At 40.3% G+C, this 72089-nt stretch overlaps 2 long non-coding RNA genes across 2 annotated transcripts; one reads left to right on the forward strand and one right to left on the reverse strand.

Annotated features, from left to right (window-relative positions):
* The first annotated feature begins 7173 nt into the window (after positions 1-7173).
* On the forward strand, positions 7174-18252 carry LOC113910198. The gene is made up of 4 exons (XR_003515960.1): positions 7174-7280; positions 16751-16820; positions 17396-17561; positions 17897-18252. It is a non-coding gene; the product is annotated as an uncharacterized LOC113910198 (long non-coding RNA).
* Positions 18253-28024: 9772 nt separating this feature from the next.
* Positions 28025-30814, reverse strand: LOC113912463. The gene is made up of 3 exons (XR_003516835.1): positions 30719-30814; positions 29458-29584; positions 28025-29054 (listed from the first exon to the last, which is right to left on the reverse strand). It is a non-coding gene; the product is annotated as an uncharacterized LOC113912463 (long non-coding RNA).
* Between the last annotated feature and the right edge of the window lie 41275 nt (positions 30815-72089).

Here is a 72089-nt window from a genome sequence, read left to right on the forward strand (position 1 = left end):
CAAACAGAGTGGACAACCATGAAATTGTTTTTGTATTGAAATAAATACTTAAAACGAATCTGATCCTTAATTCCTGATAAGGCATGGGTTCTAAAACCACCCCCTACATCCATTTATTTGACCTCAAAAGTGATCATATGCAGGAAATGACGTTATCCCCTTGTCCTGCAAGGTTTGGACCATATGTCAGCTTTTCCAGGAATCCTTTCCAGGCTCCTCACTTTGGGATGGATGCATTCTCTCTGTGTTCTGTAGATACTGAATTTGAGGCATTTATCTCATCATTTTAAAATTGATTTGATTTGCCCGTTTTCTCTATGGGCTTGAGAGCTTGAGGGCAAGAATCACAATTTTCTCTGCACCCACAGTGCTTTCCCCAAGTCCTACTACTTGCTACGTAATAGGTGCTCAGTAAACTTAAGTGTGAATGACTGGTCCTCACAGTCCTTTTATAAATGACAATTCATTTATATCTAGAAATATACTCATTTCCCAGTGGAAACATTTATTTTTAAATGGCCGAACCAGCTCTGCACTAATATGGAGTCACTAAAATCCATTAGCTCTGATTTAAATACAATGTGAGACAACTCTTAAAGAGGGAACCATAGGAATTAAACGCAAGTCCTCAGTATGACCATACTGCTGGGATATTATATATTCCTATCTCCATTGGCTTCTTCCATTCTAGATGGCACTAGGGGGCTCTCACATTCTGTGTGCATGGGAATGACTGAAAAAAATGAGAAGTCAACAGTTCTGTGATGTATAAATGTGACAATATTTATTTGAATCTCATCTAGAGCTGTTATGTAAAGGAACTGCTACTGTCTGACTTTTATTTTTATACCTAACTTAAGTGATAAGACTGCTTGAGGATGTATTTCTTCTCTTTCTCCCTCTTGTCCAGCATCCTCAGCATCTATGGTTTTCCATTCATTGTCATGACACATTGTTTAAGGTTGATCCTCCTTGAGTCCTTTTTCATTTCTGAGATAATAGAAATCTGTTAATAATATGTATTAATAATAGAATATTTTAAACAAAAATATTTAGATAATATTTCCTATACAGCATATTTACTGATTTATAAAAGTAACCTCAAATGGGTCTATTGTTTGATTCTGTTTTTCACAGTTAGGAGACATTTGATAACTACATTATCATGGCTGTATTCTCAAGTATCTGGGTGTTACCCTTGAATTGCCAGAATGGTTTCCTGGATCTGTATGTGGTTCTGACCTTTGGCCTGTAAAACACAATATGACTGTATGATTTTGGTTCTTAGTATAAGTCAAATATGTGCTTCCATATCCACATTCTATGTATCGAGAGATGTTTCTTCTTCATTTATAACAGCTAAGAATTATAATTGCTAGTATTTTCTTGAAGCTTAGCAATAGGATAAGTGCTAAAGAGTTGTGTTGGTGCAGCTTTTGCTGTAGCTAAGTTTATGAGTTATAACTCCTAATCCAAATGAAATACAATTTTATTGGAGGTAGATCTGCAAGTGGGAGAATGACTATTAATTCTGCAATTCCAAAATAACTAATGTACTTGGTTTGAAGCCAGGTACACTGTGAGTTCTGGATTTAAGTGCTCTCATGGGAAATACAGAGAGAGATTTTAACATATGGATTCTCAGAAGAAAATGCAACTATTCCGTACAAGAAATATTGAGTTATTCTTAGTACTTTTTAATGTGTGGTTGACTATATATTTTTGAGTGGTGCCATTTTTAACACTTGGCAATTCAAGCCAAAGATCTTCATTTCCTGGGGTAATTTTAATAACTTACCCATTCATACAGCAAGCATTTAGTAGGGATTGATGGTAATGCCCTGACTTGATTTGATGAGAAATGCAAGGAAGGTAGAAGCAGGATCTGTCTTCATTGGATTTACAATACTGTTGCAAAATAAAACTGATACATGCTTGTGTGTGTGTGTGTGTGTGTGTGTGTGTGTGTGTGTGTGTGTGTGTACAAAATGGTACTGAATGTTCATGTATTAAAAAATTCCCATCAATTCCCTACTATGTGTGATGTAGGCAGAGGTTTTGTAACACATGCCTTGGAGAAGCTCACAATCTGATGGTATATGTGTGGGGCAGGTTGGCAGGAAGGGTGATAATCGAGGGATGAGCCAAACATCTGAGTTGTCATGAGAACGCTGTGGACACAGCTACACAGTCTGCCTGTGAGAACTGAGAGGAGGCTTCAGAGAAGAATGGGAGTTTGAGGAGGTTCTTGAAAAAACTATAGCCAAGTTGGGTGTGTACACATACACGCTGAGAGAGGGCAAAGAAGAAAAGAGGTTCCTGTGGGGTCAGAAGGGCTCCTTTGAGAACTGAGCTACATCTTGCAAGAAGTTTATATATCACAATGAGAAATATTTATAATTTCTATTATTGGATATAAGCATGACCAAGAGAGAAAAATGGCAAGGAAGCCCAGGCAAGAAAATTCTCAGCGGCAGAGTTGTAAGAGGTGGAAATATGTACACAGAAGGAGAGTGGTCCACTTAAATGCAGGTCCTTTTACTAGAAAGAGATCAAATTAGATGGATTTAAGAATAAACAGCATCTGACTGGAGGGTTGGGTCCAATGAGAAGTGAAAGCTGTGTAAAAGATACAGAACATTACATGTGTGCTAGTTATTCTAGGGTGAGGCAGCATAGTATATTGGTTAAATGCATAGACTGGGTTTGAATCATGACTGTTCCTCCCTGGATGTGTGACCTTGGGAAAATTATTAATCCTCTCTCTGCCTTAGTGTCCTCATCTATAAAAAATGGTAAGTGATAGTTCTTACCTCATAGGGTTGTTATGAGGATTAAGAGGGTTGATATTTTTAAGTGCTTAAAGAAAAGTCTGGCACATTAGTACATATATTAAATAAAAAGATATTCAGTAGGCAATAGAAACTATTATGGGTTTTTAAGCAGGGGATGATATAATAAAATAATGTATGAGGAAGTTCATCCTGGTAATGATATACAGGATAGACTAGAGTTAAGGAAATTTCTGGAGGCTGGAAGATGAGATGGGACAGATTTCATGGATATCTGGATAAAGACCGTGGGGGCTTGGAGCAGGGTAGAGAAAAACTACGATCCAAACAGAGGACATAGTTCAAAGAAAGAAAGAGCTGTTAGAACTTGGATGGCGGTGGGACATGCGGATGTGCGTTGTAGCCAAAGATGACTCCAGTGTTGAGGTTTTGAGAGACTGGGAAAACATTGTGCCATAGACAACAAATGGGGGAAGTTCTGCATGGATGGACCTCAAAGCTTAGTAAATGAAATCTACTGCACTTAGCTTAAATTTGCTCAAATAATAATAATCATTAGCTAGAATTTCATCTTCCTTTGTGCTTTTGTGCAATTCTTTTGCCATCTGTTCTAGGAAAAATTCAGGATGTCATTGCTTTTTGAATGGAAAACAAATTCTAAAAGGAGAGATTTCTTATAATCTGTATTTCCCAAGAATTTAACTAAATTAAAAATAAAACAAAGATAAGGAAGAATTTAACTTTGCAACCACTTGGAATTTTACAGAATAAAATTGGAAAAATTGTTATTGAAAAATTATTTTTAGTTGGGAATTAAAAAAAAAACCCAATGAAACAAAATAAAACAAAACAAAAACTAGGTCAAGAAATGACCCTGAGGCAAAGTCTTAAATCTTAAAGGTCAATAGGTCACTGTACTTTAAAAACTGTAATTATAGCTCTTAATTCTTCCACAGGCTTATCGTGTCATGTTAAGGTTATTCACTCCCATATACCATGGCCCATAATGTCACTCGAGGTATCCTTATGGCTTCTCCAGGTATTAAAGAAGCTTGATATGTTTTTGTTTCATTAATCTTTTCTCAGAGGCCAGTGATGAGTTCATCTGACTCTTTTCCATCAAGTTGAAAATTCTTTTCAATTAAAAACTCATCTCTACAGATGGTATTAGCATTAGAAGAGGCCTATTCTGTCTAAAATAACAAATATTGAGATATTTCAAGAATAGCTCTATAAATCATTGGAAATAGAGTTGACTAAAGAGTTTCAGTTGTGTGTGTGTGTGTGTGTGTGTGTGTGTGTGTGTGTGTGTGTGTTTAAAATGAGTAAAAGTTGCATGGCCCCTATGTTTTATTGTTGCTAGAATGGATGGGTTTCATCTCAGTGCCTGCGCAATTTTTTTGCACATTAATGTGAAATATTGTGAATGTTTTAACCAAACTATCAGCTATGAAATACTTTATCCAAAACATTATGATTACAAAGGCGATAATAGAAACAGTTTAAACCAGAAGAGAATGCTCTGTTAAAGAGGACTAGAAAGACCATTTATTGAATAGTATGGATTTCTTCCAAGGCCCTGTGTGCAGAAAGCATGCAATGCGTGAATAATTCATCTAGAAATTCTATCATGAAGTTGTATCAGTTTCCACAGTAAAACCTGGCCATGGAGGAGGAAAATACATCAACATCTGTGACAAGCTCTATGAAGAGACAGTGGCAAAGCCTTTCAGGCACCAGGAGCAAAGCAAAATATAATAAATTCACTTAAGTGTCAAATTTGTGTCGGCTGAATAATGACACCATATGTCTGGGTTGCTATGTCACCATAGGCTGCTCTGAAAAAACACATGGCTTTATAGAAACGGCTGTCAGCCTGGGGACGAAACCTTGCTGGCTACTGCCTTTCCGTCCAAGAAAATGTAGTCTGCCCAGTAAGCGCAGGGTCCGATGATCAGAAATGATTGAGTTTGTTTTGTTTTGTTTTGTTTTAGCCAATTTGTCTGCACCTAGAGTGAGTGTGCTTTTACACTTGGCATGTATAGTTAGAGAGGCTGTCTTAGGTGTGTTTCTTCACATCCTTCCAGTGAATTGGAGCACAGCTTTGAAACTCATCAGTTGGCCTCCTCTGCATGGGTCTCAGTGATACAGCTTATCTTCGTAGAGCTCTCTGAGCAACCATCCTCACAGGATTTTATAGACATTGTTCCACTAATTGCCTCGCAGCATCCCCAGGAGGAATCAAGGACTCAGATATTAGTTTACTCCTGGGCAAAGTGAGGCACAGAAAGGTTATGGTCACAGTAGCTCTTAGGAGGCATGATTCTGGAAACAACTCAACATGCCAGGCAGTCGATCAGACATGGCAGACACTCTTTATGGGAAAGAGGATTTGTCCTTCTCTTCTGGGCCCCTGTCTCCGTTCTTCTGTCATGCCCGGTGCTGGCTAGATGCCCACTTTGTGGCTGCTTCACCATTCCAAAGGTGCTGCTCAGCAACCATGTGAGTGGGGACTCCACAGTTTGCACAACGGGACGCTATTACCAGAGTTTTCATGCTTGGCCACAGACCCCAATGTCTGGCAAGTATGTCCTGGGTCACTGCTCTAACAAGCCTGGGGCTCTGCAGAGCACACAGTGCCAACACACACACAGACATCTGCAGCCCAATCTCAGTTGCACACGCGGCTTTGTCTGTGTCTTGATTTTGCACCACCATTAGTCCAATGGTACTTACAGGAGACTGTGGCAAAGATAAAGCACCTGGAATGGGTGATAGTTTTAATCCCAAGGGCGTAGGTAGGACCAATGTGTGAATGGATCTCTTACAAGGAAAATTGCCTAAGTATTCATTTTCCACGGAAGAGCCTCCCACCCCTCCCCGCCAAAGAATTTAAAACCATTAAATTAACTTTTAAACAATGACCATTTTAAGAGTGGTTCTCCCCAAACCACTCTCTGAATCACTTGGAGAGCCTGTGTGTGTGTGTGTGTGTGTGTGTGTGTGTGTGTGTGTGTGTGTGTGTGTGTGTGTGTGTGTTTGTACCTTCAGAGACACTAATTAGCTGGATCTGGAGCATAGCCTGGGATGAAAACACAAAAAGCAAGAAAACCCCTTCCCCAGGTGAAGATGTGAAGTCAATGATTCTTCTGAGGCTTGCACATGCCCTAGTTCCTCTGGCCTTGCCCCTCGAGAGTAGAAAACATTGAGTGCAACGTGAAACAGATAAAAAAGATTTGCGGTTTCCTGACCAGACAGAGGTGTTTTCCATTCAGCAGTATGATGTAAAGAAATGGAGAAGATAGTATGAATTCAGCGGTTTAGACCCAGTGGGAAAAGCAGAGTTTCAGGCGTGTAAAGGGGGCCTGGGAGCAGCCATGAGTAGGATGGTTCTGATCGGTTCCCTCCTTCCACCGCCGTCCCAGGTGTTGGCGGTGACAACACAGTTCTCTGTCGGCTGCTTTACCATCTCTTGAAATCAAAGGACAGAGCTTGTGCAGAGGCAAGATGGCCACGCACTGAGAAGGACAGCCTATTTCTCTACTTCCTAGAGCCGGGCTGCACCTGTGACTGGGTATGTCAGAAGCAATGTGGTCTCAGTTCTTAGTCTACACCTTTGAAAAGACTGGCTGCTTACACTTCTCTCTTCCAACACTAACTCCGGGTTTCTCCCTCTTCAAACCCAACTGCCATTGAGAAGAAGCCTGAATCACATGGAGAGGGTGCATCCATGCATTTTGTTCAACAGTCTTAGCCAAGCTCCTGGCCAAGAATCAGTATCAATGGTCAGTCATGAGCATCGATCAAGCATCTTGGGAATTCCAGCCCCAGATAACTGCAGCCCAGTCAACACCGAGTAGAGCAGAAGTACCACACAGGTGAGCCCGGTCAACCCCCAGAATCACAAGAATTAACAAGGGAGTCGGTGTCTTATGCCGTTAAGTATTGGGGCAGATTGTTATGCGGCCATAGATAACTAAATGAAGGGTCAGTGTATTCTCCAGTCCACAGCTATCTGAAGGTAAGAAATTTGATCAAAATTACAATTTCAACATAGTATTTCTGGCTGTACTTTTCACTTACCATGTGGTAACTCCATCCCCTTCGTATTCTTCCCATATAATTTCTCTAAGGGATATCTAGAACATACAGTCAGTCAACCAGCCCATTTGGCCACAGTGTGGCATTGGGTATATTTTTTTATTCTTACTCTGATGACCTGTCTGCTCTCAGGTGACATCTCTTTTCTCTGATGACACAGAGTAGCAGCCTGGCCCCAGTGTCCCTAAAAGCAGCATTGCTATCGATGGCCACAATGACTGAAGATGACCATGGACCTGTTGATGCCCAAAGGTGAAGGCCCTGGGATGCATATGGAGGTGCCATCTCCGTCAGTAATGTGGCCACTGGTGCCACTGTGGCTGATACTTTAGGTTCATAAGGTCCCATGGGGATTTCAGGAAGCAGTTTGTTATTGTAATTGGTGAGGTAAGTGCTCATATCCTTATACTTAATAATTGTTTGTTCAGTTAAAATAAAGAGTTGAGTCATTCTGTTTAGATTTTTTATTACTTTTTGGTGGGGAGAATTCAAATAATCTAAATGAAGAACGCTGTATCAGTGTTGCTAAAGTTGAAACATTTAGGCTTCAGAGAGACTGACTAGACAAATTGCTATAATAGGATGAGGATGCTTCTCAGTCAGGTTTTCCTCAGCAGGAATGCATGCTTTATTTGGGTGAGCTCAAGTATTTGAGTTGCTTTTTATTTTCAATAATATGAGTAGGAGAAGAGAGATTTTCCCTTTGGACTCCACTGATAACCATAACAACATCCCAGCCTTACAAATAGGAAATATGTAAGACACAATGAGTGGAAACCCTGAGGAGAATAGATTTGAGTCTCTAATGTAGTAATTAGTTAAATGTTTGATATCACACTTACCACACCAATATTTTGGGATTATTTCTGGGAGATGGTTTTATGTACTTTCTTTTTGTCTGTTCTAAAGGGACTGTGTCTCCCTCCAGGACTGAGGTTGAAACAGATGAAAGATATATGAAGTATGTGATCATTAATTGAAAACATGAGGATAAATACAAATTTAATGAGATAGGAAAATGGAGGAACAGGGAGGAATGAATACGCACTGAGCAAGAGGATATCAAGGTGGAATTGTGTCTGAGTTTATGTTGTGGGACAGCTTGATTCTCTTGCATGTGGCTTTGGAAAATTGGAGGAAAGGAGAAAGTCCACGTTTCCTGGGCATCTAGGCATCGAGAGATTAATGGGGAAGTAAAGGGGAACTTTTATGCCTGAAACAGAACCCTCTTTTGATGTTCTCTTTTGAGATACTAAAAGAAACCAGATCAGCAAAGGATTCTACTGACTGATTCGGGTACTTCCTATAGTAATGTGATGATTGGACAATGATTAATCCCCTGTGCCAATGATGCATTTTCAGTGTCATGAAACATCTTAGGAAAGTTAAAAAGAAAGAACTGACTTCCACACTTTTTTTTAAACCAAAAATAAAGTTATGGGGTCCATGTTCAAAAAGTTAAACGCTAAGGTTGGAGAATAATTGCTAAATAGTTCTGAAAGTAAATTGAGTTCCTCTGAGTTATGTTAAACTTGGTAATTTTCATAGTAGGGTATAAATAGGTCCTTGCTTAGTTGGCTGTTGTTCCTCATAATGAACATCTGGTTAAATTCTTATATACAAATATGGAAGAATTATATTTTTTGGAGATACTGTTCTAGGAGTCCATCTGACACTTGGAACTCTCTTTAACCTGCCAAAGATACTCTGATAAGTCTCGAATTTTGAGACTCACTTTGTCAGACACGTTGGCAAGAGGCCCATGCTTGAGGAGTAGACCTTTTAGATGTAGGACACCTTAGCCAATTTGGAAGATTTTGAATTTTTTTTGGAACAATGAAGTCGAGTTCTAAACCCTTTCCCCACATGTTATAAATATTAACAATGAAGGTAATGTGGGTGGTGGAGATTTTTTTTTGAAATGTGGATTTCAGTATTGGCTGAGATAATAAAGTCATTCACTGAGAAACAGAAGAGGAGGTTGTTCTAATTTTACATTTGCCTTATTTCTCATGAAGGAAAAAGGAATAAGAAACAGCTTCTGCATAGTAATCAAGTTTATAGAGTCAATACCAATGGATATAATGGGTTAGGCCAAATTACACAAGTATTCATAGTTTGAAATTTTAAGAAGGCACATTGCTTACTATTTAAGGGGGCAGGTTTTATGGTCAGATTCCCTGGGCTTAAGCAATACCCGGCCACTTCCAAGCTTTGTGAACCTGAGACATACAGAAGTGAAGCAACTTGTCCAATTTTCTCTCCCTAATGCCTACTAGGTTAATAATAATACTTAACTCATGAAATAGTTGTGAAGATTTATTTTAGTTCTTGGTTTCATACCTTGGGCAAAATAGCAAGTGCTCAATAAATATTAGTGGTTGCTATCATTATTACTGAGTGGAAAGAAGTACCCATGAACAAATTTATGCACTCAGGGAGAAAAATAAAAATAATTCCTCCTTTGTTCACATTTTCTAGTCTCTTTTAGATACTAAAAAGGAGGATGAGGGGATTGGGAGAATTTCCGTCATTATACATGTAATTTTAATGAATTATTCCCGAAATGAGACTCTTAACTTATAATCCTTAATATGTTGGCTAAGGTGTAACTCCTTTTATACCATTCCTTGAAGAGATACTGGGCTAGAACACCTCTTTTACTTTGTTGGACATGGAAGGTTCCCTTTCCTTTTATTACTGAACAAAAATTATTGTTATGGGAAAGACGTTCCATGAGCACCGAAAGCATTTGTGGCTACAGAGTATCTTGCCTCTGCCACTTGGCTGGGATCATGGAAGCATGGCATACAGCAGTCAGGCACAGCAGAATGCAGAATCCCAAATTTGGCAGCAAATTCAGAAAATGTCACTTCTCAAGGCAAAAAAACAAGAAGAGAAAACATCATGGATGAACCTGTTGTCTGCTAATCCGCAAAAGTGAGTCCTCTGACTGGAATCTAATTGTGTGCTGCCAGTGAAGTTATTGTGTTTCCAAATTGCCATACAGGAGATGCAGGATGTCTCACAAACTCAAAGTCCTTGGACCTTCTTCCTGAGTCCTGGCAAAATCATCAGGATGTTTTATTATTGTTGTTGCCGGGTGATGCTACTGTAATCTGAATATCACTCTATCATCTAGGGATGATGATGATTTACCTGACTTAAAAAAGAAAAGATTGGGAGGCTAATTTATCAGAGTACCAACAGTGACCAAAAGACTGTCCCTTCTGTCGTTTTTGAGAAGTATTCCTGGAAATGAAGTTGGGTGGCACAGGTCATTGCACCTTGATTGGTACCCATTAGCATCGCATTAATACTGCACTCATGAAACTGTGAGTGATCACAGATCAAGAATGATCTGATCACACTCAAGAACCACTATGAGCCTTTGGGAGTTACATTTATCACTGTGAATGAATACACTGGTGTTTTGAATCAGTCTCATAGGTATTTGGTTAATGTCAATTTTTAGAAGTCCATCACTCTGAGTCAATAGGAAAACACACACACACACACACACACACACACACACACACACACACACACACCACATAACGTTGCACAGCTGGACCTAGCATGGGCTACACTGGACCTTTTCAAGATGCAGCAGGGTCAGGCTGGGACCTGCATCCCTCTTCGACCTTTCTCCCCTTGCCTCTAGAGACTAGATCAGGGAAATTAAGCCTTCCTTTCTTGCACCCTCTATTTATAGAGACATAATTTACCCTACTCCCACTGGGCTAGGCAATGTTCTGATTCTTCATATATTTGCCAAGAGTGGGAAAAAAGTAATTCTAGGGACTGAGGAATTAGTATAACAACTGAGATCCTGTGAGGCTTGCTAAGCTCGGCTCTAATTATGATGTCATTGGCACAATGTCATTGGAGAAGCCACTTGATTTGTGCTGTATTTTCTTGGCTCTAATCCAATTCCATTAAAAGCTGAAGATGAATTTTGATTTCTCACATCTCAAATTCTTGGCAGAGATCCAGAGACGTACACCATCAACACATAGTCGCTATGTTTGTTTAAAGTCTGTCTTATTCAGTGGGGTGATGCAAGGCCGGCTGCTAAGGAAATAGGTCTGATAACTGTAGAAAGTGAAAGCATAAAACAAAAATATGGCTAAAATTTCAACTCCTCCCCATCTCCATGCCATTTGTTACTTAACATTCCGAATCTTAACATGGTTATAAAAATTCTTATACCAGAAGAAATAAACCAACTGCCAAAGTTGTTGGGGCCCAGGTAATAAAGAGTCCTAATTAGACATATCCTGTTTGTTCTCAAAATCTAAAGAAAATATCAACGATTATTGACTTTCCTGTTTGGCTTAATTCATTGAGAAATATTGTCAGAGGAAGTCCATATACCTTTTGAGAACCAATTTTAAATGCGTAATATTTTTCCTTGCCTTAAAAAAAAAAAGCACCAACCAAAACACAACCTTAGAGTGTCAACCTTTGCTGACAGAAGCTGCCCTTTGCTTTATGCGGGGGTAAAATAGCAGCAAACGCTGTGAGCCAGCCCAGAAAATGCCCTCAGGCACCAAACCTGCAGTCTCAGAAACCACTAACAAGGTGATTTTTTTTCTTCACTGACACTCCCTTCCCCTTGGCCAGAAATGTAAAGAAGATGAGCTACCTCATAAACTCCTGGCTACCTTTGCTCCCCATGAAGTCACAAGTTCTTTGTTTATCTTTTCTTTTTGAACCCTGGGAAAAGTATATCAAAGGGATCCGCTCTGCCAAAAGTTTGTGCACTTAGGAACTGGCGCTGTGACAAATGCCTGCAGAGAAGAGAAAAGATTTCTGTGTTTCTTAGTGTTATTTTCTCCCTTGAGATGTTTCCAGAGACTTGAAAGGAGGGCTGAGCTGAAGAACCGATTAAACTTGCTCCTATGAAAAGTGAAAGTCAATGGGAACAACCAGCTCTCTCTGCTTCCACTCCTGGCACAGCAACCCAGGTGACTGGGATCACTTACCACAGAAATGAGAGCTGGACAAGACCCATCCCGCCCTCTACCCTTTCACCTCTCAAGGACAGAATTGTTTCCTGTGGTCTCTCTCATTGAGTCTGGTTGAATTTTAAAGCATGCTTCAGGGAGAGAGTGCCCCAGATTTCCTGTGGGAGTTCTCTCCACAGAGGAAAACTTGTCTAATACGTTGAGGATTTCTTTGAGTTAGGCTCCTCCCATTATTTTGAGACAGTCCTTGCCTCCTCTGTGCTTTGTGGTCTTATGAAATGATTCAGTTCTCCGCTTTCTCCACATCTGAGGAGGAGAATTGTATCATCATCAAAATACTGTTTGGAAAGACTAGAAGGCTGGGGCCATGGAGGGTGTTTACACCACCCACCCCACGTAGCTTCGGCATTTCTTCAGAAAGCTCCACTTTTTCCAAAATCTAGAGAAAGCATTTGTGAAACTTGAAGTTGGCTTGTTCTGTTGTGGAGATGCTGTGGCCCAGAACCTAGAGAATAATCTGGGCTCTGTAGCCTGTGCTGGGCCCTGAGCCTAACGGGACTGTCTGACATGAATCCTTGACCAAATTGAGAAGGTCAATAACATTTTCGAGAGCACTCACCTCCACTTCGGAGGCCATTCTCCTACTTCCAGGGTCCCCCAGGTGTTGTTGACATCACTCTGTGGCCCCTCTGTCCAGTGTTCTTACCTTTACTCATTCTTTCTCAAATTGTCACCTTGGGAAGCATTTGCCAAACCACCAGAAGTGCTGAGCTATTGGCTGGATAACCCTCCTCTCTGACCACCTCAGGGCATTTACATTTAATGGTGAATACTGCCTTTCAACTAAGGGAGAGTACTTTTCCAACTCCAAGATTCCAGATGCCTGGAATAGAAATGGCCGTTGCGGATATTTTTTTTCTCTATGGAGGAATTGAGAAGACGGCTTATCAGAAGAAACCTTCAAATGTCATGCTGTCTTAATAAAATGATAAACAACATCTGAGAGCCAAGTGATATATTTATTTAACTGAATCTTCACTTCTGCTCCTTAGGTGGGTAATGTTATGGTTCGTATTTTTATGGGAAGCAAACTAAGTCTTGTGGAGTGTCTAAATCACTTGCCCCAGATAACACGGTCAGAGTTGGAATTGGGTTTGAACTTACATGGTCACACTCCAAAATCCGTGTTCCCAAATCACCATGTAAGTTTTAGTAGTGGTAATGGTAGTGATGCTAATTATAGCAGTGAATATTGATGGAGGGCTTATGTACCAGGCATTGTGGCAAGCCCTTCATGTGTGTTACTCTATTTCTTCCTCAGAATTATCTCATGTGGTAGGTAGTTTTAATATATCTCCTTCATATATACAAGGAAAATGGAGCACAGAGAGGCAAAGTTTCCATTCATTCGAGGTTATCTCATTTAAGGGTGTATTCTAGGTTACATAGCTAGCCAGTGGCAGAGTTGTGGATTCAGACCCAAGCCAACTGACTCTAGAGTCTGTGCTCTTCCTTGCCTTCCTTGATGACTCTGTCTTTATCTCCACTGAGACAGAGGTAACCCTGCCGTCCTAGTGGCCATTATGACACGTAGGCCTTCAGACAGTGCTTTAGAAACTGGTCCACTCATAATTTACCACAGAACTCCTTTACCTGATGAAGACACAGTTAGCACACACAGGAGGCAGCAAGAGGACAGAGTGGAGTTCTAGTCTTACGCATCAATTCTCAGTACCACCCAACCTGTCATCCCTGTGTTCTCATATGTAATTACATATATTCCAAGCAGAGCCAAATCTCTCTGTAGTTTCTTGTCCTCCACTATATGTAAAAGAGTGATCTGAAAGTCAATCAAATGCTGTCTTTCAAAAGGCCCTCTGAATAGACACAACATTGGACACAATAAACCTAAAGAAGGTTTAGATGTTTTAAGTAGAGAGAGGCTGAGAGCAAGGCAAAGAGAGAGCCAAGGATAGAGAGAGAGAGAGAGATTGGTGGCAGAGTGGGGGATTCTACTTTGAAAGTCAACTGGAATATAGATGCCAGGTGTCTATATCCCAAGGGACCGAGAAGCCACCCAGGAGAACCATTGACCTGAGGGAAGAAGGAACCAGGCAAGATGCTCGTCAGTAACAAATTTTGGTCACTAGTTGGGAAGATGAGATGACCTGAGTATGGCCTGGTATATTTAGAAGGCTGTGAGTAAAAATTTAAAGAACACTCCGCATAGTCTGCAACACTGTAGCATAAACAACACTGCTTAATTAGTCACACATAGAGACAAAGAGGGCATTCTTCCTCATTTCTCCACTTCCTGGGCGTTTAGCATTCCTGAGTTCATTGTGTTCCCCTGACCAAAGTAGTCAGTTCATGGATGACCGCACAATCCAGCTAGAGCCAGTACTTGGTCTTTTTGTGAAAGCAACCGATAGGAAGGAGAGCTTATTACCTCAGGGATTTAGATCTGGGAAGAGATCGCCTCTTGCTGCTGGCAGCCATCTTTCCATCACAGGGCATCTGCAAATGAAGCCATCGTGAAGGATGGCAGATCTGAGACAGACATCATTTGAGCCTTTGAATTAATATCCCTTCCTGCTTACACCAGTCTGATTTGGATTTTCTGACCTTTGCCACCCAAAGTTTTCACATTGGGGTTGATAGTGATGGATTGGGTCATTTTTTTAGGCTAGATTTGTCAGGGGAAACCTCTTTAAGCATCTGGAAGTCTATGGATCAAGGTGCTAATAGTGTACCATTTCCCAGGGAGGGAGTTCAAGGTGAATATGTTTTTAAAGAAACAATTATTTCTTTGTTAATAGGAAAATATTATATATTACAATTTCAACTTTTCCTAAAATTGTGAGACAGTCAACTGATCACACTGCTTCTTTGTCTCCAGCCACTCGGTAGTTGAGGTGTAGCATTTGCTCCTCTAAACTCCCAGGGATAATTTGTGAGAGAACTCACAGATGTGCTTTTGCACTTATGCACACCTCATTTGTCTTCCTCCTATGAGGTGAGGTTTTGCATCTCTTCTAACCCGACGTGTTTCCAAATTCTCTAATCTTGTGGGGTCAATTGCAGAATTACTTGTCAAATAAAATAATGAATTTATTGTGGTATGTGCAAAGTGGGAGGTGATGGGGACTAATAGCTTCCAGAGGCAAGATGGTGTCCTCCAGAGACAGGAGTGAGGAGAATCTGAGTGTGTGACCAGATTTGTTTTCCTGGCATATTTACCTCCTGCTCTCAAACACACTCACACCATTCACGGGGGAGGTAAATTGGGAAGCTTTTATTTGAATGAAAGCCCCTCAGGTAGACCAGAGGCTCCACTTACATCCAAGGTCTTCTTTGTCTGCAATCTGGCTGCTGTACTTTTGGGGAGGAGCAAGTATTGCGTTTTGAGAAGGAGAGAAGGCGGCGCGGGGGGGAACAAGGGGCCCTTAAAATGACTGAATTTACTAGCTACTCTGAATTGGCTTCCTGTATTTCATCTCGGGGAAAAAAAAATTCGGAGCAAGTGACAAAAAGCTACTTCTGGCTTTTTGAATACCCTCAGGGGGGAAGGCTTCTAACCTTTCAGAAACTCTTTCAGATTGAAGCTTAAAGAGAATGTGTGTGTGCTCTTGTATGCTTTCCGCACAAATTCTGTTTTTAATGTTAGTTGCATGTGGATTAAGGTCTCCCGAAGGTGTATCTTTGTATTTATTGTGGGTCAGAAAATGGATAATTGTGGCTATTGAAATCAAACTGTCCACTGTATAACATTGTGCCTGGTGTTAACAATATTGTATTGTGTACTGAAGCATTTACTAAGAAGGTTGGTCTTCGGTTGGGCTCTTATCAGAAAAAAATAACAATAATAAATAAGAGGGTGGGAGGAAAGTTTGGGAGATGGTGGATAGGTTTATGGAATAGATGATGGTCATGGTTTCATGGATGTATCCTTATCTCTCAAATCATCAAGTTGTATTCATTAATTATGTATAGTTTTTTGTATGTCAAAAAAAATCAAACAGGCCTATTCTACTCAAAATGAAATTCTTATTTTTTTAATTCTAAAAATAGTTATGATTGCTTCAAATCTGCTGATCAATGTGTACTCCCAGCAGCGGAAATTGGAAAAATGTGGTGTGTTTCTCTGAACAGATATATATGCATCTTTTCTCTTGCATTCCTCTTATGTGGGCCACTCATGCAATACTGAGTAGTCACATTCTATTAAATAATGAATATTAATATTTTGGTTCTAAGATTTTGGTAACTTCGTGTCTTTTTATTCTTATTGTAAATTTTTAGACATATCTAAAAACATAAAATCATTAGAGATAAAAGTACAGAGAATAGTGTCATGAACTACCATAACAGAAATGAGATTTAATACCTTATTTGCTCCATTTTTTGATTTGAAAGTTCATTACGACCTATAACCTACCACATTCCAACCCTCAATGTTTACTTCCATTTGAATCTCTAAAATAATTCTTCCATAATAACACTAGTGTCATTACACCTATAAAAATGAACAATTCTTACTAACAAACATAAGTGATAAAAGTTTTTTTAACTTTATGTAAGGGTAAAATATTTTACATGTTAAGTTTTTATGTTTATACCCAGAATCATCTAGAAATGCATATCACGGTCAACAGACAATAGTTTTGCTTTTGATATTTGGTAAGACCTCGATACTATATTATGGCCTAAACATTTCTTGTGTTTCATCTTAGAAGTTTCATTGAAAAGCTCATTGAATGAATCTGAATCAGGTTTTTTCCTCTCACATTCTTTAACATCATGTTTTCTTGTTCAAAATACATGTGCTTTTGGCACCATAAATAATCATTTATTCCTTTATGATTTTTTTTTTTTTTTTTTTGGTAGGAATTGATGGCTTACTGTGGGAACAGCTGAGTCCTCTCTCAAGCCATAGTCCCGGTGCACATGAGAACAGGTGACATACTAAACTCTTTCCATTCTGTGAGGTTTAAGTCACTAATGTGTTAGATGGTCAAGTATAAGAATTACAATGTTAGACTTTCATAGGTCTCTCTAAGGACCTTGTTAGAAGCCATTTGTTTTCACAGTGTCTGTAGATGCTTTATAAGGACAACCAACAGGTGACCAATACAGAAGGTCATCTTGGACCCTGGGAAAGAGCTCTAGAATCCACATAGAAGATGTGCTGAGTTCTGGACTGCATCTTACTGTATGAACTTGGGCCAACCAATTGACTTCTCTGAGCCTCAGTTTCTCAATTTGTTAAATGGAGCAAATCACAAAGTTATGGGGACTACATAAAACATAAAAATTATTCTGCAAGTATAATACTCTTCATTGACATAAGGTGATAGGGGGTGTGCTATGGGCTGACTTATGTCCTCTCAAAATTCATATGTTGAAGCCCTAACCCCCAATGTGAATGTATTTGGAGATCTGGTTTTTAGGAAGTAATTAAGGGCAAAACAAGGTCATAAAGTGGGGTCATAATCTGATAGGTTTGGTGGCCTTATCTCTCTTTTCTGTCAGAAACACTGAGGGAAGGCAAGTGAAGCCACAGCGAGATGGCAGTCACCTACAAGCCAGGAAGAGCACTCTCATCAAAACCCAACCCTGCTGATGTCCTGATCTCAGACCTCCAGCTTCCAGAACTGGGAGAAAACCGATTTCTGGTGTTTAAGACACAAAGTCTAAGGTATTTTGTTACAGTAGCCTGAGCTGACTATACAGGGTGTGAGGGAAGAATGCATCCTATGGATGGTAGGCTCCTCTCTCTTTCAACTAAAAGAAGATCAGGAGAATGGTTTTACTTTTTAGAAGGAGGAAAGTAGATTAGACATCATGTAGCATGTAGAGGAAGAACACGGGTCAAGAATGATGAGCTTCTAATTGAGCTTCTAATCTTGCCTCAGTCAAGACATGTGAGGGCATGCAATTAAAGATGAAAGCCTTTAGGATCTCAGTTTCCTAATTTCTAAAATAAAGAGATTTTAACAAAATGTCTTTCAACGTCTTTCTTTTTTCTCTTAGAAAAAGTTTGTTTGAGCTCCATGATCTTTTTTGCCTTCCCCTGATGAAATAATGAAACCCTTGAGAACTATCTGGAAAGACTGTGGAGATGTGTACCTTCTAAATTATGCCAAAGCTCCCCTGCTTTGTATCATACATGCTACATACCTGGAAGTAAACCTGCTAATTTCTCTTTTGCATTCTCTCCAGCCACCAGGGTTTTCGATACCTGGTCTTTATTGTGAATAATAGATATAGTTTATAGATAGACATGATGGATTTCCAAATTCAAAAGACAGAAGTTGTCATGAGACTAATGATCCAAGTAAAAGTATATACAAACAAAGAATCATGGAACACTGTATCAAAAACTAATGATGTACTGTATGGTGACTAACATAACATAATAAAATAAAATTAAAAAAAAGTATGCTAAACCTTATTTAGCACTTTGTTTTGCTTATTTTGAGCCAAGCCTTGTCACAGTGATTGTGAACACACACACACACTGTCGTGGGTTGAGTGGTGGCCTCTCAAAAGATCTCTCCACCTGAAACCTGTGAACGTGACCTTATTTAGGAAAATGGCCTTTGCAGATGTAATTAATTAAGGATCTTGAGACACTAGTACCCTAGATAACTCAGGTGGGCCCTACCTCCAGTGACAAGTGTCTTATAAGATACAAAAGAGGAGAAGACACAAAAGGACAGAAGGCCATGTGACTGAACAGAAGGACAGAGGCAGAGACTGGAATGATGTGGTCATAAGCCAAATAACACCTGGAGCCACCAGAAGCCAAGGGAGCATTTTCCCCTGGAGCCACCAGAGGGAGCATGGTCTTGCCAACGCCTTGATTTCATACTTCCGGTCTCCAGAGCTGTGAGAGAATAAATTTCTCTTGTTTTAAGCGACTTAGTTTGTGGTAATTTGTGGTGGCGGCCCTAGGAAACCCATATACGTTCTCTTTAACTTTCATTATATACCATTTCCCAGTGGATACATTAACTAGATCTGAACAATTTTTTTTAAAGATTTTATTGTTTGAGAGAGAGCATGAGCAGAGCAGAGGGTGAAGGAGAGGGAGAAGCAGACTCCCCACTGAGCAGGGAGCACAATGCGGGGCTCGATCCCAGGACCCTGAGGTGGTGACCTGAGCTGAAGGCAGACACTTAACTGACTGAGCCACCCAGGCGCCCCTGGATTTAAACAATTTTGCATCTTACAGAATCAGTTGTATTTCTAGAGTTAAATACCTAAGCTATTGGATGATTCTGGGATTGAAGGGTGAAGAGTTACCAGCACTGTGCTTTTGGTTGATTATTGAGAGGAGCCTCCTAGGTAATCAGAGTTAACTCGGTTTTGAAAGTTGGAAGGGGGACATAAAAGTTGAGTGAGCGAACGGCTTTTAGTGGGAACAGAATTTTTCAGGCTCTGCACTATTGGTATTTTGGGACTGGTAAATCTTTATCACGTACATGTTGTGGGGGCTGTCCTGTGCTTTGTAGGATGTTCAGCAGCATCTCTGGCTTCATTCACTGGATGCCAGTGGTACCCCCCCCCAGCAATTGTGACAACCAAAAATGTCTCTACACATCGCCAAGTGTCCGCTGAGGGAAAAAAATCACCCCTGTGGGACAACTACTAGCTTAGGAGATGACAAAAGTATAGGCTCTGTGATAAGAATGAAAAAAGTGCCTGTGGAAAATACTTAAAAGAATATCAAAATCCATAGGATTTTCTAAGGCAAGCCATTTTCCTAGCGATAATAAATGACTCTCTTTAACCCAAAATAAAAGCAGATCTATGTGAGAAAAGACCTGTCATATCTAAGATTATTACCTCCCCTGATCATTTTTAATGTCTAAGAGGCTCATCGTGTGACAGAAGAGAATTTTCTCATGGTGCAAAATGATATATATGTACAAATATGTGTATGTATACACATATTCGTTCCTATGTTTATACATACCTGTGTATACAGATATAGGTCTATACCTATATGCACATGTGTATGCATGCATGTGTATATTAAATGCTTATTAACAGAGGGCTACAAGAGTTTAATATACTGCATTGTCTTGCTTGGGAATTCTGAAGTTTCAGAGCATAATTAATCATTTCTAATGATGATGAAGTAGATTAAAAGCCTTTGAGAAAGCTGTGTTGGAAAGGGCTACAAGTTACCCTGGTGTAAGTGGACTAAATTGGAACAATAGTGTTGCAAATTTTTCTCGCAAATCTAAGATTCACCCAGCTAATATGAAAACAGAATTATGTTATTTTGTTCCCTACAAAGTGCTTATTACCTATTTGGAACTTTGTGACCTTGACTAGGCACTTCTGTGAGTCACACAGCGGAGAGTCCTCTATTTACTTCCACACAGTCAACCTGATGTGCTTTAGAAGTCATGTATAATTACAGTGAATGGAGCTTTCTAAAGATAGACTTGTGGTAAGCTTGGCTTCTTCTACTTCTAGAAAAATGTTCACACGCAGGAAAAAAGTTTCCTTTGATAATATCTAAGGTCTTCTTTAGATTAGAGAAATATTTGTCTTTACCTTTAAAATATACATTTCAAAGGATGCAGACAGACTGAAAGTTGCTAAGGACCATTTCCCGGCTTGGGACATGGACTGAACTGGCTGATCTAACGGTTCACTGAGATCCCATTAGAATGACACCACTTCCCAGAGACAACAGGAATCATGAGGTAAGATCTGGAAACAAATCAAGGATTTTTGTGGAGAAACGCCTGTGGTCCCACCAAGCAAGAAAAATTGTAGGGAGTATCTTTTGAAGCTTATTTTTAAAATTGAGGGTCATAAATCACAAGTGTTTCCAAGATAGTCTACAGATGTAACGAATACTCTAGATTTTAATTAACAAAAAGGTGATGAGCGTAGAGTTGTAGAAGAAGGACATCAGGTCAGCAAGAACATAAAAGGTTTCCTTGCACAGGGTTATTTCCCTTTTGAGAGAAAAATATATTTTCTCAGTTAGAGAATTCTTTTTCTGCAATAGCACCGTTCCCATTTTTGGTATTATTAACAACTTGCTTGGGTGGGGGCAGGGCAGCCACCTGAGACCGTAGTCCCACTTGGAGCCACCTCTCACATACATGTAGTTTGAGAAATACCTCTGTTGCCTGAAACAATTCTTTCGAGGCCAGTTCTGGCTACAGAATGCAGTAACTTGCTTTTGAGGGAATCGGCACCTGCTCTTGGCCTTCGGCCTGAGGCAACATGGCACAGCCCCTTGGGTTCCAGTGTGGCCACCAAAGTGCAGATGTCGGTGGCATGGGCCTGGTTTTTCCACAGTTAAGCGGGACCAAGATCTCATTCCTTACGTATACTTTTGCTTGTACAAGTGCTGGGTTTTGCCCACATGAGCAGTTCCCAAACCCAAAAATGTAAGTGTCATTTGTGGTTCCTATGATGGAACCTGATGGAAAACTTGACCGTAAGTTTGAAAAAGTCATGTGAAGAAAAAAAAAAAAAGAAGGCCTCTGGCACAGAAATCGGGAAATAATTCAAAAAATATATTGTGCAACCAACACTTGCTTCCCTAACTTTCACAGCAGCCTGGCACCGTCCCTTCAGGGGTGTGTGACTGACAACACCAACCACCACCACCACTCTCTGACCTGAATCCCCATCGAGCAATCACTGCCCTCTCAGGCCCTCCTTGCCAGGGTCTGGGGGAATCCATCCCCCTCTCTGCCCACCTTGGATACTCTCCTGAGGCAGCCTGAGGTCTATCTCTGCCTTGGCAGCTCATGTCACTGGCCCCTTCCTCACCTGAGCTCCAGAGGCTACTTCGCAAAGGTTGGGGCAGGACCCCTCTCTCACCACGGCAATATAAGTTCTTACATCTTCTGAAGCAGGATGGTCTTGCTCCTTCTCAATGGAAGCACCGTGAAGCCTATCAAAACTCTCCTGCTGCTCCCAAGTTATATAGTACCGAGAGTAGCAGTAAAATTTTTTCTGATATAATTACTGTTTCTCCTATCTTATATAAGATAGGATACTTATATAAGTATATATAGGATACTTATATATATATATATCCTTATATATATAGGATACTTACTCTGATATTTATGATGAGATACTGTTCTTAATATTATTGAAGTTGTACATGGACTCATCTTTAGAAAATTAGCTGTTTTTATCAAAGTAACAAAGCCTAAAGCAAAAGTTTCTGTTTACTCCAACCAGGAGGCTTTTCTGGAAAATCTGGAGCATGTGTCTTTCAAGGTGGTTGGTGTTCAGTTTCTGTTTTCAACTTCTTGCAAGCCACTCTTTAGGGCAAGTTGTGACTGATTTCTTGGGCAGTGGGTCACTGGACCCTAAGAGTGCCTCCCACCACCTCCTCTTTCATTTAATCATAAGTCTGGAATTTAAACCCAGGTCTCTCACTCCAGAGTCTGTGCTACATTTGCTTCCCAAATCGCCTTCTATCGAACTTGCGTATGTCACTGCTCTCCACTTTGGGAATAAAATTGAGCTGTTTTTCACTTCCCTTTCCTTCTTGTCTTCCACATTTTGAAATAGAAAGCTCATCCATAAGAGATTCCGGGGGGGGGGCGGGTAGGGGGTGTAGGATGAAGCTGGTGGAGCTTGGCCTCTGTAGACCAACTCACTGCTTTAAAAATCACCTTCCACTCTACCTCCCACTCTAAATATCCACTTAATCTCTAGGTGTTGGAGGGAGGATTATGTTACCCTGTTGTTGTGGGGGCTAGCATAGTTTATACACATAGTTTTGTTGTCAAGACTGATAAAGGGCTTTACAGAGTCGGTGGGGTGGGAAGAGGAGGAGCAGGGCAGGAAGTGTACCTCTCTTCCACCCCAGTACATCTCTCCCTCTACGTTTCGGTCTTCCTTGAGCCGGAAGGTCTTCTCACACCTGTTGTCAGTGACACAGTAACCACCATAGAGCAGATTCAGCCAGAGGCAACCAGTTTATTATTTACATTTTGAGTCCACAAATGCTATGAGACAGTGAATTGGAGCTGCCTCCATCATCTTCCTTATTTCTAGAGATAAATGATTTTCAAAATGGAAACTTCGGGAATAAAAAAAAACATTTAATTATAATCACTTTATAATCATTTAATTTATAATCACTTCTTTTTTCCTTTTCTCATATTTCATATAAGGTCTGCATGGAAATTCATGCTTTAAATATTCCTTTAGAATGTTCCTTGAAGCTTTAGAATACTCCTGAAGTCCCAACAAGAATTCTTGTCCATTTGTCTTTTTTCCTCTCTATTCCCATTACGGAACATGGTTCTGTGGGGTTGGGAGCTCTAACAGTAAACTCTTTAGTTTTGTCTATCTACAGCTATTTTTAAATAAAATTTTATCTTTCTCTGGATGTGATAATAAGAAAGGTAGAAATATTGGAAAGATTTGGATTCTTAATTAGTTGATTCTTCTGAAACATTGGATGAATTTTTGAGCAGTAATCATAAAAGTTAGTAGAAATTTCTGAGTAGGGCATGGCCCAGCGTGCCACCTCACCTCTACCGGGTCTCACTGGGGAATGCCCTCCCCAGTGTTCTTAAAATTCGTATTTTCGTTCCTTCCATTGGATAAGCAGTTAGTGCTAGGAGTAAAGGGATCAGACAGTTGGGACTTACTTCTAGGAACTTTACAGTGATCCTGCCAGGACATTTTTACATTTTAAACCTTTGAGCTTGACAAACCAAAGGAATGGATTTCTAACAGTAGAATGGGACAGAAAATGCCTAACATGCACCTTAGTCCCTGAGCGAGTGGGAAATGACATTGCTGTGAGTAATAGGGACCCGCACCCTTCACCCTGTCCCCCTCAAAAATCCCGATGGCTTAAATAAATCGGGGGTCATTTTTATCTCCTGCAAAGGAAAATGGAATCAGGTAGTTCAGGGCTAGCACGGCAACTTCATGACAAACCAAGAATTTGGGCTTCTCCTTGGCCATTTTCCGGCTATGTAGCCTGTCCTCACGCTCCTAAGGTGGTATCTGAGTCCAAGCCAACCTGTGCACTTCTCGGGGGGAAGAAGGGAAAAGGCAAAAGGAACATGCCCGCATTGCCTCAATAACCCTTAAAGAGTTTTTGAAGCCTGTTCGGTCCCTTTTGTTCTTACATCATTTCCTGAACTATAGCCTGTGAGCACCCCTAACTAAAGGAAGCTAGAAAGTGCAGTAGGTTCTTTAGTTCTTGGAGAGTGAGCACATTGCAACCCTGAAAAAAAATGGGGTTCTACTGGAAGGGAAGAAGGAGAGAACGAGTTGGCTGTTGGAGCGATATTAGCAGCTTGGCCCTGTCCTTATCGATCATAACAAGTATATGCATATCCCAATTAGCGAAACATCTTATAGCATAGAATCAACTCCTCAGCTTCGGTAAGGGCTTTTCCATTTGCCCTTTCTCCTGTCTATCTGCACTACAGAACACGTTTCTATGGGATTGGGAGGTCTCACAGTAAACTTCAGTTTTGTCAATCCCCAGCTATTTCTGGAACATTTCTCATCACTGGGGCCATTTTATATTTGAACTCATTCTCACTGGTAAAAGAGCTCATCTAACTCTCTTGGGCATTAAACACCTCCTTAAAATTACTCGTATGGTTTACTCTTTAGCTTGCAATATGGTTTACACCATCCTCCCCAAGAGGCAATCAAATTGATCATAGCCACCTGTTCCCCCCACCCCCAGCCGACCCTTAAGAAGAAACACACAGCCTCAGTCTCTCGACCTCTGCTGCACCCAGTTGAAAGTCACAAAGTGCTAAGCCATCCTGGTAGAAGCAGCAACAACTAAGTTTGCCCTTTTAACTGAAATATTTGCCTGTGGATTTCTTAAGTTAGCATATTTTGACACTAACCTGGTTTGGGGCTTGGACTGTCTTCATTTCAAATTTGTGGTCTTAGCTCCTTAGAAATTCTCTGAACTAGTTTTCCATGATGAGCGATGCTACCTGTTTATTGTAAACCCTGGGCTGTTGTCTTTACTATCCCACTGCCTGCAAAAAAATACTGTAAAGTGTTTTTCCTGCCACATCAGCTATAAGGTAAATCATTCCTTTATTCTTACCGTTGCTAAATTATCTGCCCTTGGCAAGAGATCACAGGGAAACTACAAACAGGGGTATAACCACATGGCCTGCGGTCCCACAGGTTTGGCCAGAAATACTTTCTCTTCCAGATGCTTTCCCCTTTCATGTAGTTCCCTTCTCTGGGAGGTTTCACTCTCCTATCATTTGCATTGTGAATTTCTCCCTTCTCTCCCCCTGACTAGTGTGTTCCCCTTCACCCACATCATGTCACTGGAATTATCTTATATAATGAAAAGAATAATGCGAAGAGAAGTTATGAGCAAAGTGTGAAAATGATTTTATCGAAGAAAACCGTTTAATGTTTTGGATGTATTTTAACCATGTAAACCTTTTTTTTTTTAAATACAGCTCTTGTATCCACAAATTTGTTATAGATCCCATAATTACATCTTTTATACCAAATGCATTTAAAGTTTATTAAATTGTTCCAGCTTTGATGGAGAACTGAGCTCTGAAACGTGATTGTTTTGAGGGAGGCAAAGATTAGCAAAATGATTTCCTTTTCTCTACGCATGGAAAAGATTATGCCACATTTAGTAAGTACCTACTGGAATTCTTAACTGCAGTTAAATCATGTTAGTGTTTTCCTTGGGGTAGAAGCAGAGTGGTTAAGCCTGCCGAATGATTCCATGTAGGTGAAAACTTGGCGTGGAGCCTTGTAACCTCAGGCTGTGAATCTGAGCTTAGCCACACATTTCCACACATTCCCCAGCATCCCGTATAACGCATACAAGCGACAAAGTTTTAAAGAGGTAGTGGAATTATTCTTATTTACCCAAGAACTGAACAGAGCTAGTAGGAAGAAATCTCCAAGTCCTCTGTGGGATAAAAATAATTCTTCCACTGTTGTGAGACAGTGATGGAAGTTTTGTAAGCCAAGAGGAAAGCAGCTGAAAAGAGTTCGAAAAAGCATCATGATTGTTCTTCCACTCTTTCAAGTCATTAAAATTGTCTTCAAATATTGAAAGTGATTTTTTTTCTTTGTCCCAATGGCTCCTGTTTGTTCTTGATTTTTAAAAGTGTGATATTGAAGGAAGGGAAGTTTATTTAGAAACTCTACAGTATTGATGTTTCTGGAAGTGTTAACCCTTTCGGATCTTCTTTTTCCTGGTGGTGTAGTTTAAAAGGGAACCGGTTTTGAGGAAACTTCTTGACGTTTGATTCTGCATTTATCAGCCATGACCCTGCACCAGTTGCATTCCCTCTTTGAGTCTTAGTTTTCTGAAAAAATTGGGGAAAATCATATCCAAGTGGCAGGCTGGTTGAAGAGGTTAGGCTAAAGCCCCAGCAAAATGCTTGGCACAGTAGGGACTTATTAAGTGTTAATTGCCTCCTCCATGCTAGTGATATTATATTACATTGTTAGTAATTATTATATTACACTACATGTATTACATTATTAGTATTATATTACATGATTAGTACACTAAATTTATAAAGAACTAAAAGCAAGTAAGTCAGATGAGCGCAACAGAGTTTCTTAGTGGAGAGTATTTTAGCAGTACCCATACTACTGGCCTATATTGGCAGGTGTAGTATGTCTGCAGAGTTAATGCTAAGTAGTGAAATTACTGAGTCAAAAGGAAAGTGAATTTTTTTTTATTTATTTACTAGAGAGAGAGAACATGAGAGGGGGGAGGGTCAGAGGGAGAAGCAGACTCCCCGCTGAGCAGGGAGCCCCATGTGGGACTCGATCCCGGGACTCCAGGATCATGACCTGAGCCGAAGGCAGTCGCTTAACCAACTGAGCCACCCAGGCGCCTGGAAAGTGAATTTTTTATTTGGTAATTACTAGCAAATTCTTCTCTGAAAAGGCTACTCCAATTTTGATTTTCCCTAAAAGACTATGCAAGCACCCAATTCTCCATGCCTTAATTAGAGCTGGATGTTTTAAAAAGTTTTTATTTGGGGGGGCACCCAGTTGGCTCAGTCGGTTAAGACTTCGGCTCAGGTCATGATCCTGGAGTCGCAGGATCGAGCCCTGTATTGGGCTCCCTGCTCAGCAGAGAGTCTACTTCTCCCTCTGTCCCTCACCCTGCTTGTGTTCTCACTCTCTCTTTCTCTCTCTCAAATAAATAAATAAAATCCTAAAAAAATCCTTAAAAAAGGTTTTTATGTGTTGGCTACTATAAGAGGTAAGATTATCTATCAATAATTAAATTACTAATAATTAATTATGGCAAATAGTACAAGATTAAAACCCAAAAGTGCTGGGGGACTACCAGAAGCTGAATTCATGATGTGCTCTATGTATTTTTTTTTTAAGATTCTATTTATTTATTTGACAGAGAGAGACACAGCGAGAGAGGGAACACAAGCAGGGGGAGTGGGAGAGGGAGAAGCAGGCTTCCCTGCAGAGCAGGGAGCCCAAAGCGGGGTTCGATCCCAGGACCCTGGGATCATGACCTGAGCTGAAGGCAGACGCTTAACGACTGAGCCACCCAGGCGCGCCAATGTGCTCTATGTATTTTAATAATATGACCTACCTGTTTTCTTCTATAGACCTGTGCTTCTTTTTACTGTGTAATTGCTGGGTGAAGGTACCCTCCTTTTTTCTTTCACCCCCACTCCCCAACTTCTTTTTTTTTTTTTCAGGCTTCTGCAGTCATGTTTCTTAGGCCAAAGAAACAGAAACAAGGGATGAGCAGACCCTCCGTAACACAGCCCCTTATTGCTAGAGAAACTTCTCTAGGCTAGTCCCATACAAAATCATTAGAGACCATGATACTTAAATTGAGTGTGTTTAAAAATCAGAGCATTGTGAAAAATAAAGATTCTCCTCAAAGAGTCTGATTCTGGAGATCTGAATGTTTTTAACAACACCATAGGTGATGGGGCAGCTCCCCAAACACACTGTTATAGGAAAGAGCTAGTTTTTCCCAACCAGACAGTCTCTGTGGAGATGTCCTTTATACACATGAGTGAAGTTTAGGCCCAGACAGCCAACTGAACTTCCCCAGTTACTATGTGCTCTTGGCTTTGGGGCTGTGATGAATCTTCCAGAGGTGCAGCTAACAAGCCAATACCTGGTGGTAGTAAAGAATCTATTTTATTGAGCTGGTGCTCATTCCTTAGCCTGAAAGCAACTCCTCGGAAGCTCCTTGGCATGGCAACATCACACAAGGACCGTAACTGTGGTATGGAATGTGGCTTGGGGTACGGGTGGGGTGGGGGGCGAGGCATCCAGAATTAGCTCTTGTGTTGGTCTTAGAGTTTTCCAGTTCTTTAATCAAACTGGTAAATATTGCTATTAATTGATTAAGCAGGCATGGCTCTGATGGCTTCTGATTCCATTCATCTGCCTAATCTGCACTTAGCACAGCTCCCCATGTGTGCCATCTAATCAATAAGTGGTTTTAGAATATTCATACATGTACATACTCCTTCAACACATTGCTTTCTCTTTTTTTCCCTTTGACAAATTTCTATCAAGAGTCTGACTCTGGGCAGGCATTTGGATCCTAGGAACATGATGGTGAACAGGATGGACCCGGTCCTTGCCCTCATGGGGCTCACATTCTAATTGTCAAGTTCACTGCAAACAAAAAGTTCTATTAAGTGCTGTAAAGAAGAATGTCTGAGCTTTAGTGGGCGTGGGTACTCTAACTGGGAGGTCAGACTTAGACAAATATTCTTTCAGAGCATACAAAGCCAAAAAGAAACAAACAAAAGAAGTGATGAATCTTTTTGGTCAATGTGATCATTTTATATACACCTATAATGTATAGGGCTTATTAACTACAGCTGCTTGCTTCATTCTCATGGGTAAGCAGGTGTTTTTGCCTTTGTTTGCCCAATATCCAGGCATGGGCTAAGTTCCCTTTCCAGTATCAGAGCTAATTTAGGCCCTAGCCATGGCTTCCAGCCAGAGTGTTCATGTGACCAACTCCTGAATGTGCTCTGGCAAGCATAACTACTGTCTGGAATGATGATCCTATTTCTCTGAGCAGCGTGATTTACAGACAGATGATTCCATGGATGGATGGCTTGTGAACAGCTTGAACATCCTTATGTGGTTGCTTTTGTGGATATCTCTTCATCACCATATTTAGGGACATCTGCTGTTGGGGATCCTGTGAAATAAATTAATTTGTGATTTGATCAGTCTGCCCATGTAACCTGGATACTCTCTTTTTCTTTGATCTTCCTTTGCAAATGTATAGTTATTAATACCCATTAAAGTGTTTCAGTGCTATTGACACAGTGACCTAATTAAGAATGCTCTCTTATTCTCAGAGAAGAGGCTATAATATGCTTATTACTGCTACCATTGTAAGGCTATGGGCTTAGAAGTGGTTTTGGAATTGCTAAATTAAACTTCTCTGGGCTAATCCCATTTAGAATCAGCAAAATCCAGCAATACTCAAGTGTGAGAATGTATAAAAATTAGAGTGTTTGTAAGGAATTGATGCCTCTGGCACCATAAGGAGCAATGTTAAGAAGCAGTGGTTTGCGTTAATCTAAATCTGATAATACCTGTTTGGTATTTTGGAGGTGGCCTCAAGCTGCTGTAGGATTCCCGAAGTGACTCAGCAATGGTCCAGATCAACTCAACTCCTACTTATTAAACACCTAATCTGTTCCAGGGACCCTGTGCTGGATGCTGAGAAGTAACAAAAGAATGAATAAGGTAAAATTTCCATCCTCAATATTGCACTAAGCTGGGGACTTTGTGGGATAGAAGTTACAGTGCAGGTTGACCAGTATCAAGATAGTTGAGTCTATCTTGCTTTTCACATGGGACACCAGGGAGTGTGTGTGGCTCATTCTGAGGTGGTGAATGCCACAATGACACCAGCCTTGATGTCATTGTCACAAAGACCATGATCTCAGCTTACCTCTTCCCTAAACCATCCATATCTAAGATAGCAAAGTGGTTTGGAACTGAGTGAAATCTCTCTGCAAGTTATTTTCTTGAGCAACCATTCACTTTTTAACATTCAGTGCAACTGTTGGCTTTCTTGTGTGGCCACCCTGCCTGACTTCTCACTTTTATTCCCTATGTCTCTCTCACACTGGACCCTCTATATCTTCCCACAGCTGAGAAGTCTCAAAAGAAAGAACCCTGCCTTCTGAGAGTCAGCACTTTTGACTATTAAAAAAAGCAACAACAGAATTTCCCCCAGATAGTCTCTGAAGAACCATTTGGGGGCCAGTTAGCTATTGCACGAATTTACTTAGAAAAGTACCTTTTGCACCAGGGTCTGGTGGTTGGGGCAGGGAAGGTGGCCTGCAGGAGCGGCAGCCTCAAACAGGCTGTCCTGGTGTTACTACTTGAGGCAACTAACGTTAAGTTGACCTGGAGAGGGTTATACCATGGCGTAGTGGTGAGGTGAGAGTGTAGGGTGACTTCTTATGGGGAATGAGACAATACTCATACGAGTGTCCGAACCATTTCTCGGCTGAAGGATAACCTTGACAAACGTATCCACAGGAGGCCGTCAATGGTACTACTGCAGATGCCTAAGCAGGGTCACCACCGGAAGGAAGTGAAATTTGAGTTCCTTTGGCCAAGGAGTTAGGTGGATTTGGGAGGTTGGGGTGGAGAAAGATAGGAGGATTTTCCAGGTAGTTTTAGGTACTTTGGAAGAGTTAATAAATGTGGCTGCTGAAGGCCAGAGACCTCATCCTGAAGGGCTTTGTTCACCAGGTCAGAGAACATGATTTTCCTGGGGATAAAAGAAGAAGCACTAGTTTGGCAGGTGGATAGAGAATAATAAAATAATTAAGAACTGACCTTGCTCCAAAAACCAAGCTGCTGCTGCTTTATATGGATTATGTCATTTAGTTCTTAGGATGATGTGAGTTGAGGAATAGACTTCACTGATCTGCTTACATTGCACAGCTAATAAAGGGTGGCATTGTGATGTGAGCTTACCCTGACTCAGAACTCCAGTTGCTGCTCACTGTGTTATACAGCCGGAGAGCATTTCAGGGCTTCTCTGCTACCTGCATAGTTAATGATCACCCAATGTCAGGTATTTGTGTATGCTTACATTTTCTAGACTTTGTTTTAATGAATGAAGATCCTATTTTCTCAAGATGACGCTTCCTGTTTTAGAATCTGTGTCTCATAAAGGAAATTTGATGAAATGTAAAGGGTAGGTGAGATTTGTCTTCCAATCCCAGCGAGGGCATTTGATAGAGGTGAAAATTTGGAGCAAGTGACTGAACCTCATTGAGTCTTTGTTTCTTCATCTTTTGGGTTGAGAGGAAAATGCTCACCTTGCAGGGATAGAGTGAAGATTAACAGTAGTGTTTATAAGGCACCTAACACAACATCTAGCCAAGAGCAGGCACTGGATAAATTATTCTAATTATTATTAATTTCCTTGATCTGCTGTCAGGGCTTTGGTCTAATCCTCTATGGTTCAGTTGTCCAAACTGAGTTACAGATGTGGCAGAGAACACCTTTCCTTTATTTCCACGATCTCTGGATGAGTCCACTCTCCCCCGGGTGGTGGATAGAATATACTTCAGAAGATACTCTTTTCATTGCTGGGATATACGCTTTAAAAGAAAACTATTATAAATGCCCATTAAAAAAAAAAGAAGCTCAACACACAACAGCCTCCCGTGCCATCGTAGACTCTCCCAGGCAGAACAGCAATTGGTTGCCTTACGGGAAAGAATGCCTTCCCCTGGCTGTAGTTCTAGTTGTGAAATTTAAGTCTCTGAATTGTGACTGAGGATGGCGAGAGGCCCTTTAATAATGGTGCAAGCTGGTCAGATGTCTTGGCACCAGATGAAGCAGGGTTTTACAGGATCTCATTACCGTACACATTTGGGCCACATAGACCAGCATTCTAGACCTGTTTTGTACAGGACCTTTTATTTTGTATTTGGAAAAGCAGGCAGAACAATTCTTGGGGTATGATGGGCAGTAAGTGTAAAATTATTAGCACACTGCTTGTATGTCCCTGAGATGTCATTTCAGGGATGAGATGACCCCAGTTTCCGAGTAGAGGACACATCCAGTGGCCTGCAAGCCCTACATGATGGTGAACTCACACTGTCTACCGTGACCCTGCTTTCTTTCCTGTTTTCATCGCGTCGGTACTGATTGATTACAACAGGGGCCAGGTGCTTCAGGGAATGCCAAGGTGACTAAGGGCTCCCCACCTCTGTGCCCAGATCTTGTGGGAGGGCCCTAACGGGCCCATCCCAAGGGTACAAATAACTACTATGCAAAGCCTTGGGCAAGAAATGCCTTAAGAGTTATAACAGCCAAGTGCCATGGAGATTCCAAAGAGGGCAATGTTAGATCCAGGGATGGTGAGTTGAGAAAGTTACATGAAGAACAATTCCTTCCTTGTGGTTAGAAGATAAAGTGTTAGGTATCAGTAAAACAGGTCAGAGGCAAGTAGGTCTTAAATAAAACCATACTCTGGCATTGCGAGAACAATCCCAGACAAACCCGCCCCTCAATCACTTTAGCATATAACAGAACAGAAAGCAGTGAAAACTAGGGCTCCCCAAGAAAAACACCACAGACATTGTTCCAGGAGGCAAAATGGGATTTCTAATGCACAAAGTTAGTTATAGCTTATTTACTGAACACATAGAATCTAAGAGCCAAACCAAACGGACAAACAGAAAGCAGAAACAGAGAACAACAAACTGATGGTTGTCAGGGGGAGCGGTGGGGGATGGGCAAAATGAGTAAAGGGGAGTGGCAGGTATAGGCTTCCAGTTGTGGAATGAGTAAGTCATGGGGACAAAAGCTCCAACACAGGGAGTAGTCAGTGGTATCGGAATAATGTTGTATGCTCACGGATGGCAGCTATGCTTGTGGGGAGCACAGCATAATGTGCAGACTTGCCGAATCACTATGTTGTACACTTGAAACTAAGGTAATATTATGTATCAACAAAACCAAACAAAACCCCACACACAGTGAGTGCACAAATTTCTGAAGACCAGTGTATCTCTCTAGCGGGAGAATGGGTGTTTTCCTGGAGATGTTACTCGTGGCAATGAACCCATACACCCACCCCTCTGTGTTTAGCTCATAACACATTCAACCCTGAAATAAAGCAAATCTGGTTTTATGGGCACGTTGACCTGGTCTTGACTGGCTTAAAAGGAGCGCCTCTTGTACTTTCGTTTAAGGAAAGACCTACTTTTTCCTTCTCAAATTATTTGTTGCAGAAGCATGGACATACAAATTAAACGAGGAACCACATCCCCATTTTATCCCAGTTTTATTGTGGGCCTGAACTGGCCTTTATGATTCTTCTTGGGGCTTTGATTTCTTCTGGCTTGGCTGGAATTTTATAATTGAAAAATTTTCCATCTGACTTTAGCCCTTCGAGTAAATACCATATAAGCTTTTCATTTTAAATCATGCTGAGTTTGAAGGGAGTCAAAGCAGATGTGCAGTTCCTGTTTCGCCAGGAGCCTCACCCCGGGAAGGAATCTCAGCTGCTTCTTGTTCTTGATCTATACCGATGGATCTAGATAAAAAGTGATTTTGTGACTGTTCCATTCAGTGCCTACCCGTGTTACCCCAATGCCTCACCATCCACCAGGGACATCCCCCAAAGCATCGGAGCTTAACGAGTCTTTCTTTTAAGCGTAAACACTGAGTGGACCCAGCTCCAGTCTTCCTCACCGCTGCTGTTCTCCCAGGGTGCTTTTCCTCCTCTTCTTCTGCTCCCCCTTCTCTCTGAAACCTGACTTGCTGCCTGGAGTGCTCGTGCCCCCGCTCTCCGTGGTGACTTTTCCAGATGTCCTCTATCCCCCAGCCCCATCACATTTCCCTTTTCTCTTTTGTATTTGCACTCTTCCTCTCCCCCGCCCCCCACCGGCTTATTCTTTACTTCTGTTTATAAACATCTTGTTTCCTCATGTCTTAATAAGAACAAAGATTAAAACCAAAGAAAATGAACAAAGAAACAGCAACAAGGAAACACATTTCTTGGCATGCTAGAGTCATTTCTGATTTCTTGGATGTCCAGACTTCTTATGAGATGAGGCTGTATTTCTAAGTTGTTACTTCTTCCATGAAATTCTGCTTTCTTCTCCAAGTGCTCTAGGAAAACTGCTCTCTTGAAGGTTAAAACCAGGGGCTTCCTATGATCAAATGCTGGTTTGGTTTCTTTTCTCTTATGTTAATTAACTTTATACTGAGCCCAACACTGCTGACCCCTCCTCTTACCCCCTGGTCCTCCTGTCCTCTCGAGATTCTCCTGGCTCCTCGGCTCCTATCTGCCCCTCAAAGGCAAGGGTGTCTCAAGGTTCCATCCCTGATCTTTCTGTTAGACAACACTTTCTCCTGGGCCATCTCATTTAAATCTAAATCTTCTGACACCCCGTTTATGCTCATGACTCCCAAATTTAGATTTCTAGCGCTAATGTCGCTACTGATTACTGAAGGCTATTGAAAAAATCTACATGTGGTTATGAATTCAGGCTCCTCAAACTCAGTGGTACCTACAACCAATTTATCCTTCCAATTTATTTTCCCAGCTAAACTTGCTTCTTTCCCTGCATTCCTCATCTTTGTTAATTACATCGACCTTAAAACTAGATAAGCTGGATCCCTTTGGCATGTCCCCCACCCTCACTCTCATCTAATTGATCCAAAGTACTGTCAATGTCACTACCAAATATTTCCTAAATTATACCTTTTCTGTTTTTACTGCATTATGATAATGAAGGTTTGGATTATGTCATTGGTCTCCTGGATTCTAATCTCTTGCTTCCCTAAATCATCATTTTTTTACTGATTCTAAAGTTATCTTCTTAAAACATAATTCAAGCCATCTCTCTTCTTACTGATTGCTTTCAATAGCTTCTCACTGCCCAAATGATTCAATTTTAGCTCTCAAGCACGGCATTCAGTATTTTCCATTATGTGGTATATCTTTTTAGGTTTCTCTCCCACAGTATACCGTGTATGTACCTTATGTACAGTTGAGGACACACCAGAATACACAGCAAACACCTTCAGGTCCCCTGACGTTTGTTCTTGCTATCGTTCATGTCAAAATGGCCCTGTGGTCTCCCTGCTCTGTCTCTTACTCAGATACCACACCTTTCTTGAAGTCTGTCTATAATGCTCCAGATAGAACTGCCTACTCTGCCCTCTACAACATATTGTAATGGACATAACGGGACAGGAGGGAAATAGCCCTGATTTTTGCATCGGACAATCTGAATTTGATTTTTTCTCCACGTAAACTTTGCAGCTTGCCAGTGGCTTCCAGTTGGCCTGAAGAGAATTTGCCACCCCCACACCCTTACTCTCAGGAATGGCAACTCCTTTCTTCTAGTCGCTCAAGTTACAAACTTTGTAGTCATTGTCGACTCCTCTTTTCCCCATGCCCTACAACTAATCCATTAGCAAACTATGTTGGCTCTGCTTTCTACATAATCCAGAATCTGACCACTTCTCCCCACCTCTCCTGGTACCACCCAGGTCCAAGCCACCTCCCTGCCTCCCTGGAGGTCTAGAAGCCTTCCTTCTCCTCCAGCCTCCACCCTTATCCTGCTCCAGTTTGTTCTCAGCTCAGCATCCAGAGGGATCCTGCTACACTGTGTCAGACCTTCTCATTCCTCTGCTCAAAACTCTTAAATGATTTTCTCCCTCACTTGTAGGTTTACAGAGGTAAAGAAGCAAAGACCTTACCTACAGGTGCCTATGCCTGCCTGCCCTGCACTTACTTTTTTCCTCATCTCATTCTACTTCTTCCCTTCCTCACTTCCCCTTGTGCTTCCTCAGACATGCCAGGGACCATCCAGCCTTGGGGCCTTGAATTCACCCTCATATCTCCTTGAATTGCTCTTCTCCAGAAATCCACTTGCCTCAGAAAAATGCTCTTAGGTCAAAACCTTCATGGAAATGTGTTGGTAATAAATACAAGGGACCACTGTCTATTTACCTAGATATTTATCCCACAAGCATGTAAACGGGAAGCTAACTCACATTTATTGGCCTCATTAATCTAGGTGTTGCATTAGAATGATTTCGTTGTGTGATTTAATTCTCACAGTAATCATGTATGCTCATTTTACAGAAAAAGAGAGCAAGGCCCAGAGAGATTAAATAATTTGCATGTAATAGTGAGGAAGAGCTGAAATTTGAAATTGTCTAACTTCAAAGCCCATACGCTGCTCTTTTCTTTATATTACATCATCGTCATCATCATCATCACCTGTATCTACTATTTACCAGGCCCCATGTAAGATGCTCCAGATACAATAATGAATAGAAAATGGTATTTGTGCTCAGCAAGCTCCGTGTAGTGGGAGAGCCATCCTCACACGTAGTTCTGAGCAATGTGTCGCTGTGTTGTGTTGGAAGTCGGTGTGTTGGTGGCAACCCAGAGTGCTCTGGAGGGAGACATCCGTCCTTCCCGTGGGAGGTGCTATTGGGAATATGTGCAGCCTGTCACTAGAGACAATGCCGTGAGAGGAAGAGAGGGTCTCCCACACAAAGGGGGCAGAGCCGTTCAAGTCCCTGCTGTGAACGAGCAGCTGCTCTGTGGTCCACTAAAACCCTGTGTTTCAGAAAATAGATATTCCAAAATCGATGCCTCCACTGTCAGTGTCCTTACAAGTGACTGGGCAACAGTCAAAATGTTGCCAGATCTTCCATTCCCCCGACCCCTCGCCCTGCAAAAGGATCTTGAAATATTTATGTGAAGTCCTCCAATAGGGTTAAATGTTGGGAATCGGTTCCTTTGTATTAGAACACATATATTAGAATATCTGCTTGCCAAACAACATAGGTCTGCTGCCAAATTTGGCCCCTGCGTCCCCACTTTGTGAGCCTTGAGATGGGGAGAGGGCAGAAGAGTAAACAGATGAGCTAATCCCGAAGGCTTGGAGAGGGGGTGACCTAAACCCGACCAATCCAGAACCCAGCACTAGTCCAGGGAGCAAATGCTGGAGGTGGCTTTGCCGCTCTGTAGCTCCTATCCCCTGGCTTAGCACAACAGCTCTATCCCTCAGTCCCTGCCCTTCTGGAGTGCTGTATCTGGCCATAGGAACCCATGCCTGCAGGCAGGCTCCCAGAGCCCCACCCCACAGGCCAGTAGGTGGGGCTGTGAGAGGTCCCTGGGCCCCTAAAAGGGGATGGAGTGTGTGTTTGAGACACTTTAGACATTGTCCCAGAGAGACATGCCATCAGTAGAGCTTGTGGGCACAGAGATTTGCAAAGGGGCCATGGGAAAGGGACTCAGATGCAGCTCAGGAAGTGCACGGAGACTGCGATTCTGCGCATCCTCACGCGGACCTTGCCCAAACAGTCTCAGAAAGGCTCCCTCCCCTCTTCTGTGAGTGTGTTTCTTAACACACACAGTTTTGCAAAAATACAGAAGTAAAAAATGGAGCAAACTCACTTAAAAAGATTCTTTTGACCGTCAGTTTGTTTTGCTCAGCAGCATGTTGATCTTTCTAAAACACGAATCTGGGGATGAATCCACCTACTTAAAATCCTATGGTGGCTCCTCCTAAAGGACTTAAAATCCTATGGTGGCTCCCTTTGTCCTTTAGGAGGCAGTTCATTAGGGCCCCCACCCAGAGTGCCTTAGGATCCACTCTTCCCTCATCTCTAGCATCTCTCATCTTCCCACCTCGCAGCCAAGTCAGCCCCAGCATGTGAAACAACTGCAGCTCCCACAGGGTCAGGAGGAGTCACACCTCAGTGCCCTCCACGTGTTGTGCCCTGACCTCTTCCTCCTTCCCCCCCCATCCTCAACTTTCCTTTTAGTCCTTTGGAACTCAGTTCAAGTACCACCTCTTCCAGGAAGTCTTCCTACCTCCCTCTGGTCTGATTCCACTGTGTCTCTCTGCTACTTTTAGGTGTGCTATCTGCCTGTATCTCAGCCCTTCCGAACCGACCGTAGTAGTTGTAGATTTTTCTACCCCTCCCCCATCCCACGCCCAAACCTTAGACTCTAAGCTCTTCTGAAAACAGGGGGCGTTTCTTCTTTGAGTTTGTACCCTCAGTCCTCCACTGGTACTTCATACAGCAGCACACTCTGCAAATGATGCCTCCATTCTCCGCTTGTGACCCCTGCCTTTTTGCCGTGCGCCTCCCTCCGCTCTGGCTCACTTTCTATGGAACGCATCCCGTGGCTTCTCCACGGCTCTCCCATCCCCAAACAGCCTTGCAGACCTTCTCGGGGGTTCTGCTCTGCGTTACCAGGCCAGGCCCTGGTAACAGCTCTTCTGTGCTGCCTGAATCTTCTTTTCCACGAAGACCCGCAGGGGCCATAGAGTCTTCACACACAGATGTGGACACGTGTGCCTATTGCTGAGGAATTGGAGAACTGCTGCGTCTTGGTGCCTTAAAGCTATTGTTGTTAATCCTCACAGCAACCTCGAGTGTCCCCATTTTAGATGAGGAAGGCTCATCTCAGGCTGCTGGGGATTCAATCCCAAGTTCAGGACCGGGTGTTTGCAGAACGACTGAGGATGAAGCTCCCCTCGGCGGCTTGGGTGCCATGGACTGCCGGGGGTGGGGGGTGGTTATGGTTGTTCCTTCACTGGAGGTGGGCAGGGAGGCAGGAAATCTGGGGGTTAAAAACGGGGGGGGGGTTTGTTGGTATTGGAAATAGGGCAGAGAGCCAAATGCTCCCATGTCCAGAAACAGGGGCTGAGGAATGTGGGCCCAACTCTGGGGTGGGGGAGTGTAGAGTTGGGGTGGGGAGCTGGTGGGGGGAAGGGATGGGGAGGCGTGGGGGGCGGACAGACGGGTGGCCTTGGGCTTTCTTTCATTCTTTTCCCCTTCGTTTTCACTTTAACTTTCATTTTTATTTTAAAGATTTATTTATTTGAGAGAGAGAGAGAGAGTGGTGGGGAGGGGCAGAGGGAGAGGGAGAGAGTCTTAAGCATGCTGAGCTGGATTTCAGGATCCTGAGATCATGACCCTGAGCCAAAACCAAGAGTCGGAGGCTCAAGTGACTGAGCCACCCAGAGCCCGTCACTTTAATTTTCTGCCACTGCAGACCTTGTTTGTTTTTAAAATTTCAATAAAATTGTTACGAGTTAGTGCAGATTTACTTGCAATTCTAAGAAATAGGACAGAGATCTCATGAATACTTTACCCCGTCCCCCACCCCCGACCCCGTAACATTTTGCAAAACCATAAAACCATAATGTAGCATCCCACCCAGGCTATTGACATTGAAACACTCTACCAATCTTACTCAGATTTTCCATTTTACTTACACTCATCTGCTCCTGTGCGGGTGGTGGGGTGCGTGTGTTTAGTTCCATGTAATTTATCACGTGTAGGTTTGCATATCCAACACCACAGTCAAGATACTGAACATTTCCATCATCAAGGATCCCCACTGTCGTTCTTTTATATCCACACCACTGCCCTGGGAGGGGGCACCTTTAATCACTAATCTGTTCCCTGTTAATAAAATTTTGTCATTTCAAAATGTTATATAAATGGAATGATTCAGGATTTAACCTTTAAGGATTTTTGTTTTTCTCAGCATAATTCCCTGGAGATTCACCTAGGTTGAACCTATTTTTGGCCATGGGGATGAGGTGAGAAACAGCAGGCTGGAGGGGAATAAGTATTTGCCCCAAGTGGGAGCAAGTTTGTGGGTGGCGGGTCCAGAAGTCATTCATTAGCCAGCCCATGCCTGACCTGGGATGACCTGCACTTCCATCAGGTATCTAGTTAGCCCTGAGAAGTGATCCTGCATTTTCATTTGTAAGTTATTTTCTTACAATTGAAGTTCTCAAATGCTAGGGAAGCCATAACTTTTCTGCCTTGTGGTATATTGAAAAGCATTCAAATATCTAAAGGCCAGTGATCTTTGGGTATGTTAAAAAGATACTTAGTACATTGTAGTGATTTTAAGTTCATTTTGAGACTCTGTAGCATCTGGTGATTAAAAAAAATGGGCCAAAGAAAAGAAAGAAAGTGTTTGAAAATTCATGCTCTCCTTATTAAATTCCTTAAATATCCTTAGGATTAGTTTTCATGAAATTTTCAGTGTTTGGTAAGATTTGAAAATTTGAAAGGATGCAGATTTGAATTAGATTTATGATTTTGAAGTTTTATCTTAAAAACCTGTTTTTTATGATTTACAAAATTCATATTAGTTCATACAATCTTTCCTTTTTAATTTTCTTAGGAAAAAAGGAATGTGTTTTTATTTTTGTTTTTTTAAGATTTATTTATTAGAAAGAGAGAGAGCAGGGGGCGGGGGAAGGGGGAGGGTCGAAGGGAGAGGGAGAAGCAGACTCCCTGCTGAGCAGGTGGCCCATCCCAGGATGCTGGGATCATGGCCCAAGGCTAAGGCAGCTGCTTAACAGACTGAGCCACCCAGGTGCCCCAGAAGCAATGTGTTTTTTAAACTAAAGGACTTAAATATGGGGTGATGGAAAGTACTAGTGTGAACTAAGGATGGGTTAAAATTCTAACTAAGCTCTATGACTAATTGAATCAAAGCAATGACTCCATCCTAAATATGGATCATAATTATATATCCATATGTAACTATGGATAGGAATTTAAAAATAATTATAATACATGTACCTTCTATAAAACCCAAATGGCAAATTCTTTCTTTGTAAATGATATTCAAAACTGTGTGTCCATGATGGCATATGGCTAAGAGGTTGGGCTCTGAAGTCATACTGCTGGAATTCAAATCCTAGATCTGCCACTTCTTGGCCTCAGTTTACTCATCTTTAAATGGTGATAATCATAACAGTTACCCATTGGGGGCATTTAATATGTATCAGGACTCTTTAAGACATTTTACATATATTATTGCAATTAATTTTCATGAACATTCCTATTTTGGTGATGAGAATCACAAAATCACAGAGAAGTTAGTAACTTGCTTGAGGTTGCACAGTTAGTTAGGGCTGTACCTGATACCAGCACAGTCTCACTCGTGTCCGTGTGCTTCACTGTCTAACCACTCAGCTAAACTCTCCAAACAAATATCTTGGGGTATCTACCCAGTGGGTTTGTGATGATGATTAAATAGAAAATCCATATAAATGAGATTGTCCCTTAACTTGGATGATATATTTAAAGTCACAGTGTTTGGCACTTAAGTGTTCAATACATGCTAGCAGATGAATTATTATTATCATCACCATTATCGTTATTTAGCTTTTAACTTGGCTGTCGGGGTGTATTTAAAATACACGGATTCCCGATTGTCTTTAGCTTTAAATCCTCAGAAGGGCCATTCCAAAGTACACAGTTGTTTCTAATTCAAAAATTTCTCTCTGGCATTCTCAACCACAACGCTTTTCAGTAACAGGTACTTTGATGTGTATCGTTTCTAAGCTGTGTCCCAAAAAAGCTGTTCTGGTCAATTTTTAAAACTTAATGTCTAGCACAATTTATTTTTTCATCTTGCTAAATTCCTAAAGTGGATTAGGAATGAAAAGATCTTAAGGACCTATGAAATCAGTTTTAAAAGTTAATGTGAAGTAGTGTTGGTAGTAACGAGCATGAACGTTATGGTAGAAACAAGAAGTGCTCCCCATCAAGATTGACACATTTAAAATTGTGTGTCAGTGCTGAATGCTTCTTCAACAACAGCTTAGCCCAGCAGCAACACGGAACTCGGCGGGGGCGGGTGTCGGAATACTTCGTGTTGCGCCGTCTTTTTCCTGTTAGTTCCATGCTGGGTAGCAGGTCCTGTGCAGCCTGTCTTAGGGGCCTCGGTTGCTTAAGTCAACATCTCAGTTGTCCTAAACTTGATTTTGTCTTATAACGTGCCCTACCAAGACCTTTGCTGGTGAGATTTTTGGTTGACTGAGCGTCCCTGTAATATGAAAAACATCTTTCACGTTTGGCGATTTTCCGACTTCCAACTCCGCAGCTCCATTCTGAAATCTGAGTTTCTTCCCTAGTAAAGCTTTTATTTTTCTTCTTTATAGTTGGCTTTCTCTTTTCTAATATCACCACACCTGTGTCATATTATCCTATAAATGCATATTGAGTGCAAATGTATTTTTCTCTTTGAGGGATATAAAGTAACATATATTCAGAAATATGAATCCATTTCTACAGAGTATACGCAATCAATCATTTCATGAATGAATGAAACTTTGGTACTCTTCTGGTACTTTCAAACAGCTTCTTTATAATAATTCTGGATATTGATAAATTAGTACGCCATCAAACTGCATGTATATGGCTCCCTTATGTAACAAGGACGTGTTTTATAACAGTTTCCCCCCCAAAAGAATTTAAATGCAATTAGAGAATGAAATAGGTATGCGTGGATAAATAAATATCTTAGAATGAATGGCTACTATGAATAAGAATCAGAAGTGAATTCTACAACTGGTGAATATAATTTCGGAAAGCTGTTAGTTCAGGGGACTTGAGTTTTTGCCTTTCAAAGATGAACCAGCTGTTTCTCACCTCTGCGAGCAACTGGGAGCATATGGTGAAACTCAATAATTTTAGTATATAGCGCCTTTCACTCAGGCATGTCTAAAGACCTAATAGATGTTAAGCTCCTGCAAGACACCAACTCAATGGCACTTTTCAGAAAACAAGCCATGCTCACCTGGTTACGTTGGGAGATTTTGGTGGTAATAGGTCTGCCAAGTAATCTTGGCATATTCTCTGGGGTGAAAATGAACTAACTGCTGAGTAAACAGTATCTTGAAGATCTCCCGATGTCAGGGGCATGTGTTCAGCACACTCATTTCACCGCTGAAAACTGGAAGCCTCTGTCTACATCTGGGTTAAAAAGAAGCAGGGGAGGCTGAGACCCACACTCCACATTCAACCTCAGTCTCCCGTTTAAACACAGTTCCAACTTTTTCCTGTCTTATTCTTAACTGGTTCAACAGTGCTGCTCCCTACTCTTGAAACCCTCCCTCTCCCCATGCCTGTTTCCAGACTATCATTCAATCACAATTGCTCATCTTCATCCTGGGAAGTCTACACTATGCAATTATATCACACTTTTCTTCCGTACTTCTCATCTGCCAAGGACTAAATAGCGCTCATTTCTCAAGGAGCCCCTTCTTCCATTTAACAAATATTTATTGCAGGTCTGCTACGACAGGGCCAGAGTAAAGATGGAGGTTATGCCCCCTGCTATGGCGAGTTGGCAGTCTAGATTGTTCACTCATCTTTATTTGTGTTCTCTTGGATTCAGCTGGTCATGACTTTTACATGATCACCCCAGCCTATGCAGGTGCAAGTGTTCCATGGTCATAAAAAGCATACTTAATTTCTAAGTGTTGCCACTGAGTGAGAGGTCTTGACTGTTTATAAGAATGACATGGACTTTTGAGTCTGTAAAGGAGCACACATTTGAGAATTGGCTTTTACTTTCTGCAAGCTGTACTTGGTCATAGATAATACGTTGTTCTGTCCATCTTTGGGCTTTTTAAGAATTGCATTTCAGAATAAAATTTTTAGTCATGTTTTTAATAACATACAGAAATGACCTAGATGTGAAAATACTTTATTAGCCATTTAGATGTGCCAGAATGATGTGTGTGTGTAAAGGAAAATTCCAGGGCTCCAGAGGAACGTATGCAGGGCAGCTGACCTAGTCTGGGAGTCAGGCCCTGGTCCCTGTGTGAGTGACATGGCAATGGAATTTGGCCCTAGGTCAGCAGGTCAGAGGCAAGCAGAAGTGATTCTGCCAGAGGGAGCAGCACATAAAAGGGGACATTGGCTGTCTTGCAAGAAGGCCTCGGACACCTGACTGCAGAGAGCAAGGGGAGTGGTTTGAGATGAGTCTGAAGAGGTGGGCTGAGGTTGGGTCATTAAGCCTTTGGAGCCACCTTGAGGACTTTGGCCTTTATTATATTGGGTTACCACTGTCCAGTCCCTCCATCTTTCACCATTATTCTCAAGGGCCCCAACATCCCTTTTGTTGATCGTTCTTGAGCACTAGCCTTATGATTCCTTAGCCTCTCTCATTATTCCTTCATAGCTGCTGGGAATATAGCAGATAGCACAAAAATTGTTAATCTGTTCCATACAGAGTTCTGCAGAGGGTGCTAAGGAAGGGACCAAATAGGAAAAGCTTCACAGAAGAGTTGACATGTGTCCATCAGCACTTTTTTTAAAGAATTTATTTGTTTATTTTATTTGAGGGAGGAGAGGGACGGAGGGAGAAGAAGAGAATCTCCAGGAAGCTTCACAAGCCTGATTTGGGGCATGATCTCACGACCCTTAGATCCTGACCTGAGCCAAAACCAGCTGAGCCATCCAGGCGCCGCTCCTTGTCCATCAGCATTTCAATGGGTAGACTCGGGCATCATAAGCCATACCCAGATACTAATGTCATTCCTGGCCAGCAGAGGTTTCAACATAGGGTGGGGATGTAATCCATTTGATCTCTTAGATTCTTTTCAGAGGTAATTTGGAGAATGGACTAGAGCAGGGAGGGACTTAGGTCGGACATGAGGAGGATCTCAAACCCATGAACTGATTGACAAAAAGAGGGCTACATGGAAGAGATATCCAAGGAGAAGGATCGGTAGGATTTGAGGAAAGGGAAAGCCAAGGGTGACTTACAAGAGTTCTTTCTTGGCTGAGAATATAAATAATGAGTCCAACATAAGAGGTGGTGGAAGAAGGATACCTTTGGGGGTGAAGAAGGATAATTAAATTAGTGAGGAAGAAGAAAGAAGGATCAGTGGGCTTTGGGATAGATTGAATTCAAAGTGTCTGATTGACAGGAAATCCACGCTACCTTTAATTTCCCAACCCCCGTTTCTCCCTCTAATTTTTCACCATTAACTCATTTCAGTCAATTGTAGGACTTTGGCTGGCATTTCTAGTTTCAATCTCTCTTCTGAGCTCCAGATATGCATTTCCAGGTTCCTGCTGCACATCTACACCAGAATGCCCTGGGATACCTCAAGTTCAACATATTTAAGTGAAACCCTTCAGTTGTTCCCAAATCCATTTCTCCACCAAGAACCCCTGTCTCAGCTAAGGTATCCTCCTTTACCTGGTCCCCTGGATCCAAAGCCAAGGTGTTAGCTTCAGTGCCTCCTCTATCACCTCTACATCTAAACCACAGCCAAGTTCAGAGGATTATATTTCCATGACTGGCTTCTCTCTGATTCCCTTCTTCCGCATTTAGGCTGCTCAGTTTGTGCTTTCATTATATCTCAACTGTCCTCCCTACCACCACTCTCTCCTACTTTCATTTCCTCCTCCATGTGGATGCCCCACGCATTCTCCCTATGCTCAGCTCTGATCATGCTTCTCCTAGGCGAACATCCACAATGAAACTGCACATACACACACCTTTGATAATTCTCCTTTGTCTCATAAATTTTCTTATTTTCACAGACTCCACGTTCTTTCACGCTTTGGCTCCAGCCTACTTTTCCCTCTCTTCTTCCACCATAGTATTTCCTGCACCCAGTGCTCCGTTCAAAATCAACTCCTTGCTGTTTTTCTCGCTGATTAAATGGTCCACCTCTGGAACCTATGTGATACCTTGGATCGCTGCTCAGAGCACTGTAAGTGCTCAGCAAGTGCATTTGTGTTTGAACTAAGGTGAAAATAGCTGTGTCATGGGGGACTTAGTCTTCTTCTTTTTGTTTCTTAGAGGTGAAACAAAAAGCAATGAAAGGGTATAAGATTTAGAATTTCTTTTTATAGACTCATTAACATTTAAAAATAGGTTTTGAAAGATACCATGAGGACATATGTCCCTCATCAGAGTGAAGGAAAGGTTTTACCTTGAGGCTCGGGTTAAAGTAGAGTAGAACCCTCAGGTTCTAATCATTTTCTCTGTTTATAAATAGCTTTATAGATTTGGACACATTTGTTTGTAGGGAACCATGGGCAGCTGAAGGAATGCATTACTCTGGAATCTATTATTTGTTATTCTAATCATTCAATTTTCCTTTCTTCTTTTTTAAATGTAATATATAGAAATCTACTCTGTTTCTTTTATGAAGAAGTCAAAATTATTAATTAGATCATGCACGATATATGTTTTGATCACTTAAGAAATGTAACATATACAAATGCAATTTTAAGTATCCTCGGATAAATGAGGTAAAAATACAGAGAAGGGGAATACTAAATTTCCAAACCTCATTTTAGGACATTTAGCTTCAACTTTTCTTCCACACTAAACATTGTATTTCTATTAAAACATTTCTTTTATAAATAGTGGAATGGTACCTTTCATATTTTAACTTCTTTTCCTCTTAGGGTAAGGGAAATATATAATTATAAAAGAAAATTAGAAATAATAGCAGAAACAAAGATCATCAGTATTATAAAAGCGGTATTCAGATATTGACCAAGTTGATTATAAATACTAGCTTCCATTTAAAAAAATGTTTTTACTCATTTTCCTCATTTTCATTGAGGACTATTTCTCTAGAATTCAGGGGTATTCGGGATCTTCATTTCATGGTTGCATAAAAGGTGACCCAGAAAGTGGAGAGACTTGTCCAATATCCTATATTTATCTGGTGGCATTGCTGGAGTGTCACAGACAGGTACCTGGGTGAGCAGAAATTTCTTAGTCAGGGGTGGCCCTCCATGTGAGGTTCCCCTGAATAGTGTGGCTTGGGCCCAGGACGTGGAGGGAGCTCCCCAGCGATCGTGATGTGCCTCATACCGCTGCTCAGTTTAGATTATCCTGAATGCCCACATTTTTACTTTCTTCTCCGAGCTCATACATCGGTGATGGAGGCAGAGACAGTAGAGACTTTGCCACCAGAGCTTGTAATCCCCTTGAAGTTCCAGAGAACCGCCTTTCATACATGATATAATTCAGATTATATTTAAAAACCAAAGTTTGGCTGAATAAATACATAGAAGCCTAGAGATCCTTTGTCTTTTTCTATCTCCTGAGGACGGTCAGTTCATTATCTTAGGAACAGTCAATATTTTGAATGTTTTTTTCTTTTTTTAAGGATTAGTCTAAGGAGTATGATGAACTTTTCATATAGCTGACACCTGTATATTCGCGTAACAAGAGATTCTTATTAAAAACAATCTTGAAACAAATTCTCTCTTTTTTAAAGATTTTATGTTTATTTATTTGACAGAGAGAGAGAGACAGCGAGAGAGGGAACAAAAGCAGGGGGAATGGGAGAGGGAGAAGCAGGCTTCCTGCTGAGCAGGGAGCCCGATGTGGGGCTCGATCCCAGGACCCTGGGACCATGACCTGAGCCGAAGGCAGACACTTAACTGACTGAGCCACCCAGGCACCCTTGAAACAAGTTCTTAATAAAAATGTATACTTGTTTAGGAAAATAAATTAATCATACACACTGACTATTTAATATTGTAATTAGGTGTATAGATAGATGCATCGTCGATGTGATACTAACACTTATTGGTAATGAATACATCATTCATGATCATTGATACTGTGAGGATCTCACTCCATTCTTATTAATGCTTTATCATGGAAAGGTGGAAAGTTCATTAGACCATAGGTATGTGTGTGCATGTATTTTTTTAGGCTAAGCTAAATGTGTCTACATTTTCTTTGTTAGCTGTTTTCTCAACACACAACAGGGTTCTTTTATAGATTTAGAAAGAATTAGGGGTGGTGTTGGAGGGAGAGACTGAATTGCAAGAAGGGAGCCTTGGGGTCGTGCAAGGGAAAGGGACAGGGGACAGGGGAGGGGAAGCTCACTGGATGTGAGGATGAGACCTGAGAGCAGCCTGTGGGGCATTTGAGGTCATTAGCTCACTGGTTACCTCTCGTCACTTCTTCAGTATCATTACAAAAATTCAAAATTTAGTAGCAAGCAAGGTCAAACAGGACTAGAGCAGGATGCTGTTTTCTTTCCATCACAGGAAGATCTTCTTTCCTTCATGCAGCCCTTTATTGCTTTTCTTACTCTTCCCCTTTTTAGCCCTGTTTCATCTTTCCATCTCTTGAAGCTATTGTTTGTGTTGTCTGTGGGGTGGAAACAATGACTCTGATTTTAGAACTGGAGCCCTGGTCATATACGAGTGAGCACAAAAGTGGCTATATCCCTGGTTTCGAGGACAGTTAATCTGGCAGGCAAACACCCATGGAATAGTCTCTCAAAAGAAAAAAAAAGAAAGAAAGGGAAAAAATGGAATAACACTTTGTACCGACAAATTATCTAACTTCAAGTGTATTTTACTAAATAGACAAAACCAGTCAAAAGTAGACTTCTACAGAAAATCTCATTTTGTTCTGATCAATTTGAGGAAAAAACTCACTGATTTCTACAGTACTGTTTCTCCAACAGATTATTTGTGTGCAAAATTCAGAAGTATATATTGAGTGGTTCAGGACTGGGAGTGTTTGGGAGGGGGTGGGCAATGTAGATTCTATTTTGCCATGCTGTTTAGTTTTAATGCCAAATTGTTTTATGAAAATCACATTGCCCTGACTCACTCATGCAGAATCTATTTGGTTGGAGGTCACGTTGGTTTACATCAATATTATTTTCATTTTTGAATAAATCAGGATCTTTTCAGTGGTTTAATAGTCTGTCTTAAGGAAGCATTGTTCCATATATACCTCAAAGGCTCAAAGGACTATTATTTTTCTTTTTTTAATAATTTTTTATTGTTATGTTAATCACCATACATTACATCATTAGTTTTTGATGTAGTGTTCCATGATTCATTGTTTGTGCATAACACCCAGTGCTCCACGCAGAATGTGCCCTCTTTAATACCCATCACCAGGCTAACCCATCCCCCCACACCCCTCCCCTCTAGAACCCCCAGTTTGTTTTTCGGAGTCCATCGTTTCTCATGGTTCATCTCCCCCTCTGACTTACTCCCCTTCATTCTTTCCCTCCTGCTATCTTCCTCCTCTTTTTTTTTCTTAACATATATTGCATTATTTGTTTCAGCAGTATAGATCCGTGATTCATCAGGACTATTATTTTTCATGTGTGATATATTTATTTGTGTTGGTTTGCATGGATATAGCAATGATTTGCCTGGGGAAATGAGGAGATTTGTTAAAGCATTCATCTCTGTTAAGCAGGGTAATGAATGTTTTCTCCTGAGTAAGCATAAATTCTTATGAAGAAATTCAGTGGATGGTATTGGGGTCATATCTTAAATTTTGAGTATGCTCATTTCCTGCCATTTTTCTCTCAATTACGTTCTGACTGTTAAATTCCCTTCTGCCAAAGGTATTCTTAAAGATGGAAACCTCTTCGTCTATGAAAGCAAATATAAGGTCTTTTCTTTAAAACATAAGAGCAAAGCAGCTCAAATAAAGGATCTCTAAGAATAGAAAATGAATCTTTAAAATTAATCTAGAAGTCGGAGATAGATCAAATGTTTCCAATTTATCCTGGAATTTGACATATGGCCTATTTACAATAAAAGATAATTGGGGTCAAACCCAGCGGCCTTGTGGATTCTTTTGGCCACCCACCTCGCTTAGGGTCGACGTCACAGTGTCAGGTAGCAGGTGCTATAGATGGGCAACTAGAACCCAACTCACGTTTTTAAATCATTTTCTGTAGGACACATTCATGCTTTTTTTTTTTAACTTACTGTATTTCTTAGTCTAAACACTGTGAGAGTTTTATACCACAATCACTAGGATCATTAACCCCTACTTGCTTCCACCTACTATTTGAATTTAAATACACCTCCCTAGATAGGATCCTTTACCACTTGTCTTAAGTATTAGGGTTTTTGCGAGATATTGAAGTGGACTGAAATGTAGAATTATGATCTCTGAAAAATTTCCTTTATTTGAAAGATGCTACTGGATGAATAAAAATTTTGCTAAGCTCTTTTTAGTGAAAACTTGCATCAAGCACTAAGTCCTGCATTCCCCTCCTCCATTATACAAAATACAAGCAACAAAATCTAGTGCCATCTTTATCTTATCATTAAATAGGATATTCAAAGAGCTACCAATAATGGGAAACTTGACTTTCCTTGAAACTTCTATTACATCATAGAGATAGGCAGCTCATACAACTGTGGCTTAGAGGTATCCAGCTCAGGGTAAATGTGTGCAGGGTGTGCATGCGTGTAAGTGGGGGTATATGTAATTACTAGAACTGCTACCAGCTACAAGACAAGGACTCCAAAGGTTATTTGGGGCTAGTAAACTTTAATTTCATCATAACCTCTGCCCTTTTAAAGTGGTATCATTAGAATAGCCTTTAGTTATGTGCCCATTTGCGAAAGCGGTTAGCCCTTGATTCAGCCTCAATATGTACACTTCTGTGTATACATATTTAGCTCTGAGAATCCTTGGCTTTGCCACATTCTAGATAGAGGTTTGAGGATTTTAAGTGAGTTAGCTTTAAATAAAATATCTGAAAGAAAAGATCTGATATGAACACAAAGTATCTCTCACGATATTTTAAGCTAGCTGCTTTTCCTTTGAATTTCAAAGTTTATTGATTCCATGCCTAATAACGAACTTCCATATGGTATAATTTTTATTGAATGTGAATGAACACTCAATAGGAAAGTTTAACTGGCATCATCCTTCTTTTCTTCCTGTTTACATTTTAATTCATTTAACAAGTATGAAATGAATGTCTACTAGTGAGTTGGAAAAATAGATGGCAGGCATGCTGCTACCTCCTCCCTTTAAGCTCAGAACAGACATTACCAATCAATCATCTGCAGTCTCTCTTGGTGGAGCCTAGTTCTGAATTCATAATCTTTCTCAGTGTATTTCCCCAGGCAGACCCTGCCGCTAGCGTGGAGGTAGGAAATAAGACTTATTTGTCATTCCTAATCTGTTATTTACTCAGCACTGTGCAAGGTATTATAAAGAAACATGAGCATAAAACATAATTCTTTAAAGAACTTATCATCTACTTAAGGAAAACCAAAAACAGATGAAACAATTAGAGGCAGCATAAGGCTTCAAAATTCAATTTAAAATGAATTGTAATTAGAAGAGGAAAATATTTTAATCATCTGGCATATATTTAACCAAATAGCAGTGATAATGTTTTGTTTATTCTGACTTAGTAGTTCCAAATTTGATCTGTTCATTTCTTCAATTTATCGACAGCACAGGGCATTCGGATAGCACTTAGAGAACATCTCTGTGTCCTAGCACACAATTTCTTACACATTTTGAAGATGATTTTGTTTTCTTGGTTTCTTTGTGTTAGCTTCATGTCAGGATTAACTTGGCTGAAGATCAGAAGATAGAAAGCCTAATCAAACACTGCAATGTGTTGATAAATCTCAAGGACTTCAAGTATTTGTGTTCAGAGATGTCTGTGAAGAGCTAGCTAATGAAAAGCTGAACTTATAGTAAAACCCCCTTAAATCAGACAGATTAATTTGGAATTTGTAATAATTTGATCAGGCGCTGGGTGGACGGTTACCAGTATGTTAAGTGTTTGAAAGGACTTAGAAAGGACTTAGTAAATAAAGTTATCAGATAAATTCCTTAATTATGTAAGAGAACTATTTCAAACAATTTTAGAAGCATCTACATTACTTTTTACAGAAAAATTGCATGTAACCAGACACTTTCCTTTTAAATACTCGTTTGATATGGTAATTATAAATTTTTCTACTCATTAGTAGACGAGAGCTTCTCTAGGCATTTTTTTCTTGGCCTCATTCAAATTCTGTTTGGTGTTAGAAATAATATCACATTTCATTAAAAAAATTATAATTCAGAAATTATGTACATTCATAGACTTCTTATACACTGTGAGATACTACTTTGGTATTGGTGGGATTGTTTTCTTTCTTTTTTCCTTTAAAAAAATAATTTCCCCATCATACTTTAAGATCCAAGAAGAGGCACTGAATCTTAAAGGTCCTTTGAAATCTTTTCCAGTGTTCTGATTGACCTGTGTATATACTGATTTCACCTGGAAATCAGGTGTCTTCAAATTAGAAATCCAGCTGGGGGGCGCCTGGGTGGCTCAGGAAGTTAGCACCTGCCTTCGGCTCAGGTCATGATCCCGGGGTCCTGGTATTGAGCCCCGCATCAGGCTCCCTGCTCAGTGGGGAGTCTGCTTCTCCCTGTCCCTCTGCTACCCACCCCCCAGTCATGTTCTCTCTCGCTCGCAAATAAATAATCTTAAAAAAAAAAAAAGAAAGAAAGAAATCTAGCTGGCATTATGGTCCTAGCTCCACTTCCTTCAGGAGTTAAGTTGTAGAAAAAATATGAACTTTGAAGTCAATCAGACCTGAGACCAAATCTCTGGTTGGCCAGTTAACTCTCTAGCTGTGTAAATGTAGGAACTTCATTTATTTCCTCATTTATGAAAAGAGGATGATTCCCACATCACAGGGAGTTGTTAAGTCAAGATTTAGTGTAATAACTTTTCTAAAGAATTTCACATTGGGCTTGTATATTGGTTTATATATACTGACTTGGTTAATATATATTGACTTGGTTAATATAGAATTGGTTAATATATATAGGTATATATAGATCTATTATATATACATATATTCATTTCCTTCTTTACAAAATGAGGATAATACCTACTTCACAGCATTCCAAAACCAACACAGTGTTTAGCATAAGACTCAGTAAATGTTAATTCCTTTTCTCTTGTTTTCCCTACCACTTTATCATCAAACTAGGTCCAAGTAAGAGGAGATGTAGCACTAAGGGAAACAATATTGTGACATATTAGTACTTTTTCATTTACCAGTATTTGGGTGTTGAAATCGTTTTCTTTTCTGGTCTCATGTATAAAACCAGGAGATTGAAATAATTAACTACAAAATTATATTCTAAGATGCATGTCCATATGATAGCAGTCAGGAGTCTAGAATCTAGTGTAGTGGAAAGTTAGAGTCAGACAGATCTGTATTTAAATCTTGAGTCTGAATGACTTAAATTCTGATTCTATCCTTTGGCTCCTTCACTTGATAGCTGGGTGAGGCTCCTGAGTCCCTCTGAATCCCTGAGTCCTCATCTGTAAATGTCAGGATAATGTCCTACCTTGCAAGGTTGCTATTAGGAGCAAATGAAAAAGTTATATAAAATATCTAGAGTACTATTGTTCAGTGTTCAGTGTAGAACTCTCTTCAATGATGCAAATGTTCTCTCTGTTCTGACCAATATGGTAGACACTAGCCACATAGGGTTATTAAGCACTTGAAATGTTGCTAGTGCAACCAAGAAACTGAATTTTAAATTTTATTTAATTTTAATTAAATTTAAAGTACTAGCTGTTTAAAAAATGCTTATGCGTCTCCCTTTTGTGGTCTTTTATTGATTAGTATAAAGTTTTAGAAGTCTTATACTTGAACATAAATGCTATAGACTGAAAGTCTGTGCCCCGCCCCTGCCAATTCAGCGGCTAAAACCTAATCTGCCCTGTCATGGGGTTAGGAGGCAGGGCCTTTGGGTGGTGATTAGGTCATGAGAGTGAGGCCTTCATGAATGAGGTAAGTGCTCTTATAAAAGAAACCCCAGAGAGATCCGTCATCCTTTCCATCAAGTGAAGGCACAGTGAGGAGACCACCGTCTACAGGGAAGTGGACTCTCTCTAGACACCAAATCTCATGGTTTTTTGTTCTTGGACTTATCAGCCTCCAGAACTGTGAGAAATAGATTTCTGTTGTTTATAAACCATGCAGTATATGGTATTCTCTGTAGATGCCAAAGGGACTAAGACAGTAGAAAATAAATAACATATAATCCATAGATTATTTTCCTTCTGATCCTTCTCCCACACAAAAAGCAGGAGGAGTTTATGGGGCTAAAAAGGCTGATTAGGTAGGCAGTGTCCAGGGGAGAAAATGAACGTAACAATGGGCAGGTCATGCAAGCACATTAATCCAAAGAGGCAGAGAGTCTAGTAATAAATGGAAGAGTACAAGCCAGGGACACTGGGTGAATGTGGAGGAATTCCCTAATCACAGGGCTTTTTATGGTTGCATGGGGAATTAGGAAGGCCAGCTCTTCTCAGGTAGGGTGTTCACTGATTTGGGGACTCAGTACCAGACACCAGCAAGAACCAAGAACTGGATATACTTTGATTAACAAGAGCCTAGAAAATTGAAATTATTTCTCCAAAGTCACACAAGTGGTCACTGGTAGATCGAGAATTAGTATTTCTTCCAAATGAACCAGTTATTGGACAGACATAAAAATAGGCCTTTGGTTTTTGCCGAAGATCACCATGTTCACAAAAGTTATTCCAAAGAGCAGTGCAAAAGCAGTGACATCAGTAAATAACAAAGGAAGTTCTTTCTGGGATAATTAATTACAGAAATTGTAGCCATGCAATGGCTCAAACTTCCCTAATCTCCAAATCTAATTTTTATAATCCTATCAGCAGTATCACCTTACGTTTCTAGTGAACAATCTAATAGTAAAGAATGATAGTCGGATATAAAATTATCAAGACTTCACTGCCTTTACAAAAAGCATTAGAAAGCATTTACTGGCATGTTATGAAGTATCATAAATAATTAAAATACATCTACTTATTAGAATATCAGAATGGATAGTGATGTTATCGCCTAGTTCTTTATTTCCTCATGGTCATTTTTAAAATTTGATAACTTCCAGAAGTTAATTGTCATTAGTGCAAAATGGAAAGACATATGTGATTAATGGGTTGAAGAAAGAAAAAATGAGGCATTGATTGCGTATTTTACTGAAAGATGGGAATACCAATTAAAGTCTTCCTTAGAAAAAAGCCATTCAGGAATGAGTCAACATTTTGCTAGCACTCCTTTTGGAGACAATTATTTAAGTTCTACTTTTGAGTGAATTACAGCTGTATTCAACTTTGAAATGTTGGTTGAATCTAAGTCTCTGTGAAAAACCATCAACATGAAGTTTAAACTACGAACTTCAAATACCTTTTCACTTGTGTTAAAATTAGTGGCTTCAATCAACACAGAACATGTAATTCAACCCTGACAAACTGTGAATCCAGAAGCTCTGATGGATTTGCAGATTATTTCTCCCAACTATGGATAACATCCAGCATTTGATGTTGAGCACGTATGAACATGTTAAACACCTGTGTGTTTGAAGTCACGTGTATATGTACATAACATTTTAAGTTGAAAGAGACAGCCAATATCATCCAGGCCAGCTTTCATATTTTACTGATAAGGCCTAGAACCACGTTTCTCAAAATTTAGCATGCATATAAACCACCTTGAGAACTTGTTAACATGCAGATTATGATTCTATGGTTCTAACAAGCTCCCAGGTGATGCAAATACTCTTGTTGGCAGAACCATACATCGAACGGACAGGAGCCTAGAGAACTGAAGGACTTGTCCAAAGTCACAGAAGCCAGAAGAATGAGGTTTAATGTTTCTGTCCCTTTCCTTCCCTCCCAACCCCCCTTCCTTTTCTTTTTTTTTTTAATTTTAGTATGTGTGGCACAATAATTGAGAGTACAAACTTGTAAGCAGCCTAGCTTCAAATCCTACCTTACCTTGTGATCTGGCGCAAGTCATCCAACCTTTCTTTTCCCTCTGTTTCTTCTTTTGTAAAATGGAGGAAATAATAATAAAACACATCTTATTAGGTGGCATAAGAACAGAACGATTCATGTATGGTAACTAGAATAATGCTGATAAGTAATAGGCATTTAATAAATGTTAGCCTCTATAATTATGATTATGATCAGTATCCCATTCTTTCTGCCACCTGGCAGTACCTCACTCTAGAAACATAGGTAAGAGACTGTGTAGGAATAATATTGGTTGGTTGTCTTCTTGGTAGAGAAGATCAGAAACATGAATAACAATTTAAATTATTTTTGGCCAAGGTGACTGTTTTGATAATACAATTATATTTGAGTGGGGCAGTGTTTGAAGTATTAGGAATTCATTTCAAATGATCAGGAACTGATTCTGGTGAATAGAAAAGCTAGCCAGTGTTTCTGCAAAGTCACTCCATCTTCCTCCATCCTGAAAAGAGATGGCCCTTTTTGACTGATGTAAAGAACTTTTTTCCAGTCTTTCATTAAACAGAGGTAGTGATTGTGTTTTCGAGGGCATTTGACAGTACATAAACTAGAGCTAGGGGAGCTGTCAATCAATCTAAATAACATATCTGCTGCTACTGAAGTTAGGGACATGCCACCCCAAAACATGCCATTTTGGCATGTTGATTATTTTGAGCAGACACACAGATGTTTAGGAGCCACAGATGCAGGAAGGATTCTCTGACCTACCTTTTTCTACCTAGAAACAGGCCATAAATTTTCCCATAAGGAAGGTGCCACCCCCTCTACCAGGAAGTGAACATCCTTATCCCAAGCAACTGGGAATGGATGCTGAAATGGATCTAAACATTTACTACAATAACCCTTGTCTTCACTAGTGGTCCCTACCTCCACATGTCTCCTAGTCACTTCCCCACCACCATTGACTGTCTCCAGCCCAACCCTTCTGTCTTGTCAATTCGTCACAAATGCCTTGTTTCTTCCTCTAAAAGGTGAATACTTCCTGCCCTGGTCACTTCTTCAGGTCCTCATTCTCTCGTGAAAGCTCTCATGTACATGTAAAAATGTAATAAAATGTGTTTGCTTTCCTCCTGTTAATTTGTCTTTTGTCAGTTTAATTCTTAGGCCCAGCTAGAGACCCTAAGAGGGTAGAGGAGAATTTGTCCTTCCCTGCACTGCTGTTGTAAACTTGAAAGCAAGATCTGCTATGGATAAACCAAAGCAGAGAAATGACTGTGAAAAGGAGTCATTGAGAAAGTCTTAGAGAATCAGTTTTTTTTTTTTTTTTTTTTAAGATTGTTAGATTTTGGTGTTTGATTTGGAGTCAGCTCTCCTGGGTTCTTCAGAATGGTGAGAGAATTAATGGGACACCATACTGTTTTTCATTGTTTCCTGATGGGAGTGTCTTCCAACAACTTAATTGCTCCGATTTTGCTTTCCCCCAGCCACCTAATTTTTATCCATGTCCTTAATTGCTCCTGCCAGTGGCACCATATGTGTCAGCCCACAAGGAACAATGTCAGTATCACTTGCTGCAAGATGATCCTCACTCCAGGTGGTTTCACGGCAAGATGAACAAAGGCAAATGAGAAAGTAATTTATTTTTTGAAAAGCCGAATGCCAATTCACTAATAATGGACAATTAAAACTATAACTGTCACACCTACTCCAATACATATCAGTAAGAGTTGTATAGATACAGACATTCTGGTCTGTGTGACAGTTTCAATTGTTACTGTAACTTATAAGTTAGAATTTGTTAGAGAGTAGACTGATGTATAAGGAAAGCCCATCTTATCCAAAGAATGCTTGGGGAGTAAAGGTTCAGAACAAGGAAGGTTTTTAATTAGAACATTAATAGTAATAGAACCTGGGCCTCCAAATGGGGTGAGCCTATTATGATTTTAGAGTAGTGTATTATCGTGGACCTGAAAGTGAGGAGTGTCATTTAATCACATTAGGTCAAAGATAACCCTAACTTCGTAGGGGACTATAGCAATAATATTCTAGCATCTCTAGTTATTTGTTTAAGGACATAGTTCCTGAATCATAGGGAGGTTGAAACTAAAATTAATACTTTCAGTCCTGGAATAGAATAGTCAGCCAAAGTGGTGTGCAAAGCATTGAATCTCTACTCAAATTATATTTGATGATGTATCTTCGGGATAAAGAATTTACATTGCACTTTGTGTTAAAAGCAGATATTAACAGTTTTACATTGACAATTTTCATGCATGCATGTCTATTTTATCATTTTAGTTAACTCAACAAATTCTTATTGATTTTATAACATAATCCAGAATCTAAACTAATAGTATTTATTAAAATTACCACGGTATTTACACTAACATTTTATTATGTGCTTGAAAGACCACATGCAAACATGTATTAGTAATTTGAATCTGTTTGTGAAAATGACATAGATTTGACTATATTTGAATGGCCAGGATTTTATTTATGTTATTGCTAATATCTTATTTTCCTAGGCTTTGGACAACATTCATAAGTGCTAAGAAGTTTGAGGTTGTATTATTGAACCTAAATGTGATTTTTTTGGGGGAAGATGATAAGTAATATATGGCTTTCCAGCAACACACACACACACACACACACACACACAATTTTTCTGTTTCAAAGATACAAAGAAAAGGTTTTCAGGGGAGTAAGCAAGATGGCAAAATAATTTTGAATAATACCATGTCCTTTGAAACAAATCTTTGAAGTCATATCAGCAAGCAAGAAGTCCATATATTTAAAAAGCAGTACAACTGAGTCCTCCATCAATAATTCGTCTACCAGTAATTCATTCGTTTGTGCTTCCACCCACCCACCAACCTATGGGCCAGGCTCTATACTGGGCTCTACACAAGTTTATAAATGAAACTTGGTCCTGGCTATTGACAAATATACAGTCAAGACAGAATAAATATTTCCTTAGGACATTGGGCTTAGCTCATTCTTACATTATTATGTAGTTTAATCCTTCAACTTTGCTTTTGTTTCCATAGCTCTAATTCTTTGGTTAATTCTTTGCATTCCTTCACTGTATTGTCACTTCTTGCCAAATTTCTCTAGACACATTCCTTGATAGGTAATTAAGCCTCTTCTTAGTTTTACTCTTTAATTTTTTCTCATTATTTAAACTCATTAGTTCCGTTATTTATTTCTACCATCTTTTTTAAAAAAATGAAATACAATTGACATATAACATTGTATTAGTTTTAGTTGTACACTGTAATGATTTGATATATGTATATATTGTGAAGTGGTCACAGTAAGTCTAGCTGACATCCATCACCTCACATGCTATAATTTTTTTTACTTGTGGTGAGAACTTTTAAGATCTCTTCCCTTTGCTTTCAAATGCACAGTGCAGTATCGTTAACAACAGTCACCCTGCTGTACCTTACATCCCCAGGTCCTATTTATCTTATAACTGCAAGTTTGTACCTTTTGTACCTTTGATGTTTCTTAATTGTTCTCTTTTGGACCTCACAGCTGCCTGCCGCTCAGTTATGCCTGCTCTTTTAAACTTCTGCCTCTGATGGGCCCCTGCTTGTGTTTTACTGGAGGGCATACCATATAGGGTATACAAAATGCCAAAGGGGCCTGGGGCCAGGTAAAGATGGCGACCACGCTGCCAGAACCATTCCCATAGGCTGATGTTTCCCTCAGCAGGAAAGCTTTCAGAAGTCACAGTTTTAAAGGATTAATGATTTCATCCCAATGAAAAATACTATCAAAAGGGAGAGAGAAAGAGAGAGTTGGAGATTATTTTGGCAATGGTTTCGGAGTGTAACTTTAGGATAAAAATGTTAAAAAAATTTTTTTAATCAAGTTTTGCTGTAACCTTTTTCTCAATACAGTTTAATTAAGGAGCTCCACTCGTCTTTGAGGCTTTGGAGTTGGATTTGTTTGGATGGAGAAACGTACTGAGATGGGCTTTTAAGGGAGAGAAAGAGGCTGATCGTATTCAGAAAAACTGCACCTAGGTCTCATCTGGGTGAATATAGATTGACTTTCTGACTCTCCTTCTGACATGATAAATCCTAGTTACCATTAACAGTTAATGGAATGGCGCTTACATTTTTTTCTTGAATGTTGGAATCCTTCAGGGTAAATGTTCCTGAACTTCTGATCACAATGTTTGTCAGGATTTTGAAACTTTGAGGCACATACAATTATTCATGCACATTTAAAAAGTACAGATTATAGACAGGACCTCACACCAGACCTATTGAATTCATTTCTTCCTGTGGGACCTGCACATACACATTTTCTGTAAATCCTGTAAGTATTTCTGATGTTCCAGAGGGGTTGAAATCTGTACAAGCTGAAAGAACGTGAATGCATGATCCTAAAGAAGCCCAGGAACACCTGAGAAAAGTACTGGCATGATGGTAATTTCCATAGGTTTATGGGTAAGGTGATTAGGGGGAGTTTAAACTTCTGTAGACTTTCAGGTCTATTAACAAGTTACAGTGTTTCTATAATTCTCCACAAAGATGGCCATTGATTCTGAATAATGATTTTTCATCACATTTGAGTGCCAAGTAGCACTTATTTATACTCTCAAAGAAAATTACTTTTTGCCTTGAAAATGATTGATTTTTCATTTTAGTGGAGTTCCTTTCTCTTGCATTAAACTCCAGGAAATGGGGGCGGGGTGATGTGTATTCAGCAAGTGTTGCAAGTAAATCACGAAAGCCCTTGCAAACACACCTTATAGCTGTCAGCTGGTTTATTCTCAAAGAATGGCTCTTTGGCAATATATGTTTAAGCTGGTGACAATGAATACAAAAAATGGTGTTGAATTTTAACATATGTCCTGCACAGGCAATAGCTTATTTCACCTGACTACTATTCATTCTACTTTTCTATGTGCAGCAAACATAAACTTTCAAAGAAAATGATCTATTAACACATGATTTCTAGTAATAGCTAGGGCAACTTGGCATCTTGCTTACTGTGTTTACTCTTTTCCTCTTGAGGGCAGGCAGGTGGAAGTGATCATGCACATCTCCCCTTTTACTGTCCCAAGAAGCTCTGTTAAGGGACAAAGAAAGAGAGGTGAGCTTATTTAAACTAATGATTTCAGAATTAGGCCTACCTAAGCAGTAACTTTTGTTAGATTCTCTTCTTTTTCTTCAATAGTTGCATTTTCTAAAATGAAGTTAAAATCCATTAAGCCCTTTAAAAATATGTAAAATGGACACATAATGTACCTTGCATGCTAGTTGGTGACTTTATAGGGTTTTTTTTTTGAAACTAGGGTCCAGGAGGGAGAACTCACAGAATTTCTTCCTGGGGCGTATACTCACTAGGGAGAATGAGGTCAGTCTTCTTACCAGTGCCTCCACTGGCAAGGGCTTTCTGTTTAAATGTTGGCAGATGCATCAGATTTCCAGTTATGTCCAGCGGTTTATTTGTGGTTATTTTAGAAGTGACTCTTGTGAAGGGCTGCTAGTCGCCCCAAAATTTTGAAGACTATTGCTAAATTCTAAATAAGTTTTAGAAGTTTATTTATTTATTCTGCAATGATTTTGAGTGCCTTCTGTTTATGTGCCAGGTACTAAGAGAGGCAGTGAACTTACAGAAAGTATCCTGACTGCAAAGAAATCACAGTCTAGTAGAGGAGGCTGACTTGCCAATGACACCAGATTAATAATTAGTAATTTAGAAATACTTTTCTATATGCACATTGGAATGGAGGCCTATACCTTCCATGCTGGTGTGGCCAGTTAATATTGGATTGACAATCTCTGAGAATCAAGCCAGAAGCATAAAATACTCTTTGAAAGGGAAATGCCTTCACCTGTGAAGTAATTAACAAGCCCCAGTTTCGGCAGCCCAAACCAGATGGCAACCTCAGGCCCCAGGAACAGCTCACCCTTCTTAAGAAGTTACCTGCCTCACTTTACCATCCTTTCAGGTATTTCCCTGTGATAAATCACTTCAGTGTGAATTAGAGAGGATGTATCTTTTCAAAAGCTCGCTGCAGGAAGAGTTCCTTGCATGAAAAAAAAACTGAGCCCTGCAAATACCCAGGGTGAAGAAGAAATGTGGGAAGAGAAGAAGGGTATGGGAGACTGACTTTTTTCCTTCAACAGCCAAAGTGGCTTTTGGAGATCGATATGCCCTTCGCATTGCTGCCAAAAGCGAGCAAATGTGCCAAATCATAGACTGTCAAAGGGATAACTACAGGAAAGCCTGCCAGGGCTGAGTCGGCAGCCTGGCCAACAGGCTCCCTATGGACTGCGTCACTGCACGGCTGTAAATCTTCGCCTTGTCACCACCACAGGGTGACTTGCCCTGGCGTCCTCCCCAGTGGCACTCCCAGGTGGGTGAGTACTTTATGTCTTCAGAGGTGTAAGCGAGGGAGCCTCATTGACCTGGTGACTCTGTTCACATGCTTGAGTAAGAATTTAGATATGCCAAAAAGCTAATAGTGCTTTCACTTGTGGATTAATTTCCTGAGGGAGAAATCGGCCCCGAACTGTACCATCCTTCAAGGACTCCTCGAGTGGGGGGATTTCCGAGAGTGCCCGAGGGGTCCCAGTCATGGCAGAGATATAAAATCCATGGGAGTGATTTGAAGCTTATTTTGTAACTAGCTAAATATGGGCTTCCATTAAGCAAATGGTGTTATTAAAATGTTTTACATGGGTGTTCAGGTGAGGAGGATAGGGAGAAGAGAAACAGAAGCATGTTTGTCATGAAAGGAAAAAAAGTCAAAGGTTCTCAAAATGTCCTCCCAAGAAATGAGGTTATTCTGTGGATTTCGATAGAAATCTTATGGGAAGTAGTGAAAAAAATGGCATTGAAATGACAGAAACAAATGCTGAAATCAGCTAGGGAACCTGTGAACAAACCACAAAGAGCTATTTTTTCAACCAAAAAAAGTTGTGTGGTGTATTGCTTATGATTCTCTGAAATGAGCACTAGAAATAGAATCTCTGTTCCCACTTGAGGACCAGGCTGCTGGACTGGGGACAAGTGGCGTAGAATGTGGCAGAACAGAGCTTGAGCCCATCCTTCAACTCTGTTGAATAAGCCTTATGCTTTGGCATATCACTGAAATAGACCGGGTCTGGGATTCCCAGGATAGTTTTTTTCAACTTCTGCATATACGTTCATTCATTCAGTCACTTAAACTGTCTGCTGAATGCTAAACCCAGGGCTGAGTAAATAAATCACACTAAAAACTATCACAATCCCTGACCTTAAGGCACCTAACATCAAGTCGGTAGAAGATAAACTTATGAGTGTGGTTGATGAGGAAAGTAAGTGGTACGGGCAAAGTAGCTGAGAGTGGAACGAAACTGCAAGAGCTCGTCTGTGTCTAAGAATTTTATAGCTGTAGTTCTTACATTTTGGTCTGTTGTCAATTTTTAAATTAATTTTTGTGTATGGTGTGGGATGGGGTCCAACTTCATACTTTCGCATGCAAATAACCAGTTGTTTCAGCACAATTTGTTGGACAGAACACTCTTTACCCCCATTGAATTGTTTTGGCACTTTTGTCAAAAATCAATTGGCCCTCAATTTCAGAGTATATTTCTGAACTCTCCATTCCATTCCATTGATCTATATGTTTGTCCTTATACTAGCACCACACTACCTTTGAATCCTGTAGCTTCATAGTAGTTTTTGAAATCAGGAAACTTTTCCAAGATTGTTTTTGTTATTCTGGGTCCCTCGCATTTCCATACAAATCCTAAAACCAGCTTGCCAATTTCTGCCAAGAAGTCAGCTGGGATGTTGATAGGGATTGTGTTAAGTTTCTAGGTCCGTTCGGGAAGTATTGCCATTTTTAACAGTATGAAGTCTTCCAGATAATGAACGTGAAATGTCTTTCTGTGAAAATTTAAGTCTTTAAATTTCTTTCAACAATTTTTTGTTGTTTTCAGAATGTTTTATGTCTCTTTTCTTAAATTTATTCCTATGTATTTTACTCTTTTTGATGCTACTGTATGTATTTTTCTTTATTTTTGAATTGTACATTGCTAGTATATAGAAATATAATTGATTTTTTAAAAAATTTTTTACTTTGCAATCTTGCTGAACCCATTTATTCAATTTAATAGGTTTTTAGTGAATTCCTTAAGGTTTTTCTATGTTTAAGATTATGTCATCTGCAAAGACAGAGAATTTTACTGCTCTCTTTCCAAACTGGATGCCTTTTATTTCATTTTCTGACCTAATTATCCTGGCTAGAACTCTAGTACAATGTTGACGAGAAGTAGTCAAAGTGGATAGCTTTGTCTTGTTGCTAATATTGGGGATAAATCATTCAGTCTTTCACCATTAAGTATTAGATTTGCTGTGGAGGTTTCCTTTGTAGATGTCCTTTATCAGGTTGAAGAAGTGTCCTTCGATTCCTAGTTTGAGTGTTTTCATCACAAAGGAATATTGGATTTTGTCAAATTCTTTTTTATGTGGGATCATGTGGTTTGTCCTTTATTTTATTGATATGGCATGTTATATAGATTGACCTTCAGATGTTAAACCAGCCTTGCATTCATGGGATAAATCCCACATGGTCATGATGTATAATTCTTTATTCCTGGGTCTGTTTTGCTAGACTTTTGTTAAGAATTTTGGCATCTATATTCATAATAGATATTGGCTTTCTTTTCCTGTTTTTTGTCTGTCTGGTTTGGTATCTAGACTACATAAAGAACTCTTACAACTCAGTAGTGAAAGACAACCCAACTAAAAATGAGTGAAGGATCCAAATAGATCTTTCCCCACAGAAGATATACAGGCGACTAATAACATGAAGATGCTCTACCCCAGTAGCCATTGTGGAAATGCAGATCAAAACCACAGTGAGATAACCTTTCATTCCCACTAGGCTGTCTAGAATCAAAAAGTGTTGGTGAGAATGTGGTAAATGTTCAGAAAGGCATTATAATAGCCCCAAACCGGAAACAACTGAAATTTCAGTTAACTGATGAATTGGTAGATGAAATGTACATGCATACAATGGAGTATTATTTTTCAATATAAAGGAATTAAGTACTCATATATGCTACAGATTGGATGAACTTGGAAAACATTATTTTAAGTGCAAGAAGCCAGTCACAAAAGACCACATATTATATGATTCCATTTATATGAAAGTCCAGAATAGGTGAATGTATACAGATGGAAATTAGACTAGTGTTTGCCTAGGGCTGCAAGGTGGTGGATGGGAGAGTGAGGGTAGGGGAGAGGATTGTGGGTAAATACAGAGTGATTGCTAAAAGAGACAGATCTTTTTGATGACAACGTTCTAAAATTGATTGTGGTCATGGTTGCATAACTCTGAATATATGAACATACTAAAAGGCACCGGAGTGTATACCTTAAAGGGGTGAATTATCTCAGTAAAGTGGTTATGTGTGTGTGTGTGTGTGTGTGTGTGTGTGTATGTATATATTATATAAAGATTCTGTGAACTAGACATCTTGCCAAGTCTCTCACATGCATTCTATTGTTTAATGACTACAGCAACCCTGCTAGGGGGGATTGTTATTACCCTCACTTTACACATCAGAAAACAGGCTTAGAGAGGTTAAGTAACTTGTCCCAGGTCACATACCTTGTAAATAACAGATTTGGGATTCAAAGCAGGCAGTGTGCTTGTAAAGCCCAAAGTTAACCACGGACCTCTTTTGCTGAGAAAACATCTTAGTTCAGTTCAGCTGACCTCTGTCTACCCCATTTTTTCCATCCCATGTCATACTTTTTGTCTTAGCATAGGGAAAGAAAAATGGAGGCTAAAAGCTATTTAAATAACGTGAATAGCCTTATAAATTTGTACCTACTGAAGAAGAAACAGAATGATCGATGCTGGCAATTTAAAATGACAGTTCAACTCTCCATGTGTTTTTTCTGTATAGACACATTCTTCAAGAGAATTCACATCTATGAACATTTTTTTTTTTTAAAGACTGTTGGAGAGAATAGCTAGTTTAAAAACACTGATTTGTGCTGCAATGAATTAAAGCAGGGACATAGGCCCTGTTTAACTTTTCAAAAACTCTTTTGCCATCTGGTTTTCAGTGTCCCCTTAACATAGTTTTCAGGCTATGAAATTCTGTACATCTTTATGAAGCTCAAGAATTGACCTTTGAGAGGGAAAAGTCTTATTTTATTATGCTGACACCACACATCATAACTCTTATTTTGCTTGGAGATCTCATTCAATGTCATCACCAACATGTGCAACAAGAGATACGTCATGTTTATGGCTAGAATATTCCTTTTATTTCCAGTTATAGTTTTCCCATAAAATCTCTATTGAAAATAATCTCCATGCAGTCATTGAATGTTACTGCTTGGAACAGAAATGCTAAAACAATTTGCTTATTTAGGATCTTGAGTTTTTCCCAGCATTTTGAAGTGTCTCGATCTCTCACAAAATCTCTTTTCAGCCAGAGCAGTAGTAATGTAAGTCCGTGGCTTTTCTTGTCATGTATTTTATGGGATTGTGTTACCTCTATAATATATTTTGTATTCCTCCCATGTGTCTCAGAGTGCAATGGGTAAATAATTCTATTTGGACTCTTTTCTCCCAGATATTTTATAGCTATGATTGGCATTTTCTCAAGAGTTGTTCGTTAAAAAATAGAACATTTTGGGGGATCCAAGAATGGTAAAGGGCACGATATACAGAACCTGCTCATCATACTAAGGTCCAAAAAATACTGGTACACCTCTTCACAATTAGATTTCATTGGTCTTCTCTCTGTCCTCTTTTTCTGCATATATCAGCCCCCTCTTGAACTGGGTAAGCAGATTGCGAGGGAGACCTTGGCCCAGGAGGTCAAGGGCAGGAGAACCAGAAGGTCCCTGGAAAACCCTGAAGATCAAGTCTTGGGAACAAAATCAAAAGGGTTGGTGGTGGTGGTGGTGGGGGGGAAGGTTGCAGGGGAAGAAGCTGGCAGAACTAGCAGGATGGGGGCAGAGGAAAGAGTGATTTGGGTGATTTCCATAAATGCAGATGAAATGTGTAAAACTTGGTACATGTGATCTGGTGCACTGAAATGAATATGGTGTTGGAGTTGGATCTAGCTAGATTCAAATCTTGCTTAGTAAGCTGGCTTGGATAAGTGATTTAACCTCTCTACTTCTATCAAATGAGAATCCTCTTCATCACATCAATACCATTACAGTAACTGTCACTTTCTGAATGTCTGTAATAGGCTAGACATTTTACATAGATAATCTTGTTTAATCATCAGTACATTCCAATGAGGTATTTTTTATTTTGCAGATGGGGGAAGCCAGCTCAGAGAAGTTAAGTAATTTGCTCAAGGTTACCTACGGCTGGAAAGTAATAGAGTCAGGATTTTAATCCAGGCCTGTTGGACTCCACTGTCCATTAGACTACTGGATCAGAATAACCTGGAACATATGTTATCAGAAGAAACCTAGATCTACTGTGGACCTTCTGCATCAGCATTTCTGGGGACAGGGCCCAGGAACATGCATTTGAACTCACCACTTAGGGGACTCCTATGCTCTACATAAGAGTCCTCTATAGCCTTAATACTCAAGGTGTGGTCTGTGGTTCAGGACCAGCAGCATTAGCCTCACCTGGGAACTTGTTAGAAATGTAAATTCTCAGTCCCTACCCAAGCCCTGCTGAATTTGGATCAGTGTTAAATCTATAAAGTTCCCTAGGTGACTCAGGTACACATTAAGGTTTGGGAACATCTGATCTATAGGGTTGTGAGGATTAAAGATACTAAATATAAAGTGTCTACCATATCATAGGTATTCAACAAATGCTCTTTGTTACCATTTTGTTTTTGATCAAGTAGAAGGTGGTGGTCTGAAAGGGCCCACAAGTGTAAGATTGGGGTAACCAACTGTCTTGTTCTCCCCTTCCCTTGGGTTCTATGTCCAGTGCTGTTATGCTTCCTAGCTTCCCAGCATATTCTTCCTAAGCCCTTTTTTCTTGAAAGCACATCATGCTGTTTTTCTTCTACCAACATATCCAGGGGTTGTGTTGCTGTTAGTCCTCTACCAACACTTCAGGGTGGAATCAGGAGATATGGGTTTGACTCTTGGCTTGGCTAATTATTATCTGTGAACTTGAGTTAACCTTTTTGAGCCTCAGTTGTATTAATTATAAAAAGAGGATAATGATGAAAATGATGCATTTTATCATGCTAAACCCTAAAAGTCCTACCTGCCTCTATTATCATTGGGGTATCAATTGGGTAAGTAAGCAGGGGATAATAGAGAAAAAATATTAGAATCAATGTTTTCTTTAAAATTTTAAACACTTCAATCTCTTGAGTCAATTTCATGAAATTATCTATTGTGCTCCAGTGACAAAATACCCCATTTCTGCTTTTAGAAGTAGGGTATACAGAATCTATAATTAAAAAAAAATGAACATAGGTATAAAATCACAGAACTTAAAAATTTGCCAGAATCCTTAGGAAACCACGCAGTCCAAATTCTTGATTTTTTTTTTTTAATGGCAACAGAAACAACTAAGTATCTTTTTAAAAATGATGCCAAGCTGGTTAATGGACCTGCTTGATTTTATTATTTTATTTTATTTTAATTTTTTTAAAGATTTTATTTATTTATTTGACACACAGAGAGAGATACAGCAAGAGCAGGAGCACAAGCAGAGGGAGTGGGAGAGGGAGAAGCAGGCTTCCCACCGAGCAGGGAACGCAATGTGGGGCTCGATCCCAGGACCCTGGGATCATGACCTGAGCCGAAGGCAGATGCTTAACCGACTGAGCTACCCAGGAGTCCTGAAAAATAACAGATTTTTAAATGCAGCACATTCTTTGTAAAATTTGGGGATGGGCATGGGTTCGGGAAGTGACAAGCAAAGAACAAACAAGTCAAAATCTCTGAAAAAATCACTGAGCTGTAATAACTACTATTATTCTGATAAACCCTTTCAGCTATTTTATCCTATGCATGTGTAAGGACACTTTTTTTTTTTTTAGTGGAAATGGGATATTTTACATATTCCTTTGCAATATTGGTATTCGTTTGTTTAGTATTTTCTTTCCATGTCACTGAACATCACTTCACTCTACATTATCGGTCTCGGTGACTGGATGGTATTCTGTTATATGGAAATATCCTAGTTTATTAGTCAATCCAACATAGCTAGATATTTGTTTCCATTGCAAATATTATTACGGGGTGTGTGTAAGTACACATGCTTTTTAAACAGCTTGATTCTGTAATCCAAAGTCAAAACATTTAATAACTTTAATTGAAAATTTACTTGAGACAAAACACAGAATTCGTCCCAAAGCGGGCTGATACAGCAGGGTAACTTTATAATGTGCATTTACGTTAATAGTCAAATACTTCATATTTAGTTGGAGAAATAATTGTTTAAGGAAATTTAAGGAAATCAAACAATGTATGTAGTCTAATTCATCTTTGTATATAGATGCTTCTCTCTGGGCTAGGAGCATGAAGTAAAGGCTTAAATCTTAATTTAAAGCAACATTAGCATCGTAGCTTGTAGAGAAGACTTTCAGATGGACGTTTTTCTTTTTAAAAGCAGAATGTGGGGGAAATATCTTAGAGATTGAATTTCAGTGAGCAAATTGTTGATCAAAATTAATGTGCCACTTTCGGGGCATAACAACCCAATCTTCTTTCACATAAAAGAATTAGGAGGACAATTTTATTTTCACAAATAACTGAAAAAGAGGTAGAGATAAAAGAGATGGGGGAGGGAAAAGCCTGACAAATCCCTGTAGACATCCCTGATTTACAGGTGGGATTCAAAAGTGCCTGCTGTGTGAAAAAGGCACCATTATGAAGAAACTCTCCTCAAATTACTCAGAAAAAATAAAAAAAGGACTCTGAGTACACCCTTTCAGGATTGTCACACCGCCACCGCAAATTAAATTCATTCAGGTTGACTTCATGGTATGCATCACTTAAACTTTTTTTTGCCTGTGCCTCCTCCCCTCAACCCCAGGAACTGGTTGCCTTGGAAACGTGGGAAGAAGAAAGTAACCTATTCAAGTGCAGTGTTAGTAAACAGCATAGCTGAAATATAATAGAGGCACATTCCATGTTACTCTGAGGCTGTCTTGGTTTTGGCCTGGGCTTCCTGCTTTGCAACATTTGGTAACTATTTTACTTCTTACATTCTGACATAAAGAGTGAATAAGAATGTAGGGATCAGAAAGCATTGTTTCGATGCTACAGAAAGATTGGACTTTGACTGACACGTGGGTTAGCTTGAATGGGTTTTGGGACCAGGTGTTAAAAAAATTTCCCTACACATCCAGGAGCTCAGGAAGGACCATTTCTACCCCATGCTGAGATTTGTAAGCAAAGGCTCTAGGAGGTTCCTCTTGTTGGGGTCTTTACTACCATTGATTTGCAACAGGAGGGTGAGGTCAACATATGGGCCTCGTTCTAGACCTTTTCAACTTAAGTAGCATTTTTCCTGCAGTGTGATGATAAAACTGCGTATTCTTCGCCCGAAAGTGGGTTCAGTGGTGCCTACCCAGGGCACAAGAACGGCCCCCGCCGCTAACCTTCTCCATCCTGGTCATTACTCTCTTTCAGAGAAACCTGGTGGCCTTGTAGAGCGTAGGCTAATAAGAGCATCAGGCGGATGTTCCATTGTTTGGGATGACACTAGAAGGTCTTGTGTAAACTTGGGCATGCTGTGAAGGGACTTAGCTGTCAGACTCATTTTTAAATGATCTTTCAGCACTCTATACTCCTTAACACAAGACCCGTGGCTTTTGGAGAGGCTCTCAAGCCATTCTGACTTGGCTGGACAGGAAAATCAATGTTCAATACAAGAAAAAGCCTGTCTTTCTGACCTGTAGTTAACTCAAGCTTTTCTTCAGCAAGCCTGAAATGTGGGGAAATAGCCTGAAGGAAAGTGTTTGGAGACTGTGCTCTGTGTGTCTTTATACACATAGTTAGTGTGTGTGTGTGTGTGTGTGTGTGTGTGTGTGTGTGTGTGTGTGTGTGTGTGTGTGTGTGTGTGTGTGTGTGTGTGTGTGTGTGTGTGTGTGTGTGTGTGTGTGTGTGTGTGTTATCTGTCCCGGGACCCGAGGGCAGGACCGGGCCTTCCTGTGCCTCCTGGCTCCAGCTTCTGTTGGAAAGCAGGTACACAAAGCCTTCTTTAACTCGCCCTCCAGGAGCGGTGAGATGAAACCTGCCCTCTGACGGTTAACAGATCTGTCCCCTAAGACGCCTCTCCTCAGAACATGGCTTTTGTTGACTCTGGGTGAAGCTCTTAGTATTTTCAGTCTGTGTGATTTGGCCAGTAGCCTTTCTGTTGATTGTCCTATTCTCTAGCCAGAAATGTCGGTTACCAGTTTGCTTTCTTCATCCGTCCATTAAGGCTTTTGTATATTTTTCTCTCTGATATCCCAGGAATTAGTGATGACATGTGTCATTTTCATATCCTTGAACTTCCTTAAAGGGAGAAGGATATAATCACTAGCAGTTCTCCACTTGGTAAGCGTTTGAATATTTGAGGATATTGTTGTTTCTTTTTAACGGAGAGCAAGTGAAAATGGGTAAATTTATAGTATTGTTTAACTCATTGTACTCCTATTTATTATAGAAATAAGAACCAGGGTGGGTGTTTATAAGCGAAATAAACCCACAAGCTTATTTCCAAAAAGCTCATTATAGGCAATAATTTTATCCTTTAACAGTTTGTTAGAGGTAACAAAATTGGATGATGTATGTTTCCTATCTTCTGATCCTATCAGAGAATGACAGCTCTATGGGGAATCTTCTTCCATCTGTTAGGGTAATGGGAGAAAAAGGAGTCAGTAGGAAGGCAGAAAGCTAAGAACAAGTCACCTGGGCCATCAACAGGCAGGGCGATCACTTTGTGACAAGTTATAAATAAGTTGTGGTTCGGGAGAGTTGTCACAGTCTTGCTTCTATTGGACTGTTGGGCAGAGTGTCTGTGATTGTTTCCCCAGATGTCTCTGACGGCTCCAAATCTCAGCCTTGGGTCGCAGGAGGACCCCTTTCCAAAAGTGGTCCATTTTTGTGCCCCAGTCAAGTTGCCTGGTCTGTGGGTCTCCAGAGGCTTATATTCCATATAGACTCTAGTTTTCAAATAAGCATTCTCAAACAATTCCATTCTCTCTAGGGGAGAGTGGACCAGGGTCTCACCAGAATCTTCCTTTGTGATTTAGAGCCAAAGAAGGGCCTGAAATGGGCTTGGTTGGAACCCCACATTGTATGTTTCAGAATTGTCCTCTGAGACCCATCTTCAAAGAGATTACAGATCTCAAAATTGGATAGGAATCTGATTAGTGAAAATGGCTTACTCTGCTGCCCCTTACTGACTTCTCTGTGCATCGGGGTCCTTAAGAGGCACTCTGTAGGAGTTTGCTCCTTCAGTTTCATAACCTCTTGAGGTAGAGACTATTACTATTTTCCTTTATTTTTTTTGGATGGGGGACCCATCCTGAAATACAGACCTGTGTTGCCAGTTCCCTGCCTCCACCACTACTTCAAATTCCAACAAGAGCAAAACCAAGCTCCTCCTCTTTTCCCTAAATTTCCATTGCCTTCTTCTTTGCTTCCTGTCTTGCTTGATGGAATCACTGCCTATCCGGCAAGAACCGTGAGTGGTCTGCGATTTCGCCCTACTTAGAAGCTAACAAATTTTCCTCCCCCAGTTTCCTGGACGTTGGCAGAAGACACAAGTCTCCTGGGTCAGAGACAGCGGTCTTACTCCTGGCTCAGCAAGCAGTGTGAGCTTCATGGTCCTGAAGCTTCTCCTTGCC

This window comes from Zalophus californianus, chromosome 4, assembly GCF_009762305.2.
Source record: "Zalophus californianus isolate mZalCal1 chromosome 4, mZalCal1.pri.v2, whole genome shotgun sequence".
NCBI lineage: Eukaryota > Metazoa > Chordata > Mammalia > Carnivora > Otariidae > Zalophus > Zalophus californianus.